The sequence below is a fragment of the Malus sylvestris genome, chromosome 4, assembly GCF_916048215.2.
Source record: "Malus sylvestris chromosome 4, drMalSylv7.2, whole genome shotgun sequence".
Taxonomy (NCBI): Eukaryota; Viridiplantae; Streptophyta; class Magnoliopsida; order Rosales; family Rosaceae; genus Malus; species Malus sylvestris.
Genome location: NC_062263.1, coordinates 7,021,992 through 7,092,760, shown reverse-complemented (window position 1 = coordinate 7,092,760; position 70,769 = coordinate 7,021,992). Strand labels below are relative to the sequence as shown.

The window sequence follows — 70,769 nt, the reverse complement described above, 5'->3', positions numbered from 1 at the left end:
ACTTCCAACAGCCTTTCCTAAGCTGCTTACAAGCTTCACACCAAGCTTCAACCTTAAGTAATTGAATCTTTCCCTAGGCAAAGCTTTTGTGAATATGAGTTACCAACTATTCTTTACTCCTACAAAACTTCACATCAATCACATTGCCTTGAAGAGCTTCCCTTAGGAAATTGTATTTTATGTTTAAGTGTCTCGTTTTCTAGTGAAACACATGGTTCTTGACCATGGATATTGAAGACATATTGTCACAAAATAAGGGAGTTGCATCTATTTGCATTTCCCCAAAATCATCAAGGACAAATCTCAACCAAATGGATTGAGATGTTACTTCTGCTATTAAGACATACTCAGCTACAACGGTGGATAGCGCCACTATGTTTTGCTTCACTGAAGCCCATGAAAACACACCACTTCCAAAGTTAAATGCATAGCCAAAGGTACTTCTGCTATCATCTTCACTTCCAGCCCAATCAGTAACAAAAAAACCAATCAGAATAGCTGCCTTGTCTTTCATAAACTCAATGTTATAGCTTAGAGTTCCTTGTACATACCTCAGAACCTTTCTTTCCTCCTAGATTTTTTTTTTTTTTTTTTGGTAAGGGAATTCTTGAATCTAGACAACAAACTTTCTTGAGTTTTTCTCCAGTGGGTAGAGGAATGGACACATGTTTGTAGTTGAGTCTAAACTTCATAAGTAGTGACGATGCATACTTGCTTTGATGAATGAACACTCTAAATCCCATTCCCAATAAATGGTGAAGTAAACAAAGATTTGACATTTCATATATCTGCATCATCCCCCTTTTAAATTCACTTATCAGTTTCTCACTATTTCATGTGTACACAAGATCATCAACATATATTGACACAATGATCAATCCTTATTCTTTATCAGATTTTGTATATAGGGTAGCTTCATTGGTTCTCCTCTTGAACTTACAACTAATCAACTAATTGTCACTCTCATCGTACCAAACTTTAGGAGCCTGCTTTAAGCCATACAATGCTTTCCTTAGCTTATATACTTTATGACTTGCATTTCTCAACATAAAGCCCTCAGGTTACTTAGTGTAGACTTCTTCTTCAAGTACCCATTCAGGAATGCTGATTTAACATCTAGTTGAAACAGTTTCCATTCCTTTTGTGCTGCTAAAGCAATGAGAGTTTGAATTATATCTAACCTTGCCATTGGGGCAAAGGTTTCATTGTAGTCAATACCGGGTTTTTATGAAAAACCTTTTGCCACAAGTCTAGCCTTGTGCTTTTGAACAATTCCATCCAAGTTTAACTTGGTTTTAATACCCATTCTACTTCTATGATAGGCTTATCAGTTAGTCTATCAACCAGTTGCCAAGTATCATTCTTTTTAATCATTTCAATTTCAGAGTTCATAGCCACTTGCCAGGCTTGATCTTCTACAGCTTCTTAATAATTCTCAGGCTCAATGATGCACATATGGCATCTTGCATATATTTCCTCTAAACTTCTTAGCTTCACAAGAGTTGAACTTGGAGTTGAGTTTTAACTTGAGTTCTCTAAGTCACTTCTTAGTTGAACTGTTAGAATTTGAAGTTAGATGCAGGTTATGACAATCACTAATAAGAGGTTCATCTGTTGATCCCTGTTGCACTTCATTTTCACGGATTTCACTACCAAGGTTGAGAGGTAATGAGAATGACTCAACTTGGTTACATTCCTAGTTCCAAGCTTTGCTTTCATCAAATACAACACTTCTAGAGAGGATGATTTTCTTTGTTTGCAAACCATATATTCTATAACCCTTCTCACAACTAACATATCGCATAGATATGCCCTTGCTAGCCTTCTCATCAAACTTTTGTCTACACTTTCAGGTGTTTTATGCCTAGTTTCCTACCTATGAAAGCTTCAAAATGAGTCTTGTCCTTTACTGCAGTATTAAAACTTCTAATTGCAAATACAGTGCATTTGCAATAACTTCTGCCAAACAAACAATAGGAATCCTTTTCTCAGCCATCATGGACCTAGCTATTTCTCCATTTGTTCTATTCTTTCTCTTAGCAGCACTATTTTGCTAAGGAGAGTAGGCAATTGTCAATTGCCTCTCCATTCCTATGTCAGTGTAGTAATTCAGAAACTCAGTAGAGGTATACTCCCCACCTTTATCACTCCTTAGCCTTTTTAAACATAAACCACTTTGTAATTCCACAAATGCCTTGAATTTCTTAAAAAACATTGAACACATCTGATTTGTTTCTAACGAAGTACACCTAACACATTTTGAAAAATCATCAATGAATGTAACAAAGTATTTGTTTCCACCAAACTCATTTTGCGTAGGGCCACATAGGCCAGTGTGTACAAGCTCCAGTGGGCAGCTTCCTCTCCATCCATTCTTTTTATCAAAGGGTTCTCTGTGAAGCTTTCCAGATACACAACTTTCACACAATCCCTTCTTTTCTAAGAACTAAGGCAATCCTAGTACCTTTTCACCTTGCATCATCTTTCTCATACTGTCAAAGCTTAGGTGTTCTAGTCTTTTATGCCAGATCTAAGAATCTTCAACAATTGATGCTTTTCTTTCCACAGAGTTTATGAATTCCAACTGCAATGGGAAACATCTGTTTCTAGTCATAATAACTTTGGCAACTACATTCTTAAGGCTATTGTCATCAAATATCACTGCCATGTTTCCTCCAAATAGAACATAGTATACATGCTCCATCATTTGTCCCACAGTTAGTAGGTTTTCATCTAGTCCTAGAACTAATAACACTTCCTTTATGTATCTCTTGACATGCTTTGTTTCTACTATGAGTGTGCCTTTTCCAGTAGTTTGTACTAGATCTCATGTTCCTATTTCAACTTTGCAGGTTACATTTCTATCAAGGTTCATAAGTAGGGACTCTTTTGAGGTCGTATGGTTGTTACAGGCACTATCCACAAACCAAATAGACTTATCTTGTGAGATTGAGGCAACATGAAAGGCATAGAACATTGTCCCTATGCTCACTTTTTCTTCCTTGGCACAATTTGCTACTTGTTTGCTATTATCACACTCTTTAATACAGTGACCAAACCTGCTACATTTTCCACAATTTGGTTCGCCTTTGTATCTACAAATCCCAAAATGATATTTCTCACATACTTGACATTGTGGTTTTACACCTCATGGGCTGTTGCTTCCTTGTCTGTTTTTAGAAGTAAACTTGTTGCTCCAATTTCCTCCACCCTGATTATTCCAATTAGAACCACTGGTGTTGTTCCAGTTATTGTTTTGAGACCAAATTTTCCCCTTTTTGTTGATTTTGAAGACCCTTATAGTTTCCAACAGTATTATTGTTAGTCCCAACCTTAAGACTGCTAAAAGCTCTCTCAGTGCCTGTGAACCTATCTTTTTCATCATGTATGTCTTCTCTCTTGTCATACACTTTAACATATGCCATAACTTCCTTAATTCTGATAGTGTCAAGATCTCTAGTTTCTTCTATAATCGACACTGTGAACTTGTATTTACTACTCAAACTCATCAATAGCTTTTGCACAATTCATTTTTTAGGTACATCTTTCCCTAGTGACTTCAAATTATTCACAATTTTGAAAAACCTAACTAAGTAGTCATCTAGGATTTCACATTCAGACATTCTCAAGTATTCCAATTCAGCATTAACTGCTCGAAGTTTTACAGCTTGTACCTTTTTGTCACCTCTAAACTCTCTTATCAGAATATTTCAAGCCCCTTTTGCAGTCTTCTCATTTTTTTTTATACAAGGAAAGAGCTCATTAGTAATTACTCTTTGAATAAGACTTAATGCCTTGGCATTTTTTATTCTTTATTCTCGAGAAATTGCTGGTGCTTCAACTAGAATCTGATCTAACTCCTTTTCATCGTGTTCAAAGTGTCATTCCCTAAGTATTTGTTGCGGTAGTATTGCAAGCTCTACCGTATCCTATAGATCGTGTGTTATGAGGATGCTTTCCATCTTAACGGCCCACAAGTCGTAGTTGGTGCCATTGAACTGTGGAGTTCGTAAATCTCCACCAGAATAGCTTGATCCAACCATTTTTAAGTTGTGTATGCATAACAACTTGAAAAATGAACCACCTTTACCCTTTTCTGAAGATTTTGAAAGGAAAAACCTTGCTCGTAGTTTACGCCCCTTATTTGGAATCAAACCTCAAAGCTCTGATACCATGCTGAAATGGTATCAGGCCATAGGCTTTTCTTATTTGATTATGGATAAAGATCGAAGCTTTGAAAACTAAAAATGTTGCAGAAAACTTAGAGAGAAAGAGGCAGAGTTTTTTTTCTTTTCAATAATACTTTTATGTGATTCACTCACAAACCCTAGCATATAGAGGGTTAGTGAGATCCTTCTTCTGGGATCATTCACAGTTGTTCACTACATCATGTTCTGGGATTATTTCACTTGGGAATAAACTAACAACACAGTACAACAGAAAGATAAGAACAAAATACAGTTGTGCATATACTATAAATAGAAAGTAAGTTAGCTGTTGAACATTTAAACATAACGGCTACTTCCAAAAATAGTAATGTGAGGTTTCATTTCCGTGGATAACTTGAAACAAGAAGTTTTTTTGCAACCATCATCTTGGGATGTCAAGAGTTTATCAGTAAAAGAAGGTATTTTAGTGTTTTTGGTTTTATCTCTCAAGCTATAGTTTACCAAGACATTTCAATAAAACAACTTACTAGTCATCGATGTCTGATTTGTCATATGTTTCAAATAACGAAATTTGAACCAGATAAAACAATGTGACACAATACAATGGAATATGTAGCTATATATTGTAGATTAGTGAGAGTTTACAAAAACTATGTCTTACATACATTACTTGTAGTTGGCTTACTGCCACTTTGCTCAATTAAACTACTGTTGCTAAAATAAAATCTTTAGCTCTTGATTTTTCCAAGAGGTGATCTTCCATGAAATGTGCTCCTACTCAGTGCTCTCTGAACGTGGTCCGCATGATGGTGGGATTCCACAACTTAAGCAGCTTCTTTGACTTGGACATTACTGCCAATGAGTTTTGGTACTTCTTTAACATAGACCACATCGATGGTGTTGGGCAGCTGAAGACCAACCATAGGCTCTTCAACCACTCAAGAAAAAGGGGATCATGACTGGTTTAGAGAGACCCCAGAGATCAACAAAGAGGGAATCTGACTCCTCACTTGGGCTACGCGTTTCAACTGCTTTCATCGATGGTAAGTAGGTTGCTCAGTCCTTAAGATGCTTTATTCTTTTGTTGAGCCGCCTTCTAATTTGTCCTCCTCTGTTTATGTAGATTTAAAATTCGGTTCAACTCCCAAAACTTATCTAGACATGAAGAAGGTGCACACCGTTTTGGGGATCCCTGTCAAATGTCGCGACTGGTGTTGGCTACTCAGTCTCTTCGTATGGAGAAATGTGGGTTGTCCCTCTTAGAAGATATTAGGATATTAAGGGTGAGGTGTTTGCTCGTCCAATCGTCGCTATAGAGCATACTGCAAGTGAAGGCTGGAGAAAGAGATCTTTGTCACCTGCTCGAGAGCTGTTGGTAGAGAAAAGGTCAAAGACTTCGTCTGCTGAAGGCTCATCCATTGCTGAGAGGCTCGTGATTGACTTGACTTCTTTAAAGGGGAAGAAATAGGATGCTGGATCTAAGCTTATGAAGCCTGATATTCCAAATATTGCTAAAACTGTTGCTGATAGGATTGCGCAGCGAAGGAGTTCTGTCATGCCCATGTGCCTGGGTTTACTCTGAGGTAGCCTTTTATGCCCAAGTCCGATCTGATTCCAAAGGTATGTGCGGTGATGAAGAGCGAGGATGATGATTCCACTACCAAGGCAGTGCCATGGCCAGCCCCTCTGTTGAGAAGGAAACGTCAGCCATGATCAGCCTGCCAAACCAACCTCAAGGGCGGTTTTTGAGATCCATTCGATGTTGAAACCTGACCTGCTTGTGGACATGCAAGCATATGCCAAGTTTGTTGATGGTGTGAGCAAATTTGTTAACTCTAGTTTCTTTGCAAGGCATGAGGCTTAGTTGTGAAGGGGTTTCCTGCTTGCTATGATGCAGAAATTTATTATCTTGGCAGCCGAGTACACTTATATGGTGCAGGATAATGCTAAGGCTACTAGGGAAATAGTGTCATCCATGGTAGCAGAGGCTTGCTTGACTGGTGATAAAATTAAAGAGTTAAAGTCTGAACTTGCCTTATTGAAGGGATCTAATATCTCTACCCCCCCCCACTACTTAGCAGCTTAAGACTGCTCACCAAGAGAAAGATTGAAGTCCAAGCGTTGCTAGTGTATGACCTTGAGCGTGCCATTTTAGAATTTTGGTTTGGCCATGATGCCAAGGATGTAAAGCTGCTCACCATGCATAATGACATGGTTCGACTCAAGAAAACTGCCAATAGTTTTGAGCCCAATAAGGTGGAGCTGCAAAGAGCATTATCTGCCAATTAGAACATGAAAAAGAAACTAGATGAGTTGCAGAGTGCTCATACTAACTTGATTGAGGAGAATAAGCTGAGCGAGAAGTCCAGTCTTGAGGTTGTCTTTGCCCAAGGTCAAGCTGACTTCTATAAGCTTGGCTATACAAATCATTTACTTAGCATGTCGTATGACTTCGCCTTTTCTGATAAGGACCTCGAGCTTTTTATTATTTCTTCCGAGAATCTTCTTAAATTTTCCTTCGAAAGCGTCATTGGTGGAACAGCTGAGGATCAACCTACCCAGGTAGGGCGGCTGATGATAGTGTTATCCAAGATGAGGCAACTGTAGGTAAAGTGCTGGAGGTTGATGCTACTGGGAGCAATGCAGCTAGTGAAGATGTCCAAGCTGCTGAGGAGTAGTCTTCTTAGATAGACTTTACGATTTACTTTTTTTTTTTTCCTGCCTTGTTTTTTTCTTTACTTGAACTATGTTGGCCTTCATGCTAGATTTTTAGAAATTAATAAACTATTTTTATTTGCTTTACTTCATCCTTGTCTTTTTTCCTTGCTTTAAGCTTTCGTTGTAGAATGAAAAATCGAGCAGGCTACTTTGAACAAAGCAGTGAAGCTCATATTTATTGCTTTAGGCGCCAACTTCAGGTTGTTGGGTGCAAATCTTCGCTTGCTTGAGGCATCTTTCAATGCTTCTAACTTGCTGGGCCGAATGACCTCCGTAGTTACATGTTTTGTATTGGTGGTCCACTAGATCTTTAATCACAAGGTTGTTAGCAAAGCGCGCTAATTTTTAATAAGCAGACGGGCTTGTATGACCTATGTGACTGCCGACCTAGGCTTAGGACCTCTGCAAAGCTGTTAACCAGAGAGTCATGACTGCTCGGTTTTTAACTTTGATCTTTTAGGGCATTGAACCGCTAAGCTTTATCTCGTGTTGTTGCCTCCTAACATAGGCTTCTTAACTGGTTATCATTTCTCTAATCCTTTAAGCTGCATGGCCTGCATCACAACATATTAAAGATTGCTGGGACACAAAATTCACTAACCTTTTGCATCAAAAGTACATGGTTCTATAGAATTTTGTGGGTAGTGGTTCGAAAGAACTCTTTGTACTTTATGTAACCAATTTCGTAGGTTGCGTAGCAAGTAGCACAACACTTTAGGAATCAGTGCAAACCTAAGGGGTTGTTCTGTGGTAAGCACTTCATATTCACAGTAACCTGTTAACCTTTCACAAGATTGTGCGGTTGTATAGGTTTATGCAGCTAACTGCTCAAAGGGTGTACCATAGGCAATCTTCCAAAAACCGTAGGCTACTCATTAAGTTGGCAGGGGCTTCAGGTTCCCAAGGATCCCCAGAATTTGTAGGCTGCTCGTTGAATTAGCAGCGGTTTTAGGTTCCTAGGTACCCTGCAAAAATCGTTGGGTGCTCGTTGTGCACCCTATGCATGTAACCGAAGCTAGAATTCTGTATTCTTGCATAGATTGCCTATGTATTACACCAGGGATGCTCAGTTGCGAATGCTAGCTGGTCACATAACGGATGCTTAAAAGGGATAACAGGTAGAGGGAATAATATTCCATAACATAAAGATCGCTAGTTGGTCACAAACAGAATGCTTAGCAGGGATTGCCAGTGGCTGATCACATCAATGATGCTTAACTGCGATCCATCTTCATGGACAGCCATCCAAAGGGCGAGCTATAGCATGCCTCCTCCGTCTTTGAGGCCCAGGTCCTCACAGATTAAGGTAAATGCCTAAAATCCTTCAAATCTAGCTAAGCCTTAAAAAAGACCATTGTGGCTACTTCTAGGGATGTCAGCTTTAGTTACACCAGGGCAGCCCAACCCATCCACATCTGGATATTTAGAGTGTGTAGTTTACCCTCTCCTAGAGGGAGAGCAAGGTTGGTCCTCGGGAGGGGGTGCAATTCCTGTGATAAGTCCCTGATTAGGCATGATCTTAAATGAATAACTTTGGAAATCTTCATTGAAATCTTCATCGAAAAATGAGAGGAATGATATCGAACTTAGCATAAAGGTAGAAACTGCATAACAACTGGATAGTCCTCAACTTATGAGGTAAGGCTCGTTGAGCTACTTAAGTCTTTGAGCTTTATTTCGTCCAAGCAGAGCTCAGAGAAAAGTGAGAGGTCATGGTAGTACTTCCACAAGTTGTAGGCATTCCACTACTTGTCGATCTCTTTGTTGCTCATGGTGATGAGGGTGTAGCTACCCTTGCTGCCTGCTCTACTGACTTTGTACGTACCTTCCTAAATAAGATTTATTTTTTTGTAGCCTTCTCTTCTGGCAGTGATGAATGCTTTTCTTAGAACTAGATCTCCAAGCTGAAACTGCCGGATCTTTACCCTTTTGTTATAGTTGGAGAGTAGTTACTGCTGGTAGGCTACAATACGGGTGATAACCTTCTCGTGTTCCTCTTCGACCAAATCTAGATTTATGGCCATCTCATTTCTATTATGCTCCAAAGTTGGCTGTATGGTGCTGATGCTCGACACGATGACATTGGGAGGAATGATTGCTTCTGAACCAAATGCCAAGGAGAAAGAAGTTTCATCAGTTGCTCATCGCTTAGTTATGTGATATGCTCATACGACATCAGGAAGTTCGTCTGGCCACTTTCCCTGTTTGTCTGTGAGGGATTTCTTGAGGCAGTCCAAGATTATCTTGTTGGATGCCTCCGTCTGCCCCTTGCCTTAGGGATATCTAAGCATAGATATATGCTGCTTGATGTCATATTTCTAGAAGAACTTTGCCAAGTTTTTGCCCACAAATTACCCGCTGTTGTCGATAATGATAGATTATGGATGAAGTGCTCTATGTCTGAAAAGTAGTGGTGGTCATGAGCTCAGCTTCTACCCACTTGGTGAAGTACTTGGTAACCACAATCATCATGCCCCTGCCACTTGTATCGGGCAGCTTGGACCCTACTAGATCGATTGTCCACGGCATGAATGGTCATGGGCTTGTCTGTGGGTACAGGCTTGAAACGTTAACATCTATCATACTTTTGAACAATTCCTTAGCATCTTGATGCACGATAAGCCATTAGTAGCCGGCATTGAAGACCTTCTGTGCTAAGGATCGGCCTCCTTAGTGGTTTTCACAAACTCCTTTGTGGATCAAGCTCATAACTTTTAAGTTATCGAGAGGCGTTAGGCAGCGAATGACGTGGGCCTGAAAATGACCTTCAGATGAGAATGTCGTTCCACATATAGTAGCGTACCGCCTTTATTTGGAGCTTTCTAGTTTCCAATCTTTCTACAAATAGTGTCTTATTAACTAGGTAGTAGATTATGGGATCTTGCTAGCTCGGGATTGTAGTGACTTGTAACCCCTTGGCTGTTGGTTCTTCTTTTCTACTCGACTTTCCCAAATACTCGATCGGGATGGAGCACTAAACTGGTAGTCCAAAGCAGAGTCGAAGGCTGTCATAGTGTCTACATGAGCATTATCTGCCCATGGCACTTATGTGAGGGTGTAAGTCTAAAACACCTCAAGCTGCTTTCGTACCTTCTCGAGGTATGGTGCCATCCTTGGATGCTTTGCTATATACTCCCCGGTAGTCTGGCTATTGATAAGCTGAAAATCAGAATGGATTGCGAGCTTCTTGACTACCAGATCTTATGCCATTTAGAGGCCTACTAATAAAGCATTATACTTTACTTCATTGTTGGATGCCTTGAAGCTTAGAATGATTGCTTGTTCAAGCATCGAGCCGTCTAAGGTGATGAGAACTAAGCCTACTATAAAACCCTTGAAGTTAGATGAACCGTCGACATGGAAACACCAAAGTTCGTATTAGGATGGGTTAGTGTAGCTAGGGCATGCTCAGGAAGGATTGGGCCCCCAACTCTTCTTATATAAAGGCAGAGCTTACTGCTACATCTGAGACTGCCAAGTAAATGTATAATTCCTCAGCTACTTCCGGCTTAGATAGTAGCGGAGGGGATGTTAAATATATCTTCGAGTCTTGAAATGCTTTCTTGTACTCGTCGTCTCACTTATCTCTTTGCACCCCTTGATGGCCTTGAAAAAGGGCTTGCATCGATCAATTGAGCGCGAGAGGAAACGGTTGAGCACGGCTGCTCATCTGGTCAAACTTTGGATCTCCTTCAAAGTGGTTGGGGATTTCATCTCCAAGATTGCTTTGATTTGCTTATGATGCACCTCGATTCCTCGTTGGGAGATTGTTATAGTCTACTGGATCTTTCTCTTCTTAGAGTTGTTTGTGGCCCACTAGTATTCAGACACGACAAAGATACTGTTGATTCTGATGGTCTTGGCAGGCGGCCCCTCATCTGCATCTGCGTTCCTCCTAGGCTGCGCAACTGGCTTATCCAGGTATCTTGGTGGTTTGGCCTTCTTTTGCCGAGGACCGGTCTCTGCACTTGGCTCCCTACCTGCTTTGGTCGTTAGACTGTTTCTTGTCCACTTTCTTCTAGGATGCCTCAGATTTCTTCTGAGGCTGCTCAGGTGCCTTGATTGCTCGTCAGGCCTCATCCCTAAGCGCATGCTTCTCTGCCAGAGCGAATAAGTCTGCTAGAGTCAGGTCTTCTTTCATGATTAATTCTCCAAATAAAGGATAATCTGATATAAGTCCCTTTTAGAAGGCTGCGTTGGCGATTGAGTCATTGCAGATGACTATCTTCGCCTTCTTTGCCTTGAACCTCTTGACATAGTTGCGGAGCGACTCCTTTCGATTCTTCATGATGTTGAAAAGATGATAGAACTTCTTCTTGATCGAGCGGTAGGATGAGTGCTCCTTAGTGAAAACTAGGGAAAGCTTGTCGAAACTCCAAATAGTTTATGGAGGCAGGGTATGGAACCAGTCTTGCACCTCATCCTACAAAGTAATGGTGAATATCTTGCACAATAAGGCACAGTTGGCACTGTAGAGGATCATCACGTTAAAGTAATGCTTCAAGTGTTTTTTCTAGGTTTTCATCTCCCTTGAATAGGGTGAAATGTGGCATATTGAACTTACGCGGGGTTCATTTACTCGATCTCCCTTGAAAAATGATCTACCCATATATGCCACGTCCCTACGAAGGGCTTCGTCTATGGTCTTGATGCGCTAGAATCTACGTAATCGCTCAGTCATGAGCCTCTCTACTGGTCTTGACTTTTCTTCCCTATGCTCGGCTCGGCTATGCTACGATTGATGTGCATGTAGTACATTATTGACAAGCGCGCGAATTACTCGTAGGCTACTAGTTGAACTTGAGCCAAATTATGCAACTGTTTCTCCTCGTCCGCCATGCCACCACTCCGATGTGAGGTGGATGATGCTCCTTTCAAGCCTAGTCGAGTATAAACACTTTGCCTAGAAGGTTATCCATGTTGATTATCGAAGTATGGCCCCAACCGTGAATGTATGCTCGTCCGAGGGTATAACCAAGAGTGCACACTCCTCCGCACACTAAGACGAGTTACTCTATCTCGGTACACTGCCAAAATGCTCGAGTTCATGGCTGGTCAAAAGGCTACTTACTGGGACGCCGTGGGAGAAAAATGTCATCGCATGCCCTTGTTCTACTTTTAGACACCTCGTTAGGGGCACGCTGCATCTCGGTGCATTGCATGAGCTAACTCACCAAGGTATTCTACTGTGCAAGGGTGCTTGTCAGTTTGGTGACCTATCAGGATAAATGTTGTTCACCATTTGGAATGGAAGAGTTGGGACGGTAGGCGTCTGCTTAAGTTGTGGAAATGTAATGGACTTCGGGTGCAAAGCTTAAGCCATGATAGGTTAGATCTGCAATAAGGTAGGGTGAAAATACCCTTGGTTCAACCGTCGATCTTCAGATCTGGTTCTGGGCTGGTTGAACTGGTCTGGGACCATGTTGGACCATTTGGAAGGTTGCGGAAGCAGGTCGAGCTTATGAGGGTTAGGCCACCTCGGTTGACATGGCTCGGGCTACCTAGGTCTGCGCCTGCTGACTGCTTACGTCCTGGGCCTCCTACCCTAGGGCTTTCTCGCTTTGAGTTGAGGATTCCCCATGGGCCACTACAGTGGCAATTGCCATTGCTAGCATGGCCACGGTACCTCGTTGTGGAAAAGGTACAGTCTTTGTCGTGGTAAGTCTTAATGAGCGATGGTGTGGAGCCATGTCACGATCTCCATCGGGTGGTCCATGTCCTTCAAAATAAGGGGTCTTATCAGTTGTAGTTTTTGAATTTTCTACCATTGTAGTTGTGGATCTACAAACAAAGGAAGTTGAAAGCGAGAGTTTTCTTCAAGTCTTCGAATCAGAGCTCTCAATGAAAGCACCAATTTAAAGATGCAAATTTCCACCATCATTTGATTGACGAATCTGCACCTGCAAAATAATAACACTTAAGATTAAGGCCAAAAGCATCATGCACACGCGATGAATTGGGGGGGCTTTGGCCAAAGAATCTCCAATGCCAAAGTTAGAATTATGAAAAGAATGTGTTTTAGTGTTTGTGGGAAGCAAAACGCCTCTTTAGGGGTAGCTAAAGCTTCTCCTAATTTTGGAGATAAAGTGGGTATTTATAGGAGAGAACAAGAGTATGGACTGGCCCGCTTGGGTTTATAGTGGGCCGGCCTTAGGCTTGTGTTTAAGTGGAAATATTCCAAGATATTTGTGTAAATAAATATTTTGAAGTAATTAGGAAATATCATAAATAAATGGGATTAGGATTACTTACTTGAAAGAGGTTTTCTCTGATTAGGAATGTATTTATCATAAAGGATTATTTTATCATAAATACCTTTGACTTTTCCTACAGGAATGGGTGCCTTGATTAGTCGTTGATATATGCATGCTCTACCTCAGCTACGCATGGTGAATGAGACTGCTTCCTGCTCATTTAATAGGGGTAATTTTGTCTTTCTTGAGAAATAATCCATGTGTTAGCTCCATGATTTTTAGAATTATTTTTTGCTCCACATCTATGACAAAGTTCTGGAAAAAGCACCAGTTTTGACAAACTAGAGGGCGTTTTGATCGGAGAGAGGGGCATGTTTCTAAACTTCTAAGGCCATCTCCAACCGATGGTTGGCCAAATGGCTCATTTTAGCTCTTTGGCCCTCCAAGATCCTCCAAGATATTAATATTTTAATGAACAGTACATGGCCATATTTGCCTCCTTCTCCAACCGAGGGCCAAAGGGCCAGATGGCTCATTTTAGTCCTGTCACAAAAAACCGTCTCCAACCGAGGACCATAGGGCCAAACATAATTTATTATTTAAATTTCAAAACTACAACAACTTAAATTTAAAAACAACAACAACTTGAATTTAAAAACTACAACTTATATTTAAAAACTACAACTACAATTTAAAAACGACAAATTAAATTTAAAAACTACAAATTAAATTTGAAAACAACATTAACTTAAATTTAAAAACTACAATAACTTAAATTTAATATCTATAATCAACATCATCTTCATCATCCGCCATCGTAGGAGTATAGTCAAAGGTAAACAACTGCTGTCGGCTCATAATTTCTTTTGTTTTCCTATCAAATAGGCCTTACACATTGGAGTGTAATTCGAAGTGTTCCCTTCCATATTCTTATCATCAATCTCTTCTTGTATTTGTTTGGCCCATTCTTTATGCCTACATTTCCTTTCTTCCGCCTCAAGGGCATTTTGCTCTGCCAATAATCGCAATGAGGCCGCCACTTCATGTTGAGCAGCGTAATCATCATTTGCCTTGCCCTTTTCCTTTAACCTTCTCGCCTTGTTTCGTCTCATAGCCCTAGGTATGGAACCTTCACCCGAAGATAGATTTTCAACCCTTGTTTGTTGAATGGTTGGAGATCCATCTTCATTCATATCTGCAGTTGAGCATGTAGTTCCGAACACCGGCGTAGAAGCTCTCTGTGGTGGATCTTCAAATAACACCCACCCTTTACAAATTTCCCAACAAATGTGAAACTGAAAGGGTTTCAAGCTGCTCTCCATATACAATTCCTCCGCTTGGCGTACCTAGAAAAAAATTAAAGGAAATTAATTTATGAAATTAAATGTAATATAATTAAATATTTAAAATAAATTGTGAAAATACTTACTTTGTCGTAGTAATTAGCGCCGCTTTCATGTCTACTTGCAGCTGCTAACAATGTTTGATGTCATTTGTTCAAACTTGGCTGAAGATGTTTCTTCCATCTTGAAGAACAACTCTCGTGGTTTCGAATATTCACTGGAGTGGTGCTTTCATAGAACTCTTAGTATTTTTTGGACATACGAGTCCAAACACCGTCATTTGTTTGACAATTCCCCCCCTCACACTATCTTCTGACACCCATTTATAAGCCTTGCAAAGAGCTTCATCTTCTTTTCAGGTCCAAGCCCTACCTTTCATTGCAGACGAGGCCATTTGAAAATTATTGAAAAAATTGAAGGATAGATTTTTAAAAGATGAAGGAAAATATGAGAATTGAAATGGTGTAGGAATGGTGAAAATTTTGTGAGGAATGGTGAATGAATGGTTTAGGTATTTATAGGAATTCCTGTCGGTTATAACCGACATGATTAAGCAGTTTTCTGGGCAGCCCCGGGCTGGCTGGCTAGCTGCTTGCAGCCAGCCCTCTCCGATTCCGTGGGGCTCTCTCAAATTCCACAGCCCTCTGGCCCAGCACTCGATTGGAGACGATTTTCGAGCTATTTTCAGCCCTCTGGTCCCCTGGACCCTTCGGTTGGAGATGGCCTAAATGTGAGGAGGGTTGCAATTTATAGGTTTCTCATCGAATAGGAAAGGCAGCAAGCAACTCATTAGTTGAATTGGATTGCTACTTTACTTGGATTCGTGCAATCCAGATAACCTCCCAGTTGCACGCTCACTTCGCTTTACACGGGACACACAAAAGAAGTACTTTGATTCCATTGGACGGGGGAGGGTGAAGAAGCTAGGACAGAAGGGTAGAGTTCAGGAGAGTAGAATGCGTTTAGGAACGTGGAATATAGGAACCTTAACGGGAAAATCTATGGAAGTAGTGGAAGTTATGGTGAGGAGAAGGATAAATATTATGTGCCTACAAGAAACTAAGTGGGTTGGTCTTAAGGCAAAGGATCTAGAAAACTCAGGGTTTAAACTTTGGTACTCGGGCACAAATAGAACGAGAAACGGTGTTGGCATCATCGTGGACAAGACCTTGACACAAGATGTTGTAGATGTCAAGAGGGTAGGAGATAGAATCATGGCAATCAAGATTGTAATAGGACAAGAACTTATCAATGTGATTAGTGCGTACGCACCTCAAGTAGGGTTGGATATGAGTTCGAAGGAGAAATTTTGGGAAGACCTTGGAGACTTGGTGCAAGGAATTGCTCAGACGGAGAAGTTATTTATAGGAGGAGATTTAAATGGACACGTGGGCAGGGAGACAGGCAACTATGGAGGTTTTCATGGTGGCCATGGTTTTAGGGAGAGAAACGAGGATGGGGAAGCTATCTTGGATTTTGCAATGGCATATGATCTCTTCTTAGCCAACACCTTCTTTAAGAAGAGAGAAGAACATGTGATCACCTACAAGAGTTGGTCGTCAAAAACACAAATAGATTTTCTTCTAATGAGGAAAGGGGATCGTATAACTTGTAAGGATTGCAAAGTTATACCAGGAGAGAGCGTGGCTAATCAACATCGCTTGTTGGTGATGGATGTACATATCAAAAGAGTGAGAAAAAAGAACAAGACTTGGAAGTGCCCAAGGACTAGATGGTGGAATCTAAAAGAAGAAAAACAAGTCATTTTCAAAGAGAAAGTAATCACCCAGTGTGTGTGGGATAGAGAGGGGGAAGCTAGCCAAATGTGGGATTCCATGGCTAGTTGTATCCGAAAAGTAGCAAAAGAGGTATTAGGAGAGTCCAAGGGCTTTGCCACACACCAAAAGGAATCTTGGTGGTGGAATGAGGAGGTACAAACAAAGGTGAAGGCTAAGAAGGAATGTTGTAAAGCCTTATACAAGGATAGGACCGATGAAAATGGTGAAAGGTATAGAAAAGCGAAGCAAGAGGCGAAGAAAGCTGTGAGAGAAGCTAAGTTAGCGGCTTATGACGATATGTATAAGCGACTAGATACCAAAGAATGAGAGTTGGATATCTATAAACTAGCTAGAGCAAGGGAAAAGAAGACAAGGGACCTAAACCAAGTGAGGTGCATCAAGGATGAGGATGGAAAGGTTCTTGCTACAGAGAACGCGGTTAAAGATAGATGGAGAGGTTATTTTCATAATCTTTTCAATGAAGGACATGAAATGAGTGCTTCTTTAGGGGAGTTGAGTAACTCAGAAGAGTGTAGAAACTACTCTTTTTATCGTCGAATCCGGAAGGAAGAAATGGTTGTAGCTTTGAAGAAGATGAAGCATAGAAAAGCAGTAGGCCCAGACGATATACCAATCGAAGTGTGGAAAGTTTTGGGAGAGACAGGTATAACATGGCTCACTGACCTTTTCAATAGGATTTTGAAAACGAAGAAGATGCCAAATGAGTGGCGAACGAGCACTTTGGTGCCTATCTACAAGAATAAGGGCGACGTACAAAATTGCATGAACTATAGGGGTATTAAGCTAATGGGTCATACAATGAAGCTCTGGGAGAGAGTCATTGAGCATAGATTGAGGCAAGAGACATAGGTTTCGGACAACCAATTCGGGTTCATGCCAGGGCGCTCAACCATGGAGGCAATCTATCTCTTACGAAGATTGATGGAAAGATATAGAGATGGGAAAAAGGATTTACACATGGTCTTTATAGATTTGGAAAAAGCGTATGATAGGGTCCCAAGAGACATTCTTTGGAGGATTTTAGAGAAGAAAGGAGTACGAGTAGCATATATCCAAGCTATAAAGGATATGTATGAGGAGCAAAGACTGCCGTAAGAACTCATGAAGGACAAACCGAAAGTTTTCCCATAACTGTAGGATTACATCAAGGCTCATCCTTAAGTCCTTACCTTTTTGCGTTGGTAATGGATGAGTTAACAGGACATATTCAAGATGATATTCCTTGGTGTATGCTTTTCGCAGACGATATAGTGTTGATAGATGAAACTCAGGAATGGGTAAATGCAAAGCTTAACCTTTGGAGAGAAGTGTTGGAATCTAAAGGTCTTCGCCTAAGCCGATCAAAGATAGAATATATGGAGTGCAAGTTCAGTGCAAATGGAGGCCAAAACGAGTTAGGGGTGAGGATCGGAGATCAAGAAATACCAAAGAGCGATCGTTTTCGTTACCTAGGATCTATCTTGCAAAAGAACGGAGAATTAGATGGAGATCTCAACCATAGAATACAAGCTGGATGGATGAAGTGGAAGAGTGCATCCGGCGTGTTGTGTGACCGCCGTATGCCACTGAAGCTCAAGGGAAAATTTTATAGGACGGCAATAAGGCCGGCGATGTTGTATGGCACAGAATGTTGGGCGGTGAAGCATTAACACGTACACAAAATGGGTGTAGCGGAGATGAGGATGCTTCGTTGGACGTGTGGGCACACAAGAAAGGATAAGATTAGGAATGAGGATATCCGGGGTAAAGTAGGAGTAGCCGAAATTGAAGGAAAGATGAGAGAAAATCAGTTACGGTGGTTTGGACATGTGCAAAGAAGGCCTACTGACGCTCCGATTAGAAGATGCGACTATGGGACAGAGGTTCAGGGCCGAAGGGGTAGAGGAAGACCTAGGAAAACTTTGGAAGAGACTCTAAGAAAAGACTTAGAGAACTTGGATCTAACGGATGACATGACACAGGACCGAGCACAATGGCGTTCAAAGATTCATATAGCCGATCCCACTCAGTGACTTGGATTTTCCAAGTCTCCAACCGAGAAGTTTTCCTCACTCGGGAAATTAAGGGAATACTACATCAACCTACATGCTCCACTCACAAAGCTTCAACATACAAGCTTCAACAAAAGAAAATTCAGAGAACTTAGCGAAGAAGGCTTTGGTGTATTTAACACAATACGTTGAAATGAAGGAAAGCTATTTATTGATATCCCCGATAAGTCACAAATATGTACATATACATGAGTCAAAATAAACAAACAAGAGGGAGCCTTCACAAAGGTTGCTTAGGAGAAGTCTCAGCAGTCGGTAGAGCCCCAGAAAGAGCAGGCACTGAAGGGGGATCATTTGGAGCCTCAGTCCTGGACAGAACCCTAGAAGGAGGAGGCAGCAGAGGTTGATCATTTGGAGCTTCATTACGCGGTACAGCCCCAGAAGACGAAGGCAATAAATGCCTTTGGAACAAACCCACAAATCTCTGATGATCAAGTAAAACCTGACCATCAGATTCCTTCATCTGGTCAAGCTTCCTCTTCATGTTTGTAGCATAGTCATGTGCGAGCCGGTGCAACTGTTTATTCTCATGCTTGAGCCCTCTAATCTCCTGTTTGAGACTCATCACTTCAGCCGCCAATGATTCAACTTGGCGGGTTCGAGCAAATAGGCGTTGGGCCATGTTAGACACAGAACCTGCACACTGAACACTGAGAGCCAGAGAATCCTTAACAGCCAACTCATCAGACTGTTTGGAAAGTAGTCTGTTATCTTTGGGAGTGAGAAGGTTCCTGGCCACTACTGCAGCGGTCATATCATTCTTCATCACGGAATCCCCAACGGTAAGAGGACCAGTAGGGGAGACGAAGGATGGGCGCCATATGTTGTCTGGAGAAGGTGTGGCTGCCTCTTCAACAAGGTTCAAGTCAAAACGACGGTCGGAGGGGCCAGACATTTTCAAAGGTGTTGAAGAGAGAAGAGGTCGGACAAATCAAGATCTTAGAAGTGCAAGAATTGAGCTTCTACTGGTGGAGATTCAAGTGTGCTTTGGAACTTAATGCCAGCCTCTATAAAAATCTGCACTCGACGAAGCTTCAGAAATCGAGAGGCGTTTGCTTTTTCAAAAGCTGGGCTGCTCAGAGACCACGAGACATTTGCTTTCTCAAAAGTTGGGTTGCTCAAAGACCACGAAGGTCGATCTCAGAAATCGAAGAGGCGCTTGCTTTCTCAAAAGCTGGGCTGCTCAGAGACCACGAGGGCCGATCTCAGAAATCGAAGAGGCACCTACTTTTCCAGCCTTGTCAGCACCTGTCAGCTTTGCGGAAATTATGGGCATTATGTCGAAGATTTCTGGTGAAGTAGAAAGCACATGAATCTTACTGTTCAATCACCCACTTCCCACACGCAACATTAGCTCATGGGTACCACAGATCACTTTGCCAAAGTTCTCTGACAAAGTTGAGACACGTGAAGCTTGCATGAAGCTTGCAGCTCCCACTACACCGCTCTGACCAAGAAGGGTAAAAGAATAGCAAAGAAACAGCACTAACAAAGTTTAGACACATAAATTTTGAAGGTCTAGCTACCATATTATTACCCACAAGGGTAAAGGAACAGTACCACTGCTGGATAATTGGAAAGTCCCTGTGTGTCAACCTCTGTGCTTCGTGGCAAGATAGACTAGCAAACATGCCCAACCTTTTCTCACATTCGAGAAAACACTCCCAACAAGATTGCTTGCTCCAAAATCGAAGAGGCACCGCCCTCCGAATCTCGAGAGCCAAACTCCCAACATGATTACTTTCTCAAAAATCGAAGAGACACCGCTCTCTGAATCTCGAGAGCCAGACCCCTAGCAGGAATACTTTCTCAAAAATCAAAAAGGCATCGTTCTCCGAATCTCGAGAGCCAGATCTCCGACAGGATTGCTTGTTTGAAAACCGAAGAGGCACCACTTTCCCAACTTCAAGAGCCGGATCTCCTTGGATAAAACTTGTCTGTAATCTTTACACGCAACATCAGCTTTCCAGATACCACAGACCACTTTTTCAAAGTGCTCTGACAGAGTTAAAACATGTGAAGCTGGCAGCTCCCACTACCGTGTTATGACCAAGCAGGGTAAAGGAATAGCATTACTACTTGTTGTTAGGGAGACTCCTATATATGTTGACCTCCATCCCCAACAGACAGGCAGACCTGCAAAAATGCTCAACCCTTCCTCATATCTAAGAGGGCACTCCCAAAGAAGCCTTTCGAAATATTCAGCTTTCTTTCCCCCCGATAATACCTCTGCAAACAAGCTATACTAGAGCAAGAATATCTCATATCATCAGGGTTAAAAGCAAGAGTATCCTATATCATGTTTTTTCCCTGTCTTTTCCTTTGGCCTTGTTCTTACCTGCAAGACAAGGAGAAAGAGAGCAATCAGTCAACACTTGGAATCAAGCTTCCAGTCAGGAACTGACTGCCTGGAACCCCTTACTTGATTACTTACTTGGCATTGCTCTCGAGTACTCATCTTCAACATCTTATGCTTCCAGGGAAGATACCGCATCTGCCTGAGGAACATATAGGGCAAGTGAGAAGGATACAAGGAAGCATGTGGAGACAAGCGTAACAGCACACGTGCCGATACATCCACTACTCTGTCAAAAGAAAAAGTATCCCATATCAGCAGGGTCGAACGTACTATAGATTTGATGGACTTGTTTTGACCCTCAAATTCTTCAGTCGGCCTTATACTCTGGAGGAAACCAGAAAACCCTCCAGCCCAGTTCAAGAATAAGCCTATGGAAAGTTACTTCTTCAAAAGCAAAAGTATCTCATATCATCTTTTCTCATTTTTCTTCTCTTTATCCTTCATGCTGCCTGCAAGATAGGGAGAATGTGAACAATCAGCCGGAACTCGAAATCAAAGTTCTGATCTGGGACTGATTGCTTGGAGCTCTGATTGCTTACCTTGTCTGTCACCTCTTTCAGCAGATCCCCTAGCTCGGCGACTTGGAGGACTTCTACTACATGGTTTGTATCGCGCTTGACCAAGCCTGAAACTACAAGTAAGCTTCAAGTGAAATTGATACATTACCTTGTGCATCTCTACCAGTTAAAGACACCACCCCTGGATGGAGGAATAGTACTTCCAGAGAAGATGCCACATCTACCTACGAGACAGATAAGGCAAGTCAAGACGATACCACACTCCGGAACTTAGAAGTTTCGTGATTACGAGATCATTCTCCCACAATATTTCCTAATGTCATTTGTATTAAATCATTCACTTGTACTCACTAAAAGAGAGCTTGAACCTATGTACTTGTGTAAACCCTTCACAATTAATGAGAACTCCTCTATTTCGTGGACGTAGCCAATATGGGTGAACCACGTACATCTGGTGTTTGCTTTCCTATCTCTATCCATTTATATTCTTATCCACACTAATTACCAGAGCAATCTAGCGAAGATCACAAAAAGCGACCGTTTTCGCTACCTAGGATCTATCTTGCAAGAGAACGGAGAATTAGATGGAGATCTCAACCATAGAATACAAGCTGGATGGATGAAGTGTAAGAGTGCATCCGGCGTGTTGTGTGACTGTCGTAGGTCATTGAAGCTCAAGGAAAAATTTTATAGGACGGCAATAAGGTCAGCGATGTTGTATGGCACAGAATGTTGGGCGATGAAGCATCAACACGTACACAAAATGGGTGTAGCAGAGATAAGGATGCTTCGTGGGATGTGTGGGCACACGAGAAAGGATAAGATTGTGAATGATGATATCCGAGGTAAAGTAGGAGTAGCCGAAGTTGAAGGAAAGATGAGAGAAAATCGGTTACGGTGGTTTGGACATGTGCAAAGAAGGCCTACTGACGCTCCGGTTCGAAGATGTGACTACAGAACAGAGGTTCGGGGCCGAAGGGGTAGAGGAAGACCTAGGAAAACTTTGGAAGAGACCCTAAGAAAAGACTTAGAGTACTTGGATCTAACGGAGGACATGACACAAAACCAAGCGCAATGGCGTTCTAGGATTTATATAGCCGACCCCACTTAGTGGGAAAAGACTTTGTTGTTGTTGTTGTTGTAGTTTTTCAGAAGTCTGATTTTTGCTTTCTGTTTTTAAGCTTCTTATTTAACCAAATCCAAATGTATCTAATCTCATATTGGATAATACTTACATCCCGTATTTGCAAATACTATATCTTGACCAAATGAATAAATATCGGAGCTTTCAATCTATTAATCTTCATTTGAAGATCACTACTACAAGAAATCATTCTAGAGCGTTTAATCATCAAAACATATCAAATAAATGTTCATTATGAATAAATGGGCGGTTCATCATGGCTTAAATGATTTCCGATTGAAATGTTATTTTATGGGTGATCTTCAAATGAAAATTAAGAAATTGAACATTTCTGATTATAAAATTTGTACGGTCAAGATACGTTATTTGCAAGGAGGAAATGAGCTCATCCAAAGGGGGGAAATACAAGTATTATCATTTCATATTACAGTAGCCTTTGAGGATTTGCTTTTTTAATAATACTTCAAAAGTGGGACATATGGTACCAATTAGTCCACTATTGTTATAACACATAAGAGTGAAATGGTACAACACCCTTTTTTTTTTAAATAAGACGATAACATTAGTGGTTAGATGTTTAAATTAGAGAGCCGGCGGAGTTGAACCCACGCGTCTTGTATTTTGTTACCCATAAATATATATTTCCAACAATGTGTTATGTTACTGTCTCCATTCTTAAGCCTTTTATATTTTGTGTTTCTTCATCAAATTGGTTTACTCTTTCAAGATTCCAAAGATTCGTTTCATAACCATTTCGTTTTCAATTCTTATTCATTTTTTTTCTCTAATAACTTGTTCGATAATTAGTTTTCATTCTCATTTTCTGCACTCCTTTCTCATTCACCAATTCTACTTCACAAAAATATACACTATTTTTTTGGGATATAACTTCTAACAGCCCTTTATGCAAAGGGATTCCCATTTTTTTCAAAAAATGAGGATTAGGTGTAAAGCCCACTCCACATCGAACTTTAATGATCCAAAAGTCTATTTTGTAAGTCTCGATTCATAGATCATCCTTGCAAAAATTCAACTCAATCCGAAATCATTTGTCTATTTAACTATCAAGATAAAATTTCATTATTTCTTATATAACAAAGTATTCATTAATTTCTTTGAATTCAATCAGATGTCTTAAACATTTCCGATTTGGCTAATATTTTGTAAGGATGATCTATGAGGTGCAACTTGAAAATAAACGGTTCGGATCATTAAAGTTCAATGTGATGTGGACTCTACAACTAATCCCCATTTTTATAAAAAAAAAATGGAAATCCCCTTAAAAGTTTCCTAACATGTAATATTCTACCTTTTATGCTCATAGAAAGTAGAAACCACCTTTAATCATGTAAATGAACAGAAGAACAAACACCCCAACATATTTTCACTTCAACCTTCCAAATTTCCAATCCATTCGAATCCCAAATCACGAAAGCCCCGTTAGGCCTCTGTCCAAATAAGAGAAATTTCCAACACCGGGAAAAAACCGATTCATCTACAACTAGATTTCTTGCTTTCTAGTACTTCTGTAAACAAATTTGAAACAGCACACAGAACACAATATAGCTCAACTGTTGAGAACAGAAGCGAAACTTAGAATATTAGGTTCTGAGGAAAATAATCCGCATTACAGTCAAGAACAAACATTACAATATTAGGCCGACTTTCCCTGATTCAAATACTTATAGTAAGTACCAGATTCAGACCAGCTTTGTAGATTATGCAGATCTCTTTTCTGATAGTCAATGGAGGTAGTAGAAATCATCTTGCTTTTACGTAACCTCCTTTCAACATATGATTGCTTAGGTGGATAATGTATGACCATTTTCTTCAAATTCTGAGCATGCTCGAGAATATACCTTGCAAACTCCATTCCATTGTACCCGTTGGAAAGCTCTATTTTGACCACCTCGAGACAATGAACAAAGTCCAAGTTTTGGGATTTCCAATATTTCCTATTAAACTTGCATGACTGGAAAGGCAACAACCAAATCAAGTAAATTTGTTTAGTAACATACCAAAAATAAAAAAAATAACTTCCCAAATAAAAGGAAATTATTTCCAGCACTGCACTACCAACACAGGATACATCTTAAGAAGATGAGGGTTATACATTGCTCTTGTCTAGGAATAATGGCTTTAACATCTCTGCCTTAGAATTCTAGAAATTTCAGATCGTATAAGATTTTCTGTTGTGTGTTGTGTGTTGTGTGTATGTGTAGAGCAGAGAGAGGGAGAGAGAGACCTTAACTTACTTTTGAGCCAAAGAATCGAGGGTAAGAGTTTATGTGCAAAGTTTTCAAGTTAGGCATTCCTCTCAAAAGAGAGACCATAGCCGGGACAAGGTCATCAAACACGCCCCCAGCATGCAAGCTCAAGTAAGAAATATCATCGAACTGTAGTTGCATGGAACCTTCCCTGAACAGTGCCTGCATCATTTTAAATATTAAATCAATTTCTTATATGGAAAAGTATGTGTACACAAATACCCTATGAGAAAAAGGTAATAAAGTTGAGCCTCGTGAAAAATATTTCCAGTATGTGTACACAAATACCCTATGAGAAAAAGGTAACAAAGTTGAGCCTTATGAAAAATATTTCCAGTATCTACATACATAATCAGTAATTCCTCAAAAGTTAAAACCACGATTTTGCTTCTTAGTTTGCCAACTTCATATGTCTAACCAATGTCTTTATAGTTCTTGTAATGTTTACGTCTTTTAAACAACTCCAGCACCAATATAATTTGGTTCCATACAACTAGAAAGAAATTTTAAAGTTTAAGAAGCAAAAATCAGGCTTCCGTATTATTAGTATGACATGGCCTCATACCAAGAGATATGCCTTGTTATATCTATTAAAAGATTCCAGAAGGAGAAATATACATAAGTTCATATTGCATAACATCCTGAATTTCTAAAGGATACTTATCTTTACCTGTGTGGTATCTTCACTTAGAATAAGATCTTTAACCTTGCAGATGCTGCACAGAACCTCAAATATTTTCTCAAAGTCATAGTCATCTTTCTTACAACAACAACAACAACAACAACAAAGCCTTTTCCCACTAAGTGGGGTCGGCTATATGAATCCTAGAACGCCATTGCGCTCGGTTTTGTGTTATGTCCTCCGTTAGATCCAAGTACTCCAAGTCTTTTCTTAGAGTCTCTTCCAAAGTTGTCCTAGGTCTTCCTCTACCCCTTCGGCCCTGAACCTCTGTCCCATAGTCACATCTTCGAACCGGAGCGTCAGTCGGCTTTCTTTGCACATGTTCAAAATCACCGGAGCCGATTTTCTCTCATATTTCCTACAATTTCGGCTACTCCTACTTTACCTCGGATATCCTCATTCCCAATCTTATCCTTTCTCGTGTGCCCACACATCCCACGAAGCATCCTCATCTCCGCTACACCCATTTTGTGTACGTGTTGATGCTTCACCACCCAACATTCTGTGCCATACAACATCGCTAGCCTTATTGCCGTCCTATAAAATTTTCCCTTGAACTTCAGTGGCCTACGACGGTCACACAACACACCGGATGCACTCTTTCCATCCAGCTCGTATTGTATGGTTGAGATCTCCATCTAATTCTCCGTTCTCTTGCAAGATAGATCCTAGGTAGCGAAAACGATCGCTTTTTGTGATCTTCGCTAGATTGCTCCGATCATTAGTGTGGATAAGTATATAAATTGATAGAGATAGGAAAGCAAACACAAGATGTACGTGGTTCACCCAGATTGGCTACGTCCACGGAATAGAAGAGTTCTCATTAATTGTGAAGGGTTTACACAAGTACATAGGTTCAAGCTCTCATTTAGTGAGTACAAGTGAATGATTTAGTACAAATGACATTAGGAAATATTGTGGGAGAATGATCTCGTAATCACGAAACTTCTAAGTATCGGAGTGTGGTGTCGTCTTGACTTGCCTTATCTGTCTCATAGGTAGATGTGGCATCTTCTCTGGAAGTACTCTTCCTCCATCCAGGGGTGGTATCTTTAACTGGTGGAGATGCACAAGGTAATGTATCAATTTCACTTGAAGCTTACTTGTAGTTTCAGGCTTGGTCAAGCGCGATACAAACCATTTAGTAAGAGTCCCCCAAGTCGCCGAGCTAGGGGGTCTGCTGAAAGAGGTGACAGACAAGGTAAGCAATCAGAGCTCCGACTGATTGTTCACCTTCTCCCCATCTTGCAGCAGCATGAAGGATAAAGAGAAGAAAAATGAGAAGAGATGATATGAGATACTTTTGCTTTTGAAGAAGTAACTTTCCACAGGCTTATTCTTGAACTGAGCTGGAGGGTTTTCTGGTTTCCTCCAGAGTATAAGGCCGACTGAAGAATTTGAGGGTCAAAACAAGTCCATCAAATCTAGAGTACGTTCCACCCTGCTGATATGGGATACTTTTGCTTTTGACAGAGTAATGAATGTATCGGCACGTGTGCTGTTACGCTTGTCTCCACATGCTTCCTTGTATCCTTCGCACTTGCCCTATCTGTTCCTCAAGCAGATGCGGAATCTTCCCTGGAAACATAAGATGTTGAAGATGAGTACTCGAGAGCAATGCCAGGTAAGTAATCAGGTAAGGGGTTCCAGGCAGTCAGTTCCTGGCTGGAAGCTTGATTCCAAGTGCTGACTGATTGCTCTCTTTCTCCTTGTCTTGCAGGTAAAAACAAGGCCAAAAGAAAAGACAGGGAAAAAGCATGATATGGGATACTCTTGCTTTTAACCCTGATGATATGAGATATTCTTGCTCTAGTATAGCTTGTTTGCAGAGGTATTATCGGGGGGAAAGAAAGCTGAATATTTCGAAAGGCTTCGTTGGGAGTGCCCTCTCAGTGATGAAGGGTTGAGCATTTTTGCAGGTCTGCCTGTCCGTTGGGGATGGAGGTCGACATATATAGGAGTCTCCCTAACAACAAGTAGTAATGCTATTCCTTTACCCTGCTTGGTCATATCACGGTAGTGGGAGCTGCCAGTTTCACATGTTTTAACTCTGTCAGAGCACTTTGAAAAAGTGGTTTGTGGTATCTGGCTCTCGAGATTCGGAGAACGATGCCTCTTCGATTTTTGAGAAAGCAATCATGCTGGGGGTATGACTCTCGAGATTCGGAGAGCAGTGTCTCTTCGATTTTTGAGGAAGTAATCATGTTGGGAGTCTGGCTCTCGAGATTCGGAGGGCGGTGCCTCTTCGATTTTGGAGCAAGCAATCTTGTTGGGAGTGTTGTCTCGAATGTGAGTAAAGGTTGGGCATGTTTGCTAGTCTACCTTGCCACGAAGCACAAAGGTTGACACACAGGGACTTTCCAATTATCCAGCAATGGTACTGTTCCTTTACCCTCTCTTCGATTTTGAGAAAGTAGTCATGTTGGGAGTCTGGCTCTCGAGATTCGGAGGACGGTGCCTCTTCGATTTTGGAGCAAGCAATCTTATTGGGAGTGTTTTCTCGAATGTGAGTAAAGGTTGGGCAAGTTTGCTAGTCTACCTTGCCACGAAGCACAGAGGTTGACACACAGGGACTTTCCAATTATCCAGCAGTGGTACTGTTCCTTTACAGTTGTGGGTAATAATATGGTAGCTAGACCTTCAAAATTTATGTGTCTAAACTTTTGTTAGTGCTGTTTCTTTGCTATTCTTTTACCTTTCTTGGTCAGAGCGATGTAGTGGGAGCTGCAAGCTTCACGTGCTCAACTTTGGCAGAGAACTTTGGCAAAGTTATTTGTGGTACCCATGAGCTATTGTTGCGTGTGGGAAGTGGGTGATTGAACAGTAAGATTCATGTGCTTTCTACTTCACCAGAAGTCTTCGACAGAATGCCCATAATTTCTGCAAAGCTGAGTGTGCGTGTGACAGGTGCTGACAAGGCTAGAAAAGTAGGTGCCTCTTCGATTTCTGAGATCGGCCCTCGTGGTCTCTGAGCAGCCCAGCTTTTGAGAAAGCGAGCGCCTCTTCGATTGATTCGGAGAACGATGCCTCATCGATTTTTGAGAAAGCAATCATGTTGGGGGTCTGGCTCTCGAGATTCGGGGAGCAGTGTCTCTTCGATTTTTGAGAAAGTAATCATGTTGGGAGTCTGGCTCTCGAGATTCGGAGGGCGGTGCCTCTTCGATTTTGGAGCAAGCAATCTTGTTGGGAGTGTTTTCTCGAATGTGAGTAAAGGTTGGGCATGTTTGCTAGTCTACCTTGCCACGAAGCACAAAGGTTGACACACAGGGACTTTCCAATTATCCAGCAATGGTACTGTTCCTTTACCCTCTCTTCGATTTTTAAGAAAGTAGTCATGTTGAGAGTCTGGCTCTCGAGATTCGGAGGACGGTGCCTCTTCGATTTTGGAGCAAGCAATCTTATTGGGAGTGTTTTCTCGAATGTGAGTAAAGGTTGGGCATGTTTGCTAGTCTACCTTGCCACGAAGCACAAAGGTTGACACACAGGGACTTTCCAATTATCCAGCAGTGGTACTGTTCCTTTACCCTTGTGGGTAATAATATGGTAGCTAGACCTTCAAAATTTATGGGTCTAAACTTTGTTAGTGCTGTTTCTTTGCTATTCTTTTACCCTTCTTGGTTAGAGCGATGTAGTGGGAGCTGCAAGCTTCACGTGCTCAACTTTGGCAGAGAACTTTGGCAAAGTTATCTGTGGTACCCATGAGCTATTGTTGCGTGTGGGAAGTGGGTGATTGAACAGTAAGATTCATGTGTTTTCTACTTCCCCAGAAGTCTTTGACAGAATGCCCATAATTTCCGCAAAACTGAGTGCGTGTGACAGGTGCTGACAAGGCTGGAAAAGGCTGGAAAAGTAGGTGCCTCTTCGATTTCTGAGATCGGCCCTCGTGGTCTCTGGGGAGCCCAGCTTTTGAGAAAGCGAGCGCATCTTCGATTTTTTAGATCGGCCTTCGTGGTCTATGAGCAGCCCAACTTTTGAGAAAGCAAACGCCTCTTAGATTTCTGAGATCAACCCTCGTGATCTCTAAGCAGCCCAGCTTTTGAGAAAGCAAACGCCTCTTCGATTTCTGAGCAGGCGCCTCTTCGATTTCTGAAGCTTCGTCGAGTGCAGATTTTTATAGGGGCTGGCATTAAGTTCCAAAGCACACCTGAATCTCCACCAGTAGAAGCTTCATTCTTGCACTTCTAAGATCTTGATTTGTCCGACCTCTTATCTCTTCAACACCTTTGAAAATGTCTGGCCCCTCCGACCGTCGTTTTGACTTGAACCTTGTTGAAGAGGCAGCCCCGCCTTCTCCAGACAACATATGGCGCCCATCCTTCGTCTCCCCTACTGGTCCTCTTACCGTTGGGGATTCCGTGATGAAGAATGATATGACCGCTGCGGTGGTGGCCAGGAACCTTCTCACTCCCAAAGATAACAGACTACTTTCCAAACGGTCTGATGAGTTAGCTGTTAAGGATTCGCTGGCTCTCAGTGTTCAGTGTGCAGGTTCTGTGTCTAATATGGCCCAACGCCTATTTGCTCGAACCCGCCAAGTTGAATCATTGGCGGCTGAAGTGATGAGTCTCAAACAGGAGATTAGAGGGCTCAAGCATGAGAATAAACAGTTGCACCGGCTCGCACATGACTATGCTACAAACATGAAGAGGAAGCTTGACCAGATGAAGGAAACTGATGGTCAGGTTTTACTTGATCATCAGAGATTTGTGGGTTTGTTCCAAAGGCATTTATTGCCTTCGTCTTCTGGGGCTGTACCGCGTAATGAAGCTCCAAATGATCAACCTCTGATGCCTCCTCCTTCTAGGGTTCTGTCCAGTACTGAGGCTCCAAATGATCCCCCTCCGGTGCCTTCTCTTTCTGGGGCTCTACCGACTGCTGAGACTTCTCCTAAGCAACCTTTGTGAAGGCTCCCTCTTGTGTGCTTATTTTGACTCATGTATATGTACATATTTGTAGCTTATCGGGGATATCAATAAATAAGCTTTCCTTCATTTCAACGTATTGTGTTAAATACACCAAAGCCTTCTTCGCTAAGTTCTTTGAATTTTCTTTTGTTAAAGCTTGTATGTTGAAGCTTTCTGAGTGGAGCATGTAGGTTGGGGTAGTGTTCCCTTAATTTCCCGAGTGAGGAAAACTTCTCGGTTGGAGACTTGGAAAATCCAAGTCACTGAGTGGGATCGGCTATATGAATCTTAGAACGCCATTGTGCTCGATCCTGTGTCATGTCCTTCGTTAGATCCAAGTACTCTAAGTCTTTTCTTAGAGTCTCTTCCAAAGTTTTCCTAGGTCTTCCTCTACCCCTTCGGCCCTGAACCTCTGTCCCATAGTCGCATCTTCTAATCGGAACGTCAGTAGGCCTTCTTTGCACATGTCCAAACCACCGTAACCGATTTTCTCTCATCTTTCCTTCAATTTCGGCTACTCCTACTTTACCCCGGATATCCTCATTCCTAATCTTATCCTTTCTCGTGTGCCCACACATCCAACGAAGCATCCTCATCTCCGCTACACCCATTTTGTGTACGTGTTGATGTTTCACCGCCCAACATTCTGTGCCATACAGCATCGCCGGCCTTATTGCCGTCCTATAAAATTTTCCCTTGAGCTTCAGTGGCATACGGCGGTCACACAACACGCCGGATGCACTCTTCCACTTCATCCATCCAGCTTGTATTCTATGGTTGAGATCTCCATCTAATTCTCCGTTCTTTTGCAAGATAGATCCTAGGTAACGAAAACGGTCGCTCTTTGGTATTTCTTGATCTCCGATCCTCACCCCTAACTCGTTTTGGCCTCCATTTGCACTGAACTTGCACTCCATATATTCTGTCTTTGATCGGCTTAGGCGAAGACTTTTAGATTCCAACACTTCTCTCCAAAGGTTAAGCTTTGCATTTACCCCTTCCTGAGTTTCATCTATCAACACTATATCGTCTGCGAAAAGCATACACCAAGGAATATCATCTTGAATATGTCGTGTTAACTCATCCATTACCAACGCAAAAAGGTAAGGACTTAAGGATGAGCCTTGATGTAATCCTACAGTTATGGGAAAGCTTTCGGTTTGTCCTTCATGAGTTCTTACGGCAGTCTTTGCTCCTTCATACATATCCTTTATAGCTTGGATATATGCTACTCGTACTCCTTTCTTCTCTAAAATCCTCCAAAGAATGTCTCTTGGGACCCTATCATACGCTTTTTCCAAATCTATAAAGACCATGTGTAAATCCTTTTTCCCATCTCTATATCTTTCCATCAATCTTCGTAAGAGATAGATTGCCTCCATGGTTGAGCGCCCTGGCATGAACCCGAATTGGTTGTCCGAAACCCGTGTCTCTTGCCTCAATCTATGCTCAATGACTCTCTCCCAGAGCTTCATTGTATGACTTATTAGCTTAATACCCCTATAGTTCATGCAATTTTGTACGTCGCCCTTATTCTTGTAGATAGGCACCAAAGTGCTCATTCGCCACTCATTTGGCATCTTCTTCGTTTTCAAAATCCTATTGAAAAGGTCAGTGAGCCATGTTATACCTGTCTCTCCCAAAAGTTTCCACACTTCGATTGGTATATCGTCTGGGCCTATTGCTTTTTTATGCTTCATCTTCTTCAAAGCTACAACCACTTCTTCCTTCCGGATTCGACGATAAAAATAGTAGTTTCTACACTCTTCTGAGTTACTCAACTCCCCTAAAGAAGCACTCATTTCATGTCCTTCATTGAAAAGATTATGAAAATAACCTCTCCATCTGTCTTTAACCGCGTTCTCTGTAGCAAGAACCTTTCCATCCTCATCCTTGATGCACCTCACTTGGTTTAGGTCCCTTGTCTTCTTTTCCCTTGCTCTAGATAGTTTATAGATATCCAACTCTCCTTCTTTGGTATCTAGTCGTTTATACATATCGTCGTAAGCCGCTAACTTAGCTTCTCTGACAGCTTTCTTCGCCTCTTGCTTCGCTTTTCTATACCTTTCACCATTTTCATCAGTCCTCTCCTTGTATAAGGCTTTACAACATTCCTTCTTAGCCTTCACCTTTGTTTGTACCTCCTCATTCCACCACCAAGATTCCTTTTGGTGTGGGGCAAAGCCCTTGGACTCTCCTAATACCTCTTTTGCTACTTTTCGGATACAACTAGCCATGGAATCCCACATTTGGCTAGCTTCCCCCTCTCTATCCCACACACATTGGGTGATTACCTTCTCTTTGAAAATGGCTTGTTTTTCTTCTTTTAGATTCCACCATCTAGTCCTTGGGCACTTCCAAGTCTTGTTCTTTTGTCTTACTCTTTTGATATGTACATCCATCACCAACAAGCGATGTTGATTAGCCACGCTCTCTCCTGGTATAACTTTGCAATCCTTACAAGTTATACGATCCCCTTTCCTCATTAGAAGAAAATCTATTTGTGTTTTTGACGACCCACTCTTGTAGGTGATCACATGTTCTTCTCTCTTCTTAAAGAAGGTGTTGGCTAAGAAGAGATCATATGCCATTGCAAAATCCAAGATAGCTTCCCCATCCTCGTTTCTCTCCCCAAAACCATGGCCACCATGAAAACCTCCATAGTTGCCTGTCTCCCTGCCCACGTGTCCATTTAAATCTCCTCCTATAAATAACTTCTCCGTCTGAGCAATTCCTTGCACCAAGTCTCCAAGATCTTCCCAAAATTTCTCCTTCGAACTCGTATCCAACCCTACTTGAGGTGCGTACGCACTAATCACATTGATAAGTTCTTGTCCTATTACAATCTTGATTGCCATGATTCTATCTCCTACCCTCTTGACATCTACAACATCTTGTACCAAGGTCTTGTCCACGATGATGCCAACACCGTTTCTCGTTCTATTTGTGCCCGAATACCAAAGTTTAAACCCTGAGTTTTCTAGATCCTTTGCCTTACTACCAACCCACTTAGTTTCTTGTAGGCACATAATATTTATCTTTCTCCTCACCATAACTTCCACTACTTCCATAGATTTTCCCGTTAAGGTTCCTATATTCCACGTTCCTAAACGCATTTTGCTCTCTTGAACTCTACCCTTCTGTCCTAGCTTTTTCACCCTCCCCCGTCTAATAGGATCAAAGTACTTCTTTTGTGTGTCCCGGGTAAAGTTGATAGGAGCATATGCTCCCAAACAACTTTGAGTGGAGTCGTTCGAAAAGAAGTTTCTATGGCCCCCTTGCTCATTTAACACTGCATCCGGGTGCCGATGGAGATACAGCGACCCTTGCTCACTTATCACTGTGCTCAGGCCACACAGCGCGCCACTTACGGGTGACGTCCTAGCTTTAGCGCGATTTTGTTCTGGATTCATTTTCATAAGGATTCGACGTGATCATGGAGTGCCGGCTGTCGACTACCTGACGCCCTCCCCCTCCTCCTTTATCCGGGCTTGGGACCGGCCATGTAAGACATAGGCGGAGTTATAGTCATCTTTCTTACGCTTCAGAAAAATCTCAGCTTTTTCTAAACACGTTAATTTCCCAAGATTATGGTAATTCAGTATACTTCCGATCCATGTCAAATACTTCAGATTTGGAGCAAAAATATTCATTGACTTGCTGCTGCTGTCAAATTTATAAAACTCTATATGTATATCTACAAGCTTCTCACATGAAATGTTAAGATGGCATAAGCGAATGCCACGTAAAGAGGAACCCACCAAACTAAATGATTCCAAAGATGAGCTTTCAATGATGATATTTTCTATTGAAACATAACTAAGCTGCAATTTCTTAATGCATTTGCAGGAACTTGAGATCCATTTGCAAAACCCTTCATCCATCGTAACACTTTTTAACGTTAAGCATTGGAGATTACTTGAGCAAGCAAATGAGGGCGCTTTAAGAATTGTATCCATGTGCACCAATAGTGACCTCAAAGATCCACAAAGAAAGACGCAAGCTGGGAGTTCTAATGTCCCAGGTATATGCTTGCCATTCAACGCAAAATCAAGCACTTCGACATTACACCTTGCTGCAATATGGATCCACGTGATCATACGAAAAATCTTGTTGGCAAGGCCTGAACTGATACACCAACTAATAGAAAGGCGTTGTATCTTACTATCCCCACGATGAAGCAAGAATCTATCAAAAGAGTCCAGTAAGTTCAAATGCTTCTGCTTGTTTCCTGAGTCTGGTGAACAAATTACCAATGAAGGGGTGGATAGAAAGAGCTCTCTGCATCTTTTGGAAACGCTGCCCACTCGAATGAGTTCCTTAAAATTGAGGAATGATAGCATTTGATGAGCCACTTCATCTGGAAGATTACTTAATCTATCTATTATATAGTTGGGACAAGTTCCTCGAGCTTGAGAACTTTCAGCAGCGACTAGCTTATGTTTGTGTTCCATGATACTTGGTTGCTCTTCTACAACAATTAACAAGAAAACAAAGTTATGTAAATATACATATCATTAACAGCATCAAGCCAAAGACCTACACATACCATTTTCTAAACTAAGGACCCAGTAATTATTTCGTTTCAAGTTTTTAGTTTGCACTTTTTGGTTAGATATAAGGAGCAAATACAAGTGATAAAGGAGGATTGATTAAGGATAGAGGATGGGTGGTGTTGAGAAGGATGTGGTCCTGTGGAAGAAAGGTACACGATATGAAAACTAAAAACCAAAAACTGAATACAATTTCAAGTAGGCTTGATTTTCTAGTTTTTTGTCGTTTGATAACCATTTCATTTCTAGTTTTTAGTTAGGAATATGGGAGAAAAGAGGGATGAGCAGAGTTGGAGAAAGGGTGATGGAAAGGAAGCGGAACAAACGTACATTGAAGAGTACACAAAGAAAACTAAAAACTATTTTATTAAACTGTCGTTTCTAGTTTTCCTTTTCCTACATTCTCTTATATTCCTCCCTCCTCCTCCTCGTTCCTCCATATACATTCCCTCTATCTCAAACATTTGACACAACGACAACTAAAAACTAAAACGAAATGGCTATCAAACAGGCCGAAATAATAATTAAACGGACCCTTAAAAAAAGGTGCAAAAACTACAACTTGGTAAGGCATTTTCTGCAACTAATTCTTATGGGTGCCCTGTTGGTTGACAGAACCAGAAATTTGACAGATTACAGAGAGCTTTGAAAGAAAATAAAACAATTATATATGCATAAAACTAAAAGGGTCCCTCTAAATTCCTATAAATTGAGTCTGAAATCTTCAAATGTTGCCAATCACAAAACCAAAAATTGAACATAAAATTGAAGAAAAACAAATAAGAAAATATCAGTAGTGAAGGGCTTACCCAAAACTTCCTTCAACGCGACAGGCCTCTGTCTGCTCCAACTCTCATAGGCCGGCACACACAAGAATCCCGGTCGGGGAGGAATGCCAAGGGTTTTTGAAGGTTAGGGGAAACGAGGCAAGAGCGGGTTGGGGTTTTTACTCTCCTTTTTGGCTCAAGCCTCGAGGTAAAGCCGAATTTGAAAAGCCACGAAAAAATAAATAAAACTCGTTTGAAAAGTATATTTTAAATGATTTAAAACGAGATGTTATAAATTTGAGAGTTTTTTTTTTTTTTTTTTAACTCAAACAAGGATTCAACACATTTTCACCATTTTGATAAAAGAACACTCGCTAAATTTTAGAGTTTATATGGTACATTAATCTTTTTTTAATGTTTTCTTCTTCATCTAATATGTCAAATTAAATTAATATTTACTAGATTTTTTACTTTTCATAACGGTAACAAATATTCTTAGAATAAAAAACAGTAAAAAAAATTGATACCTCATACTCCTTTCTTCTCTAAAATCCTCCAAATAATATCTCTTGAGTACCTATCATACACTTTTTTTTCAAATATATAAAGACCATGTGCAAATCCTTTTTCATATCTCTTTATCTTTCCATTGATCGTCGTAAGAGAAGGATTGCTTCAATGGTTGAGCGCCCAAGCATGCACCGGAATTGATTGTCTAAGACCCGTCTCTTGCCTCAATCCATGCTCAATTACTTTCTCTCAAAGCTTCATTGTATGATTCATTAACTTAATATCCCAATGGGCGTTTGTTTGCCCTCACTAACTGTCACTGGACTAAACTAGACTAACTATTAGTCCAGTCCGGTATTTGTTATCATGCGGGACTAGTCTTAATGAGACTAGTTTGGACTCACCTACACTAAAGGCTTCACTAAGAGGTCTTAGTGAGGCCCAAAAACTACAAGATTGCTAGTCCCATCTCCCTCTTCTGCAAGCAGCATCGTGCGAACCATCCCCCGTGCCTTTTTGTCATTGTGTCTGCTAGAAAACTCACCTTCATCTCTCTAAAACAAAAGTCAAAAGTCACATAAGATATTCCATTAAAGACTGACCTTCATATCTCTACAAAAACTAAGAACGGAAAAAAAGGGAAAAAAATTCACTTCTTGTGTAATCAGTAGAGAAAGCAAGAAGGAAAAAAATAAGGGAATCCACAGTTCTCTGCCCACTCCCAACACCTCATCACGCTCAGTTCAAGAACCAAGTCGTATATGGCTTCAACCACGACCTCAGTGGAGATAGAGAGGTTGGGATTTTAAGTGAATTTTTTGGGTGGGGGATGAGATGGGTTTGTGGGAAGAGGAGGTGAGGAAGATTGAGGATTTTAGTTGCATTATTGGTGAGGCAAATGGAGAGACTCTCTACCATCACTTTGGTTGCATCACTTGTTTGGGTTAGAGAGAGACGGTGGGAGGGAGAGAAGGGGCCAATGGGTGGGAGGGACAAAAATGGGGAAAAGGGGAAAGGGGGATGGAGAGACGGAAGCTTACTATGATTGGAGAGATGATTCTGGAAAAAAAAAGGAAAAAGATAAAGTAAAAATAAAATATTAATTAATATATATTAATTTAATATAAAATATTTTAATATTGCAATCCTGCTTCTTAGTCCGACACTGCACCAAATGCTTCACTAAGCTAGTCCAACTTAGTCTAGTCTAAGCTAGTCCAGCTTAGTCCCTGCAGCTAGTCCAGCTTAGTCCCTGCAGCTAGTCCAGTCCGAGATAGTCCGATGCAACAAACGCACCCCTATAGTTCATATAATTTTGCACGTCGCCCTTATTCTTATAGATAGGCACAGAAGTGCTTTTTCGCCACTCATTTGGTATCGTCTTCTTTTTCAAAATCTTATTGAAAAGTTTGCGAGTCATGCTATACCCTCTCCCAAGACATTCCACACTTTGATTGGTATATTATCTAGGCTCACTGCTTTTCTATGCTTTATTTTTTTCAAAACTATAACCACTTCTTCCTTTCTGATTCGATGGTGGATGGGGTAATTATTACACTCTTCTAAGTTACGCAACTCTCTCGAAAAAGTACTCCCTTCATGTCCTTTATTGAAAAGATTACGAAAATACCATCTCCATCTTTCTTTAATCGCGTTCTCTATAACTAGGACATTTCCATTCTCACCCTTGATGCTCCTTACTTGGTTCAAGTCTCTTGTCTTCCTTTCCCTAGATCTAGCTAGTTTATAGATATCTAACTCTCCTTCTTTGGTATTATATCGCTTATACATATCATCAAAAGCTACTAGCTTCACTTCTCTCACGGCTTTCTTTGCCTCATTCTTTGTTATTTTATACTTTCACAATTTTCTTTGCTCTATCCTTGTATAAGGCTTTACAACATTTCTTCTTAGCCTTAATTTTTGTCTGTACCTCCTCCTTCCACCACACCTTTTGATGTGGAGCGAAACCCTCGGACTCTCTTAATACCCCTTTTGCCACTTTTCGGATACAACTAACTATGGAATCCCACATTTGGCTAGCGTACCCCTCTGTATCTCAAACACATTGGGTGAGTACTTTATTTTTGGAAAAAAAACTTGTTTTTCTCCTTTTAGATTCCACCATCTAGTCCTTAGTCCTTGGACACTTCAAGGTCTTGTTCCTTTTTCTATCTCTTTTTATATGTACATCCATCATCAACAAGCCATGTTGGTTAGCCAAGCTCTCTGCCGATATAACTTTGCAATCCTTACAAGTTATACAATCCTCCTTCCTCGTTAAAATGAAAGCTATTTGTGTTTTCTATGACTCGTTCTTACAGGTGCTCACATGCTCTACTCTCTTCTTAAAGAAAGTGTTGGCTAAAACAAGATCATATGCCATTGCAAAATCCAAGATGACTTTCCCATCCTCATTTCTCTCCCAAAAACCATGGCCACCATGAATACCTCTGTAGTTGCCTCTCTCTTTGCCCACATGTCCATTTAAATCTCCTCTTATGAATAACTTCTCCGTTTGAGAGATCCCTTGAACCAATTCTCCAAGATCTTCCTAAAGTTTCTCCTGCAAACTCATATCCAATCCAACTTGAGGTGCATACACACTAATCACATTGACGAGTTCTTGTCCTATCACAATCTTGATTGCTATTTTATCCCCGTCCCTCTTAACATCTACAACATCTTATGTTAGGGTCTTGTCCGTGATGATGCCAACACCATTCCTCTTTCTATTTGTCCCGAATACCGAAACTTAAGACCTAAATTTTCGAGATCCTTTGCCTCAAGACCAACCCACTTAGTTTCTTGGAGACACATAATGCTTATCCTTCTCCTAACCATAACTTCTACTATTTCCATAGATTTCCCATTAAGATTCCTATAATCCATGTTCCTAAACGCATTCTACTCTCTTGAACCCTACCCTCCTGTCCTAACTTGCTTACCCTTCCCCGTCTAGTAAGGCCAAAATACTTGTTTTGCATTCCTAGATAAAGTTGATGTGAGCATATGCTTCCAAACAACTTTTAGAGAGTCGTCCAAAAAGAAGTTTCTACGGCCCCCTTGGTCGTTTAAAAATGCATCCCGGTGTCGATGGAGATACAGTGACCTTTACTCACTTATCACTGTTCTCGAGCCACACAACACGCCACTTACAAATGACAACCTAGCTTTAGCGCAATTTCGTTTAGAATTCATATAAAAAATTAGCTAATATATTGTTACATTTATTTATTATTAGGCCGCGTTGTGCATACTTGTCATGATCCCTGCATTAGGCATTATTGTAGGACAATACATTATAATTGACGTAGAACATTAGTGAATACACGAAATACCAGACGACGAACGCTGGAAGGCAAACTATATTTTATATCAAATTTATTCAAATTGTAGGCTCTTTAAACATCATCCTTTTCATGATCCAACAGCACCCAAGAGCCATCATCCATTTGAACCATAGACTTGTTCTTTTCAGTCCACCATTTAACAATTACATTATATTCATCCTTTAGACCATCCAACTTTTTGTTTACTAATGCAATATCACGGTTGATTACCAATTGAAAACCATTTCGCCCTTGTGTTCCTGCAACTCCATGTAAGTAAATCTCCAAACGGTGCGCGTCTTTTTTTGCATTCTTCAAATAGGGCGACTTGAGGGTGTCAATTTTCAGCTCTTTTCCGACATCAACATACTTTTCTAACGGTGGTAAATGAGGGACTATATCGTAGCTATTTGTGACTCGCAAAACGTGAAGATTTTTAAGACTTGAGAATACGTCGTGGAAACCTTGATCTCCAAGACGAGGGCTAGCAAACACAATGGATGTAACAAGACAGGCTTTGTCTGGACGGTCTGTAGGTTTGTTGTACCCATTACAAACTATGTCTGTAGCATTTAAAATTGCAAATGCACCGCCCATGCTGTGGCCACAAACAGTTATGCTGATTTCCTCATCCTTGTATTGATCCACCACTTCTTTAATTGCAGTCAAAACCTACAAAGTCATGTTGGAATGCAATCACAATATGAACGGATATAACGATAACAAAAGCGTTGTAACAACAGTAAACTCAGTATAACAGTCAACATTATAACAATTTTATCTAACGATATAACAAAAAACAATATGATAAAACATGAACTAACAACTGATATAAACAAATTTGTGTAATATGAGTAGATATTTCGAAAGTAATGCATCACAGCAAAGCAGAACAATAGTGTTAAACGAGAGTTGCGAATATTGATGATTTGACAGTATATATGAAGAGAAAGAGGCTTGCATATTGTTACAATGTCCTTTATAAACAGAATTTCGCTTGTACTCGAGTGCTTGTAGTTTGTTAGATGTTGTTCACGATCCATTATCCTATCGTATTTTGTTTCTGGATGTACAAATTACAATTTTCATACCAAGAGATGTCGTATGTGTGTATATATATGTGCAATAAAAGTTGAAACTAAGTATTGATCCAATAAATTATCATGCCATGAAATTTAAATTTAAAAGTTATTCCAATGAACTTGCATTCTAACAGATGCAAGAACCAAAGAAATAAGAAATCAAATTACAAGTGCATTATTGATATAGAATCCTGCGACGTATTGGTGATGAGTAGTAAGATCTTGCGCTATGAACGCATAAGCAGATAAAGAGTACATGTGTTGAGCAACCATGGACGTAATAACCCCATAAATGCAAAAATACAAATAAAAAAAAGTTACCTGTGCTCTACAACTAGTTTTACTGTATGGAGATTCAGGGTCGGCAGAATTGTAATAGGAATGAAAACCATGGTGCACCTTAGGATCATACTTGTCTCCCAGAATGTCAGAAGCTGACACTAAATCAAACAGTAAGTCAACACCCCACTCTGCATCCAGTTCAGTTCCTCTCCATGTAACCAAAATGTCCCTCCTCCCTAACACCTCCTTTCCCTCATCCGTTGTCACCGCCACATAACCTAACCAGATCGATTTCCCGGGTAAAACTTCTGTTGCTGCATATATATATTTATTCACAGTGTACTTGTACGGATTAGAATTCTCCAAACCCACCTTAGAGAACAAATGTGTCGTTGTGTAACGGGGAAGTCCACAATTCTTCGATCTTGGATCACTGATGAAGGAGTCGCCAATGGCGGCAACTCTTTCGCCATAGTGAAGGATACAGCGACGGAGATCAATGTCGAGAGGGTCAAGTAGACCCTCCCAATCAGTTTCGCCACCAAGAAGCCTCCACCTTGTTGCTATGGTATCCATGATCTCCTTCCCTCTTGCCTAACAGACTAACTCAAAATCGATAGATATTTTAATTGCTTAGTTATAGCCAACTTGGAATTAGGATTGATATTCTTGCACGCTTAACCAACTCTAAGGAATTGGTCATGCATGCTTGTGTCATGACTCCTGTACTATCCGTGCTCCAACCTCATACTTCACGATTCATTTTTGCTTATGTTTTTCATACTCTTATATATAAAAAATTTCTAAGTTATTACGTCAATGTGCTCACTTAATATTACGGTCTAGTGGTATTTCTCTTCACTTGTAAGTGAGAGGTTTTAGGTTTGATTTTCGCCAATTTGAACCATATTATTACCAGTACATTGTGAGACTTAGCCCACTCTCCCAAAATAATATCGTTTGTTAAAAAAGTAGGCCGCTGTGATTTTTTTTTTCTTCCAAAACAATGACTGACGTAAGGAGTTTATTACTCAATTGATTAAGATCACTCACCCTTACATTTGATGTAACCTCTCCTCCCCAGTATTTTGCATATAAAAGAAAAGTAAAAACAATGATTGGTAAATATAAACAGACACACACGTATTCAACTATTTTGTTTTTATATTTATGAAATGCCAATAACAGCTCTCATGCAAGCATAGAGAATTAAAAACTAAAAGAAATTATATAACATTGTAGACCAATTGGGCTAAAACTAAGGGGGCAACCTAAACCAACAAGGCTCTCAACTTTGCAACAACGTCTATTGTACGCAACCTTACGCTTGCTTTGCAAATAAGCTATGTTCACAACTCAAACCCATGACCTTTCAATCACAAATAAGCAATATTTCCATTGTGTCAAGGCTCGCTCCCACCAATTGGGCTAACGCTAAGAAAAAAAAAAAAACCAAAAGCAAATAAAATCGTGCCAAAACCACTATGTCATTGGACGAGGAGCTAAGATTATATTATTCAAATGCTAAGTTTGTATGCCCCCTACATATGGTGAGCCTTATGGATCCAGTTCCGAGCTCAACGTCATCATAGAATCACTTTAATGTCATGTTTAGTTACATAAGCGTGCTACATACTAGCGCTACACGAGTCAATATAATTGATTTAGGGATTTTCAACTCGAAGAAGCAGAAACTTTTTTTTAGGATGTTCCCGAAGGGACAAACGGACACTTTCACTGTGAATTCTTTTTAAATAAACAGTGTATCTAAAAACTAATCACTATTTATCAAACATATGTTACAGTTCGGATATAAGTTGAATCATATACATACATTTCAACGACACACACAGCACTTCTCAAGCATCATCACTATACCAGGAACTATCATCCAAGGTCTTGAATGATCATATAACACGGCTTGGTGATACATTTAGAATCATAGACTACGTACAAGTACAAACGGAGACACAAGGATACCACAAATAATAGTGAGCGGAATCAATTATAGTTCCCTTCATAACCTCGGAGGTTTTTCCTTCACGAAAGCTACATCACCACTCGGTACATTCAGGAGATGATGATTTGGCCCCTCCTCACTTGCTGCTGTTCCAGATGATACAATAGATTCTGATCCGTCGTCACCGTCCTCGTCTGTATACAGTAAAGGGGAAAAAAGTTTATGCAAGCACATCACAACATATGTCAAGTTCCCAAACCCCCCATCTCTAGCATATGCATCATACATCCTCGTCTGTATACACACACGATTCAAATCCCTTTCAATAAACAATTAAAGCTACACGAAGGACAAGAACTAATTCAAATTGTAAACCGAGATTCTAAGAATCGATGGGAAAACCTGCATGGCAGGATCCGGTAAATACCATCAGACATCCACGACAAATATCTTAACCCACTTAAGTTCCCAAATTTAGATCGATTCTCGACCAAAGGCAAGTAAGCCGGGGAGGTTGAGCCCATCAATCAGAGTGATGATTCAACCTATTCTGTTTCTTTCCAGAAGAAAAAAGATAAATGATTCTATTTTATTCCTTCAACTGAACTTTATTCTCACAAACGCAATCAAAAAGCAAGGCAAATCCATGGTCACAAGTCATGGTATGAAAAAGATAACAATAAAAAACACATTCGGTGTTCTAACTAAACGTCATGTTTATGGAACAGAAAAAACACACATTTGTACACCATGAGGTGGTGCACCATTCATGGGTTGAAACCACATTTTGTTTTACTTTGTAGGGAACACAAAAGCGACCTATTGTATCGTATCAACTTTCTCCCTCTTACCCTCTCTTAGATAAAAATCTGTGCGCACAAGCTTCCCTTTTATCTCTCTCTCTTCTCCATGTCCCTAAACTTCTCCATCATATTAACAAGCTGGATTCAATTTAAGGATTGAAACTTACCCTCATTTCATTTGGTAAGCTTAGTACCAGTACCATCCAGAGAAGAAAAACAGAACATCTGTTGAAATTTTTTATTATCTCACTCGTTCTAATGGACATAAGACCACCAAAAAGTTTGAAACAAAAGAGTGAAAAAAACAAGCAGACCCTAAGTCTAAACAAACTAATTATATTCATAAATTCAGTTCTAGGGAATTCCAAATGTCAAGGAATTTAAGCCACAAATCAATCAGAAACTTTAAGCTTTAAGGTGGAGATTACTCTGGTTTAGAGAGAAATTGGTGGGTTGAAATTTTGAAGAGCAACATATGGTAGTGGATTAGTTGAGCGCTTTTGGTATTGGGTTAGAAAAGTAAACATAAAATTGTAAAAGTTGATCAGAAAGAAGCATTATGTCTAACTCTCTTTATTGTTGGTTTTATATATACCCAACAACTCTAAAATTATTTATATGCATTATGTCCAACTCTCTTTAATTCAATGTTTCCTATTTTTACTCTGATCTCCCTTCTTTTATTATATTTTTTAATGTTATATTATTCTCTTTTTCAAGTCTTTATATTTATCCTTATTTCTCTTTTTTCTCCTTATAATATATATATATATATATATATATATGCATTTACTTAAGTAGATGCTTGAATATTGAATAATTTGATTGCTTGATTAAACTAGGTCATGTGAGTTATACTTGCATATAATTTGTGCACTTTTCAAAGACAATGAATATTTGTTTTACAAAGTATTATAATATATACATATATATAATATATAATATAAAGTATAAAAACTAAGTCCTCACGCCTCAAGGCTTTCGCCTAGACGGGGCTATCCATCAAACGCCTCACTCACGCCTTCGCCTTTTAAAACATTAGAAGCTTGAGTACCATAAGACTATAAGAGGAAAGTATAACTCTAATGCAGAAAAGGAAGTCAGAAAAATATGCAAGATTGTGATTCAAAACTCCTTATAGAACAATTCTTTTCCCAGTGGATGGGAACATACCAGAATATGTCGGGTGGTCAGGAAGATGTCTCACTGCTGAAATTTGAATGTTAACTGGAAGAAGACAGTTGCAGAAAGAACCTGAAAATTAAGAGAAACCTTTACTAAGAAAAAGGAAAAGCTCATTAAACATTTGTGGTCCCGCCGAGGGTATAGAATCTATGGGCACACAGAGCCAAGTCAATCATATAATAATCACACAATTGTGCATTTATAATCCGAAACGAGGATATGTCATTCATTTACAAGGTCTAGAAAACCTAATGTAATTCACGTAGCGTGTAGGTCTTGTGAGTATTGAAGTTGAGTATCTTACTCTCACCTACTCGGGCTAGCCGATTTACCCATCCAGGTATAGTTTTTCCAGTTAGCCGCATACAAACTTCATCAGTGAAATGGTTGCAATTCTTGGCAATTAAATGATAGGTATCTCCATGATACTTTCCAGAAAGGTTCTCCATAAATGACCGGAATTCTGAGCGAGACATATCAGTGCTGCCCACCAGGACGGACTTTCTGAAGATGAAGCCAGGACAACTTCTTGGTTCTACCTCAAAAACCCCACTGCTGGGGTACTCATGGGCTCCAAAGCCATACTCCAAGCCATGAACTGTAAACGAAAATAGGTGGAACTTTGTCATGTTTTCCAACTACAATTTTGTATAACTGCCAGTGGGATGCCCTCAAACGCCTCAGTGCAAAATAAAGAAAAACTACAAGCAAAACATCAACAATAATAAGTAAATGATTCTACAAATCCAAGAAGTAATGTACTTTTCTAAGATTTCCATTCCAGCTTTCTGACATTTAGCTACTCGTGGTTCAAGAAACATTATACCTAAATTCAACAGATAATTATTATATGTTCTGCAATGATATAGCTGCAATAACCCTTTATGTGGGTTGATGATTCACACAAATTAAAAGTTCTGTATAATATATCAGTTAGAATATTTTGAGTATTGTTTGGCCACACATGTAATCTAGGCTGCAATGTACTTAGCGTAATAGATCTTTATGTGAATGATTATTTCTGACATCCCTCATTGAGTTGGACTTTTAGTTAGATATGGCATAGTAATATTAACTCTCTCTCTAATAGGGGTGGCGGATTTGGACTGTATTAATATAGGTTGGGTCCCTAATGTCATAACTACATGTTCAATACAGAGCTTGCCCTATTGTATTGCTTGAAGCCTTGAACATGCAGAAATGCAGAGAGGAGGAGACTATCCCAAAGGCTCTATTCATCATGGCTGCCACCAGGTGAGTTTACATACCTCAATCCTGATTGCTCCATTTCATACTACATTGTAATCTATAGGTTGTTACCTATCTGCATATTTATGATTTGACGCTTTTATTCGACAACCACCATTGCAGACTTACTATATTCTAGTAAGGAACATATAAAACTTACAATTCTCTCATTAAATAATCCTACTTTCTTAATCAGCAGATTTGTGGAGTTGTGTAACAAAATGGTACTTTTTTTTCTTACTTCACACTTACGAGAAGAAGAACTGAAATTTCATCTTCCTCAGTTACGGATTCAAATATCAAATATTGTTTCAATAAAGTTCCATTAATACTCTAAAGTACTAATCTTTACCTAAACCTGTGTCTCATTATGCATATGAACGTATAAACGCAGTTTTCATTTGTGACAAAAAAAGATTTCTTAGAGAGGCACATCAATGTTCACAAGCTGTTTTAGGTTTCATTTCATCCCATGATTATCTGAAATCTTCAGTAGAAACGTTATAATTGTTTGAAATCTTGTCAATAATAAATTAAGCAGCATGCTTTCGGACGCAAGCACTCTCTTCTATTTACCATTTCAGTCACTCTTTTCTTACAAAACACCAGCACAGTCTAACAACACAATACACTGTAGAAATTCCTCAAAATTCATAAAATGCATCACAATAAACCCAAATTAACCACAATTAAACAGCAATAACACCTAAAATGAACATAAAACACTCAAAATTCAAACTTCCTTGCATCACTCAAAAACCCGAAAGAGGCACAAAAATCCCAAACCTTCTATGCCGGAGTGGAAGATCCCGAATCCAACCCAGTAAAGGTAGTTGTTCACAGGCGTGAGATCGTAGACATTGAGGTACAAAAGGGCGCGATTTTTTTTCCGATCAGTGAGCTCCTTGTCTGCTCTGGCGGTCGAGCTTGGGCTTGAGCTCAAAGGAAACAACCGCATTGTATATTGAGTCACTCGTAAGCCCTAATCTCCTCAATTGAGTTCGGAAATTAGCACAACCTGATCATCCCGCTCGCCGATCAAAACGAACCTCGGCACAAAGTTATTCCGCCGTTTGGATGCCGAGAAACGGGAGGAAGATTGAGAGAGAAAATATGGAGTTTCAGGAGAAGTATCAAAACTATATTTTAAAACGACTTTTTGGTTATTGGTTGTGTGTAGTTTGTACGTTGTTGTCTTGTGGAATATCATCAAAAATAAAATTTACCATTTTCTTGCCGACATTACGTCCTGCATATAAATTTGGGACTTGGATTGTCTGCCTCCCATTTAGGTGCCCTTTCCGTGTCCTCCTGTTTTGTGTGATCACGGTTAAGCCACGTCAATATTTTATATTATTTTTTTATAAAAATAATAAAAGAAAAAAAAAATAGTAATATAAAATGTTGACGTGGCTTAACCGTGACCACAAAAATAGGAGAACACGAGGAGGGCACAGAAATTGGAGGGCAGACAATCCAAGTCCATAAATTTGGGATTTATAACTTAGATCGATACGACAAATATTTATTGGCTTTTTTTATTAGCACCCCACAGTTGAATACACATCATATTCAAATTTGATATTAAATGACTTATACATTTTATTATGCAATGCCAATTTTGACCTTATTAGGCTTTAAAAAATAATAAAAAATTTCTTAAAAAATTTCTTAAAACAAATCTTGCATTCTACATATACAAAATAATGAAAATAAAAACTCACAATATAAACAAACCATCAATATAATCAAAATAAATATGAATTGAATTTCAATTAAATTAAATATATTCTACATATACAAAATATTCTAAATAAATACTCACAATATAAACAAACCATCAACATAATCAAAATAAGTATGAATTGGATTTCAATTAAATTAAATATCTCATCTTGCATTCTACATATACAAAATAATGAAAATAAAAACTCACAATATAAACAAACCATCAATATAATCAAAATAAATATGAATTGAATTTCAATTAAATTAAATATATTCTACATATACAAAATATTCTAAATAAATACTCACAATATAAACAAACCACTAATATAATCAAAATAAATATGAATTACGTTTCAATTAAATTAAAAATATCATACATAGGGTTTAGAACTTGAATTCAATAACAATGAGCAAATACAAAGAGCAAAGCTGGTGACACCACCACCACCACAGTGACGACGACAGCAGCACAAATGCACCTTAATGGCAGCAGCAAGGGAGGAGATGGAGTTGAGGGTTTGGGGGGATTGAGTTTGGAACTTAGGGTTGGAGGAGGAGAAAACAAAAGAAATTTGGGGGTTTTGGAATGAATGGCTTCGGATCTGTGTGAAATAAGGTTGAAAAGGACACGTTGGGCTTTTTTTTTGTTCAGACCTACCCAGGACACGCTGGGCATTTTTTTTTTGTTCAGACCTGACCCAAAACAACGTCGTTTTGGCTTTCCTGGGCCAAAACGACGTCGTTTTGCCCAGGTTGTTTTAAAAATAAAAAAAACAAGCGCGCGCACCTTCGTCTTCAACCAGCCCCGCCGAGGAGTTCTTTCAGACCTTTTGTCGAACACTTGGTGTGCAGCCAAGGGGTCGCACCAGAAGCTTCAAGGGGTCTCTAAGGTTGTTGGCTTCCAAGGGGTCGTGCGACCCCATTAACCCCACTATGGATCCGCCACTGTATCAATCTATCCACAAAATTCTTACGGGATCATGACTTGTGGTCCTATGTGATTGGTTAAAAATCTACTGAAAATCTATCTAAAAAAATTGTATTTCTGACTAATGACATGTGGTGTAACGAGATTGGTAAAAAATTAAACATAAAAATATTTTTTATTATTTTATTAAAAAACTAATATTTTAATACCAATTGCCTAGGCAATTTAATTAGTGGTAGAAATGCACTCAGACAATTACTGTCCACTAAGATACTAAGGGTGCGTTTGTTGCACCGGACTGTCTCGGACTGGACTAGCTGCTGGGACTAAGTTGGACTGGCTTAGACTAGACTAAGATGGACTAACTTAGTGAAGCGTTTGGTGCAGTGTTGGACTATAAAATCGGATAATAAACAAACTATAATATTATATTATTTAATGCATATATTATAATATATTATAATATTTAATGTATATATTGTAATATTTTATATTATTTGATGCATACATAATAATATTTTATTATTTAATCAACCTTTTAACCTTTTTTTCTCTTGGAAAACTATCACTCTGGAATCATCTCTTCTTTTCTCCTTCTGGCTCCGTCCATTTCTTCTTTTCTCCCTCATTTTCCTGCACAACGCAGGTGTGAAGCTCATCACAAATCCTTCAAAAAAAAGCTCATCATCTTCACCCTCTTGCCGCCATTAAGCATCTCCACCTTCCTCATTTTTTTTCTTCCAAAAATTTTCGGATCTCTCTTCCATCTGATACATGATTTGGCTTCTCTGCCTGCAAAGCCATCTCGGAATTTTCTGGCACGGGGTGGACTTTGAATTTGGTGGTTGGATTTGGTTGTTGTTATTGTTTTGCGTTTTTTTTTTTAATTTTGTGGTTGGATTTTGAGATTTAGGCAGTGGGTGAGGCTTTTGTTTCAGATATGGGGGGTGGGCAAACGGTGTTGCAGAGAAGAACGCTTGCAGACGATGCAACGGGCAAACGAATCAGATTTGGGAACGGGATTAGCAATCCCATACCTATTGGGGATCCTCGCTAAGACGACCTAACGAAAGACTTAGTCGGTGCGAGTCCGACTTAGTCTCATTAACGGTAGTCCTTGTTCGCACCAAACACTGGCTAGCAATCCCAGCTAAGCCAGTCCAATCCAAGGAAATTTAGTGAGGGCAAACAAACGCCCCCTAATTGTTTTAATTCAATAACCTGAACCGTAATTGTCTTTAGTAGATTTAAGTTGCTCTGATGAGTCGATGAGAATTTTTAAGTAACTTTCAATACGAAGCCTTCTAATTCCTTTTTGGCAAATTGCAATCCGTCCAACAAAGCTTGACCTTCAGCAATGAGTTAGGACCTTAGGAACATAGGACCACCAGCGTGACATTGTTTATTTTTTGCCTCTGACTTCTGGATATATTATTTAGACAATAATTTTGACTTAGCAACCCTAAAGTCCTTCAGTTTTCTCTTTCAGCCGGCAGGCAATGTATTCTTTCATTGGGAATGAGAGATTTTTCAATGTTCTCGCCACACGAAGTGGTACACCATGTGTTCCTATATAAATGATGAATTATGTGTGTTAAAAGGTTAATAACTTAATAACTTAAAAATTTTCACCACTTGCATAAAAACACGTGGTGTATTATCCGTGTTTCTGTCACAACTAAAAATTTTCCATTGGGAATGGCTTGTGCAATTGACAGCACAAAGCAAAATTGTCCATAGGTGTGTTAGACGATGTAGATATAGCGATGAACTTGCTTCTTTACATTTGAATTTGAATTTCCCTCTCCCGCGTGGTTTAGAAAAAACACACATTTTTACAGGGTGCTTGTATAAATATTTCAATTAATTGTCCCCAAACACCAGTCACCTAAGTACTACGGTCTAGTAGTTTTTCTTTTCATTTGTAAGTGAGAGTTCTTAGATTCTACTCTTGTCAAAGGTGAAATTGAACCACATAATTGCTAGCCTATTATGAGGCTTAACCCACTCCCTCACTCTCTTAGTGTAGATAATATCGTTTGTTAAAATATAAAAAAAGTCTCCGAACACCAAATGAAGGGTTTTTTCATTTCTTTTTGTCACATACAAACGCTACAAATACATGATCTTAAGAAGAAAACCAATTACAAATATTTTTTAGTAACATTTGGGGATTAGGCATTTTATTTAGTTAGAAGACATATTTTCTATGTACATCAGAAAACTAAAGAAATAAAATGAAGAAGCATTTGTTTGAAACTTTGTTACAATAATGATGCATTTGGCTTCAAACTCCACATATACAGAACACTTTGAGATTTTTGGGCAGTACTGAGATTGAGCAGGCCTTCTTTCAACAGGTTGAACAGTTGGAATCTTGTGTGTCAACAACGTTATAGTACAAGGAAGATAACCTGCCATCAAATTTGGAGACCACTTGATGAGAAGATAAACCGCAGTAACGCTTCCCCAGCCGCGCAATGCATATAGAAATGACCTTCTTGAACATGGAATCTTCTTGTATCAGTGGTTGCTCGACAAATTCATCTAGGGGCATCCACTGCACAAGGAATTGAAGACGCTACAAGTTAGAGAAAATCGTAAAATCCAGCAACGCGAAAAAAAACCTAGTTTGGTCTGCATAAGCTTGTATTCTTTGAGTGCAAATATTTACCTTGGCTGCTTGAATTTCAAGATCATCAACTATAATCTCAGTTGATAGCGGTCGTAACATGCAGATGAAGAACAAATCCGACTTTTCAAAAGTTACATTGTGAGCATGCCTGGAGTTGAATGTTAAACAAAACTATTAGATACTTGCTGTTGTAGAAAATTAGTAATCCGAATTTATATGAAGTGTCCCATAGCACTTGTTTCAACTTCTTTACTTATGAACACTTTACGCTCAGAAATATGCAGCATTCTCTAAACAATGCTGACTGCAATAGAAAAATTAGCGATCCTATATGTTGGATCCTAGTTTTGTTCACCTTTTATCAGAAAATTAGCAATTACACATAGCTATTACCTGAACGCTATAACTTCAACGAACTCGGTATCAATCTGCGATAACAACAAATTGCACCTAGCATTATTTAGAAGAATATTCTAAACTATTCTAAAAGACTAAATTAGTACGATCTAGATGGAATAGGATGTTAGAACAGATATCACCATATCTATTGACAGATTCTTACCCCGGTTTCCTCCTTAACTTCTCTCACAGCTCCTGTGAATATCTCCTCCGACTGATTCCAAAGGAAGAAATAAACAAGTTGACGAAGAACTAAAGTCTCTGCTGAACATAGTGAAAGTTAAAAGAACTGTGGTCAAGGTACTCCAAAATTGGATAACCTACCTCAAGGATGAAGCCGGTAGGTAATTTCCAAAAGCCTTCGCATGTTGGAGAACAATATTTCTCTTGTACGACAAGAACCTGCAAGTCATTATTTTGTTAGTACCGGACTCAATCAGAGGACCTGAGCAAGTTTATAAAGGCAGATGAACTATAGGATTTGTGGGGCGCAAATTAATATTAGACGCGTATTAGATTGGGGTGAAGTGATGGCAATTTAGGTTGTTTGTGACAAGATTATGTATGTAGTTTTCTTGCTTTGCACTCTGATTACCGAAGGCATACGATTAAGGAAAAACTATTTTATGATTTTGAAAAAAAAGTCAAGGAAATTGGCCAGTTTTATAATGAACACCTAAACTGAAAAAGGATATCTGATGCAACAATTGAAGTAGTTTGATCCTTCTACTGTTAACAAAGGATGTTATACCTCATTATTGTCATTGATGACGAATCCTCCAACCCCTACTTGATGTGATGCATTGGCAGGAAGCATGCAAGGTCCCTCCGGGATCCAATATGTCAACATCACATAACCTCGTTCGGCATGGTGGTATTGGAAGCCTTCCTGCAACCAAACGGCTTATCTCAGAGATACAGTCTGCAACACTTAGTAACGATCAAAGTAAAAGGAAGAAATAGCTAGTATTTTTAGCACTCGATGATGCTAAGACATTCTTTTCGTGTTTTACTTGTTCTGTTAACTTTTGTGCAATCCATTCCAGATAGAAAAGGATCAAATCCCATTTCTCATTCACCTTCAGCTCAAGAAAGAACAGATCCATATCTCAAAGTCATGTGTAGAAAAGTTACCTTAACAGCAACCGGAACAAGCTCAGCTTTTTCTACCGGCAGCTTTAGCCAAATTCCCTTCTTTCCCTGCAGTCAAATGCAAATTATTTCACAGGAAATGAACAAGTATGAAAATTTGAATCAATTGTGAAGATCAATGGTCATTTAAAAGAAGGGATCAGGAAATCAAAGGCCTTCGATGACTAAAGTTTGTAAATACCTCCATTTTCCAACGAGAGAGTGAGGAATGTAGGATACAAGCAAAGGCATTTGGGTTTTCTGGTAATCGTTCTGGATCAACTATAACTCCACCATACTCATCATCAAAAGCATCAAGTACCCTTATCTCTGTAGAATACAGATTCGGTCTTGAGCCATTCGTTCCATTAATTATTTGAAACAAACGAGTATCAGCTGCAAGTTTATCTCCACCAACTGAACCAATAGCGTTAACTGACAGATACCTATTGCTTGAACTAGAAGGCTCAGAAGAATAACAAGCTTTGAGACGAAACCCTGGAAAAAAATCGAGAAAACAGAAGAAATTCATCATTCAGTAAAAAAAAAAAAAAAAAAAAAAAAAGCTTTCTACGGATGAACTTAAAATGTAGTTCAAGCACTAAGATAAATTTCCAACTTTCTTTTTGAAAGGAAATTGAATTCCAAGTAGGATACTGATATTCTTGCTCCCATTTTCTCCTTCTGCGCTCTTCCCCTTGTTTCTGTCTCTTGATTATCTTTTCGTTTATTCAATCGAAGGGCTAGAGAAACAGAGAGAGTGCAGGAGAGAGAATGGAGTGCGGAAATCACTTCCGTTCAAGCAATATTGCGGAACGAAATAAAATTTTAGAAGCTTCTAATCCTGTATCCATATTATTATGGTCTGAAAACACTTACCCCTGCAAGAACACAAGTGTGGAAAGAATTTAACAGCAGCTGGTATGTGCCGGGAACTCGAAAACGGGTTCAAATACAATCTTCTTCCCATCTGAACCGTCTCAGATACAGATACAGACATAGACTTCGATTCAAACAAACTCATCTCCATTAGGGATATCCAAAATCCTAACGACCTTAAACTGACCACAGCTGTACCATCCAATAAAACCAAATGATCTTAAATATAACACCACCTTCAACCTGGACTAATCAACAGTAATTAATCATAAAAAAATATATATTCTCATAAGATTCGACGCTGGCTCGGAGTGAACTAGAATTTGTTTGCTTGCACAGCAGAGTACAGATTGCGAGAACAGGCAATGAGAGACAATTAAGCAAGCAGATTAGCACTAAACATGATCATTTAACGTAGTCGTTTTACAATATGTGAGAATGATCAGCTCAAAAGAATATCAAATATTTTATGTCAGATTTTCAATGGAGAAAACGAGGGAAGCAACTAAAATTTAAAATAAGTAATTAGAAAATTCATGAAACGCGTTGAGGACTTGGAGATTGCCAAAGGAGAGAGACAAACAGATGAAGACTGAAAGTGGAACAAATCAAGGTGAGGACAGCCAATAAATTAAAGCCATGTTTATTGCATGAATCTTATCTGAAAAAATCAAGGTTACAGTGCCTACGTGGACGTGTTTCCTAATTTTTGTGGTGTGAAATGCATGGTGCGTTCCTAGTTTGACACACACCATATCAAGTAATAATTATAAAAAGAAATGTGAATCGTATAATTGATATATTTTATATAATATCTGTATGGTGAGAAAGCGAAATAGTCAGGTAGGCACCTCTGTCGGGTCACCGGCCACCCACGCCCATGGTTTGAGACAAGTGTATGGTTCAAGCACATTCCATATACTTGAGGGACCGAACTACGAAAAATCAGAATGCTCATGCCTTTGTTTCCTTTTCTTGATGACAAGCGATAATGTTCTTACGCATTAGCTATCATAATATATTTTGACATTTGTTTGCATAATTGATCAGTGTTTATATGTCTTATATAGTATTAATATGTCTTATTATGTCGTCATTACTAAAAAGATCAGTTCTACAAAGCAAATGTCAAAATATGTGTACTATAGCCAAGGACGGAGCTAGAAATATTTTTGACTGGGGGCGTCCTAAAACAACAAGTAAAATAATGGGTGTTAAATTGTTGAGGGTCAGGTACAATGAAAAATCTCTAAATTAAAAAGTTAAATTTTAAATTGTAATGCCACAAACGAATGGATGAAGTAAATTCATATAAAATACTTTGCAGAATAAAATTTTTATATCAAGTTATGATACTTCATCGGTTGAATCCAATCTATTTATGAAACCCCTAGTTCAATTGGGTTTGATTTAGGTTAGAAAACGTGGAATATTAGGAACCAAAATCAAAAATTTAATTGTTGTTTTAATTGTCATGACAATTTTTTTCATCGCCCAAAAATCTGAGTGGGGGCGGATGCCCCCTCTGGGCCCTAGGTAGCTCCGCCCTTGACTATAGCTAAATCCCTTACTTTAATTCACATTGATGGACTGTCTTGATGGTTAGAGTTGTCTTTAACTTATCGTGTTTCGAGTTCAAATTCTTCCTTTAGTGTAAATTAAAGTAGCAATACCACTTGTATCAAAATAAAAATCTACACTATAAAGAGGGAGAAAATTTGGACATGGCAATATGTCGATTTAGGAGGAAGATCTTATCCCAAGTGGTGTTGAAATTTTTTTCTTTTCTACTCAATTTTATTCCACTTTGATATCATATATTTACAGGGTTTATTAATTTTTTTTTTGAACAATCGATATTATCTACACTAAGGGAGGGATGGTTTTAGCCTCACAATGTGCTAGCAATAATGTGGTTCAAATTCGCCTTTGGCGAGAATCGAACATAAGACCTCTCACTTACCAGTGAAGATGAATACTAATAGACCGTAGTACTAAGGGTTGATTATTAAGTGTGTTAAATTATGCATGTTGTCCAATATTTTAGTGGATAGGGTGTTGAGCTTTTACCTATGTGTTCCGAGTTCGAAACTCCCCATTCTCTAAATTTAATGTAATAGTTTCGCATTCTCTCCCTCTCCTGAATAATAATAATAATAATAATAATAATAATTTTTGTTAAAAATGTATAACATGATAATTTCAAGGTTCCAATTTAGCACATGAGGAAACCCAAATTTATAACCACTACTCAATGTCAGACTAGAAAACTTAACCTTTAAGTTCTACATATGCGCACCCTAGCTAAAATGTGAGTAACTAAAATTAAAGTTGAAGAAGATTGGGTAAAAATGATGTTTTCACTACATGTCATATCTTCACAGAGAGGCTACAGAGTATTTTTTTTTATTTTTTTGGACAAATTTAATGGTTCATTTGGTAACGTTTTACAGAACGATTTTTGAAAAATTGTTTTGTAAGACAAAAAGGAAAATAGGATTTTGCATTTTTGTGATTTGAGAATGCGTTTGGTAGTTTAGTTCGATAATGATTTTAGAGAATGAAAACATTGATAACGCGTCTAGTACTAAATGTTTGCTATGAAACAAACTTTATTAAGATATAGAGAATCCCCGGGAGCACCCGGATCCCATACAGTAATTCAAATGCTTGGTGAGCCTCACTAGGAAGCAACCCATCCCAACTACAAATGTTGTCAACATTGTGACCAATGGATTTAATAGCCATTGCGAGGAAGTTGGATTCTATATAAACATGTTGCCACTGAATAGAATCAAAGGAGGTCTCCAGCCATTTGATGTCCTCAAAGATAGTTCTGAGCCTCCAAAGGATCTTGCAACGATCGAGAATCCCAATAATAACTAATTTGGAGTCACCTTCAACCACCACATCCTTGATATTTCTCTGTTTTGCAAAAAGAAGAACATCCCTAAGAGCAAGAGCGTCAACAACAGTAATAGTATTTGATCCGAGATTGTGAGTTCTAGCAACAATTGGCCTTCCAATATAGTACCGAATGACAAATCCTCCAGCAGCTGAACCTCTAGCCACCGAGCCATCAAAGTTGATCTTCAAAGTGCCTTCTATTGGAGCTTTCCACTTAATAGTCCACTTCAAAGTGCCTGTCATGTAATTGGCTTTAAATAAATCTTGTCCAACAACAGCAGCAATCATAGGTACTTTAGCTGGACGAGCTCTTAATCCTATGAAAACTAAATTGTTCCTTTCATTCAAATCTGCCAGCATATTACTAAAGTTTTGCTTAAGGCTGAAAGGCTTTCAGTTTCACTAGTATTTAATTGGTTCAACCAACTATTCAAAACAGAACTTGCAAGGTCAGGAATTTGACCCCAAACATCCTTAGCAAATTTACAACTAAAAAAAAGTGTTATTTGACAATTAACAAATGTCCTATATATATAAATTTATGTTTGGTAGTAATTGTGGGGGTGGTGTTAAGGATGGTGTGGTTGAGACGAGAGTGGTGGTGGTAGTAAAGATGGTTGGAGTAGTGGTGAGAATAAAGGTGTTAGTAATAGTGAGACATAGGTGGTCGCAATAGCAGGGCAAAGGGCAATGGTTGAGGGAGTGGAGGGAGTGGTGGTGGTGGCAGCGGTGACAGCTGCAATGTTGTAAGGGGATGGTTATGTTGACAATACTTATTAGGGATGACTGTGAAAATGGTGGTTGAGAGTTGGGGATGATTCTAGTGGAGATGGTGAGGTTGTGTTGACAATACTTATTAGGGATGACTGTGAAAATATTTTATAAAGCATTAGAGAGTTGTAATTATTTAAATTTTCATCTCATTCTATAAAAATTTACCAAATCACCAAAGATAGATAATAAATTTACTTTACATCTGCCTAGTCCTCTTAAGTCTCATTCTGCCACCTGACCAGCACCTAACATTTTTTATAACCATGAGAAAGTGTGTTTTCTTCAGTTTCATAAATAATGTATAATTTTGCAATAGTTCCAGTAATAGTGTGCGCGTTATTTTTGGTTCACCAGAATTAGTATGAGTTATTTGTTTTAATTTCATAAATGATGTTTATTTTGTTACATTTCATAAATAGTATGAGTTATTTTGGATCAATTTCAGAAATAGTGTGGGTAAAATGTTGTAGTTCTAGAAATAGTATGGGTATTTTGGCTCACTTTCCAAAAATAGTGTGGTTATTATGCTGTAGTTTTAGAAATAGTGTGGGTTCATATGCTGTAGTTCCAGGGAAAGTGTGGGTTTTTATGTTGTAGTTTCAGAAATAATGTAGGTTATTTTGGTTCACTTTTAGAAATAGTGTAGAAGATTATACTATAGTTTCAGAATAGTGTGGATTATTATGTTGTAGTTCCAACAATAGTGTATATTATTTTGGTTTACTTTCAGAAATAGTGTGAGTTATTACATTGTAGTTCTAGAAATAATGTGAGTTATTTTGGTTCACTTTCATAAATAGTGTGGGTTATTATATTGTAGATTCATAAATAGTGTTGGCTATTATGTTGTAGTTCATAAATAGTGTAAGTTATTTTGGTTCATTTTCAGAAATAGTATGGGTGATTATACTATAGTTTCATAAATAGTGTGAATTATGTGGTAGTTCCAGCAATAGTATAGGTTATTTTGGTTTACTTTCAGAAACAGTGTGGGTTATTACATTGTTGTTCCATAAATAATGTGGGTTATTTTGGTTCACTTTCATAAATAGTGTGGGTTATTATGTTGTAGATCCATAAATAGTGTGGGTTACTATGTTGTAGTTTCAGAAATAGTGTAGGTTATTTTGGTTAACTTTCAGAAATAGTATGGGTGATTATACTATAGTTTCAAAAATAATGTGGATTATTATGTTGTAGTTCTAGCAATAGTATTGGTTATTTTGGTTTACTTTCATAAATAGTATGGGTTATTACATTGTAATTCCAGAAATAATGTGGGTTATTTTGGTTCGCTTTCATAAATAGTAGGTTATTTTGTTGTAGTTCAAAAAATAGTGTTTTACTTTAGAAATAGTGTTGATTATGTGGGTTATTTTGTTGTAGTTCAAGAAATAGTGGCTCACTTTAGAAATAATGTGAGTTATTTTGAGAAAGCCGACTGTGAGGAACAACAGTTAAACTGCCAATGCATTATTAAACAAGGAAACAAACACTTACATTATTAACGCATAATGACCAATCGATGAGTTTTTCAATTTACAACTTGTAAAATTCACTTGCCTCTAACACGCATGAGTCCAAGTTATTGTTCTCTTGTAAGTTGTTCCTAGCAAAAAATTGATCAAATATCATTACTCATGTAATGCACCAATTTCAGGTTTGTTTAAGAACCAGCAAATAAGGTAAAGGTTGACCCTCGTTTTCAAGGTTATAGCATCAACTCATTTGCAGTCTTGACTAAGTTGCCTCATTTCAATTTGAGAATACAAATACTTTGGGTCATCACTGCCTATCTCAACTCGATCTTGAGATCCGTAATGAACTACAAGTAAACACTTCATTGTATAAATGGTTGTTCAGTTAAGCAAACAAGCAAGCGATGTGTAACAAACATTTGACCGAGTAAGCTCGAAATCATTCGATCGTATTAGATCATCTTATAAGAATGCCAAATACTGCATCTCACATAGCAAGAGGAAAACAGGCGAGCCCAAAGCCATATCTACAAGAAATCTTCAATGTTCAAGCATATTCTTGCATTTCCCTCGCCAAAACACAAGAGGAAAGCAGGCGAGCCCAAAGCCATATCTACAAGAAATCTTCAATGTTCAAGCATATTCCTGCATTCCCCTGGCCAAAACGCAAGAGCCCATCTATCGTAACATGTCGACTTTAGGTTCTGCTAGCAATGCTCGACAGCCTTCGTGTTATAATGCAAGAAGAGATGCATCTTCCACTTTCACCTATGAAAAGTGAGGAAAATTTCATACAAATGACAATCATTAACTATCGAGGAGAAACTTATATGAACTAGAGTCAAGCACGTGAGAAAACTTGTGACTTATTAGGATTTCCTGCAAACTTTTTACATGAGTTTGTTGACCCGTTTCAAGTTGGTCTTCTAAGATTTATCCTACAGTTTTGAGCATTTTTCAGTTTGGTTGTACATAAAACCCAACTGGACAAACTATGCAGATTTCATGAAACAACAGATTACAAAAATATCACAACAGAAATTTTCAAAAAAATTATCAAAGTAACCATTCTAAACTACCATTACTACATCACTTTATAAAAACTTACACAAGCATGCTAGTGAATGTTGTGAACTGGAGAGCATTCCGGAAAGAATGTGAATTTTATAGGTAGAGTACATGTATACATCAACTCTCATCAATTGGAAATCCATTTCAAACCCATATAGGTAGAGTACATTTTTACATCATGCTGCAATATTTGGTCAATCGGAATTTGGAAATACATTTCAAACCCAAAGAGAAATTAGTCACAATAGTCCTCAATAAATCACAGATTACAAAATGAAATTACATCAAATGAACAATCACAAACAGAAGACCAAAACAATCACAAACAAAAGACCAAATCCTAATTATGTAATTCCACCAAACATCGAAACCCTAATATACACAATTTTATACACATCAAACCCTAAAATAGAAGACCAAATGCTAATTCCCAAATTCCACAAAACACTAAAACCCTAAACACAAATCAAACATCACATAAATTAGAGAATCCATAATTTTATACCTGCTTATACGTCCGTCGTCTCGATGATGAACTCGGTGGACAAGATGTTCGTAAGCTTGGGGCTGTAGTCGTTGCGTCCACCGGTGGTCTTCTTCACCATATGATAGTAATTGCTACTAGTCAGAAGATGTCCGAAGTTCAACTATGGGATGTAGACCTTCTCCTCCTGGTGAATCTCAACAGGAACTCCAACGACGTTGTTGTAGACGCTGATGCAGTTTTGCTCGACGTCAATAGACGGATACAATGAGGAGATGAGTGAGAGTAGTACCTGATGATGATTGAGAGCGGGTGAGACGACGAAGGTGGTGATGGTTGGGGCGACAGAGCATGGAAAAGGAGGATTCAGACGCGATTCTTCTTCCTCTCCCTTCGCTTCTCTTTCTCTCATATTCAGACGAAAATGAGTGGCACAGGCTCAAATGAAATAGCAAGACACCAAAGATTGGAAGATAGAATTGAGGTCAGTGGAGCCAAGCTTTTCGTCGGTCGGGGTCGGGGCAGGTCTGAGGTAGCAGTGGTGGCGGAGATCGTTGTCGTTGTGTCATGGAGAGAGAGGGAGACATAGTATTGCAGAGAGATCCGGAAGAGATATTAGACGGACAAGAGACTTGCCGTTAGGGGCAAAATCGAAAATTAATTGTTTGGGTTATCTTAATTGGACTGGTTTAGTGTTGACTTTTGTTCTAACCATTAAATAAAGTTGTTTACATGGTTTTTGATTAAAATTCAAAATTTTCAAACCCTTTTTATTAGTTTTCCTTTAATGTAATGTGAGAAAAGGGATAAAATTCAGAATGAAAAAAGGCAAGAAAATTACAAAAGATTTTTTTAGATGCTTCTGTGTATCCGGTACTTTTAATCGTTATATTTTTAATTAAAATATAAAAAATTAAAGATTTAATAGTTAAACCATTAAAACAATCGGTACTCTGAAACACCCAAATTTTTTTGCAATTACAAAAGTATGAGAACGTAATTTCTTTATTTTTACAAACATGTGATGGTCTCTTCTCTTTATTTGATCAACATGTGATGATTTACTTTCAGTAGGGAGAAAAAACAAACTTACTTTCAGAGTGGCTTTCTTCTACCCTTGGAAATTATCGGACAACAATATAACACGTGAACTTGGAGAGATTTTCTAGTATGATCGGTGTACGAAGTGGTACACCACGTATCATTATACAAATGATAAGATATGTGTGTTAAAAAGTTAATAACTTAAAAAATAAAATTTTCGACCATTTATATAAAAATACGTGATATACCATCCATATTTCCGTTACAATAAAAAAAAATTCGTGAATTCGGAGGACATCTTTGTGAAATGGCCTGTTCATATTATTTTCACAGTTCACATGGGTCGGAGCATAAAGAATAAACTTCATATGGGAATGGGACCATCCACAAATTATGATATTTCATTATTGCCAGCACTATAATTAAATCGTTGATATATACTGCACTGCACTTAAAACATCAGAGATTGCCTGAAGGGAAATGTAAATTACCACGTAATGATTAAGGTCGCAGAACAAAGATGTTGTCCTACGCTAGTGCTAAAAATATGTGAAACCTTCTGCGATTCTAGTCATTGCTTGATATTCTTGATATTATATTGTACTAGCATTCATGCACGTGCGTGATGTACTAGCTTTTATGCACATGCTTACATGCGTGCAGAAGATATTATTTTAAATTATGACGTGCTACACGCGACTTACACGTTTTAAAATATATTTATATGTGTGAATTGACAAAAAAGAAAATCAAATATTTCAAGTAATTGAATAATCTTAGATCATGTTAGAAAAAACCCCTCACAAACCAATCAAAGTAGCTGAATTCACATAATAAAATCGGTATTTCAATTTTTATCTACATTCCATTGAATTTACATCAATAATAGAGAAAATAATATTTAATAAACAACTGATTGAATCACATTATTGCTAGCCCATTGTAAGGCTAAGCCAATCTCCATCTCCCTTAGTGTAAATAATATCGTTTGTAAGAAAAAATAAAATAATCATTTGACAACTAATTTAATCACATTATTATGCGCGTGCGAAAGACCTTTTTTATAACCGGCATTACACGTCTCTTAAGATGTTTTGAACATGTTTAAAAATAGAGAAAATAATATTTAATGAATAATTGATTGAATCATATTATTGCTAGCCTATTGTGAGATACTAATTATAAATAAAAAATAAAAAAAATAAAAAAAACGTACAAAAATAATTAATTATTAAAAAAACACTGTTAAAATGACGAAATACCCCTACATTATTTGGTGCATTATTTGGGCTGCTTTTGAAAATTTTGTTTTGGGGGCATTTTTGTTCAAAATTTTTTGTGAAACTTGTTACTCCAAAAAGGGTTGTTGACTTTATATATAAAGATAATTGACGCTCATATTCTAGCATAAGGAAAAGGGAGATGTTAGTAATTTTATCATTTGTTTTCTCATTTTAACTTTTTCATTTTTTTCTCAACTTTATTATCACGTAAACTAAAAATTATTAAATTAAAGAACAAGTTTTACAAAAAATAATTCTCTTGTAGGCTTATTTAACTAAAGAATTATAGAGAGTGGATTCGGCGTCAAGGGAGAGAGAAAATCTTAAATGAAGATATCACAAGATAAATATCAAATATTAATTCGCGGCAATGTCAAATTTTTTCTTTTTCCAACCGATATGTTTTTTTGTTATAAATGATATTTGTATGAACCATTTTAAAAAGAAATCAATTAAAATAAACTTTCAAGATCTACAATTGGTGCATTAATGGGACCTACACAATAAAATAATTACAAATTATTTGGCATCACCTTTAATATGTCAAATTTGATATATGAAAACTCATATGTCAATTCACATAGGATTGACATATCGGTTGGAGCTTGCTTCTACTTTCAAATTTGATTACATGTCATTCCACTTAGGATTTGACATCTCATTTGGAGATGGTCTAAAAAGTTTTTCTCACCTCATTGTGCTTTTATTTATAATAGTAGGAAATGTAATTTTCTTACCTTTTAGGTATTACAATGAAATATGACACTATCTAAAAAATACTATAGAATCCCAGTAGGATTTACACAATCACATTCCTAACACTCTCCCTTGAGTGTGTAAATACTCAAACAAAATACAGCATCAGGTCTTCAACAATGAAGTGAGTTTAGTTAATGAAGTCGTCTGCACAATAAGCGAATGTGAGTCTCAAATTAAACGAAAGAATGCATTGGTAGTAAATCACCAGAGTCGCTATGGCAAACCTAGTAGAAAAACCCATAGTCTAAGGAAAAATGTGAGAAGTTTGCATTAATTCAAAATTATACTCTTCTGGATGCAAGTAGAAAACTCACAAAAGTATGATCACGTTAAATCCTAGTCAGGTAGCAAAAACTGAGTAGGAAAAATGCTCCTAATTTTAACAAGTGAGTATACTTTTGGATATTGTCCTGAGTTTTAACAAAACTTAGAAATGAGAGCTACAAGCATTGCAAATGAATGGTTACGCACCAATTCCTCATACAAGCTTCTGGAAGGTAGACTTTGGCAGTGACGTCGTGAAGAGGCTGGCAAGGTTGTCTGGGATCTGAATGCTTGACTTCAATCTCTAGATTAGGGGGCACGGGTCGGGCCGGGTCGAAATTTGGAGGAACTCGATAGGACCGGTTTTAAAATGAAATGGGTCAGGCTGGACAGGTGTAGCAATTCTAATTCTTGGAACTGGACCTAACCCGGCCCATTTGAAACTGGCCAGTTCAGGTCGGGTCCAATTAAATTTTTTTTTTCAAAAATAGATTATTGTATCATTTATTCAGGAATTAGGCAATATCATTCCTCCTTTGTAAAACCTTGCCGAGCACAGCAGCAATAACTTGGTTTTCTCATTCGATCTGAAGCATAATAATAGATTACTCAAGTTTCAAATACAAACAAATCACAAAACCACCTTACCTAACATACAAAGAGAATCAAACGAGTAAGCTAATCATAAAACAAGACTAGACTTTTCAAGCAACAAAACAATAAACGGCTTAACTACATTGGTAAACTCAAAAGGTTGAATTGCAACAACATCTAGGTTTTGGAAATGCAACAAATTGATTTCTCTAGAATTACACAAATTGGAAAGAGATTGAGTAACCCAATCGAGTGCATATTATACAAGAATTGGTAGTTTACCTACCCATCGTTCCTAATCAAGTGCTTACAAACCCTTTTAAAACTTATAGAAGATTGCTGTAATCTACCCCTTTGTTCCTAATTGAGTGCATATTATAGTTATACAATAATTGGTAATTAAACCCCCCCCCAGTTTAATGAGCCTGCAAATGCAAAAATCCAGGTCCAGACCCAGAGTATGATATTAATTAACCAAAAAAAAAAAACACAAAAAAAAAAAAAATCAAAATCCCTAAATCTAGAAAAACCCAAATTCCTTAAATCCCTAAAGGCTAAAATTGAATACCTTTTGTTTGAAGATTTAGCTTTGAGATAGACTGGTCAGGACCGTGAGGTAGTGGTCGAAGTTGAGAGGAGATGATGGTGGTGGTCGAAGATTCGGAGTCGACTTCAGAGAAGCTGAGGGATGAAGCTCAACTATCGAGGTTCAAGAGGGAAGATAGTCATTTTGGACTCTAGGATAAAGAGATCAAGATGAGGGAGAGTGAGAATCGAATCCATCATCGAGATGCGAGAGGGTTGACTGAAGAGAGGAGATTCATCCGAGTCTAAGAGAGTCTTCTAGAAAATCTGAGAGTAAACTACAAACTCTAAGACCCTTGTGAGTGTGAGATGTTTGGATGGTATAGATTTAATCTCCAACATTAGATGGTGGATACGGTCCAGGCCGGGGGCCCGTGTTATCACAAATTAGGACATCCTTACGTCGCTATTTACTAGGAACTGACCCATCCCGCACCGTTTTAAATGTAGAAAAATATAAACCCGCTCTGAACTCGCCTAAAATTGCCACTACTTGCCCCTACTCGTGGGTCCATGACTCGTTTACCCAGCCTACTCCTGATGCTTTGCTGATGTAGACGCAATATACTTAGCATTGACTTCTTGGATGTATCATGTTATGTTCTAATTGATACATGCGACATAGTCTTCACGTTTCTCACGTGTGGCATAGTGTGGCACAGTGTGTCTTGGAACGATTCGAAGATTTTGCAACGAACTTCTATTTGGTTGACCACCAAGGTATTGCGGTGTTCTTAACGGTAAAGACATAACTCATTAGAAAACGTGCAAGGGACATGCAAATAGTTTGTGTCAGCGTATCCCATAAGGTATGCATTTTTTTTGGGAACTAAATGAGTGTGATTCATTCTAAGATGCATAGGGTTAGAATAACCCCAAATCGTAATAATGGAAAAACGTCTTTAACACCAATTTGATGGTGGCGTGTAGGCATAACACTATTTTATGCCAAAAAATTATCAGCAATAGAGATGTCTAATCTAATGCTTTGAGCCAAGTACAATAAAGGCCAATTTCATTCAGATATGGAACTTTAGGCTCCATAACCTTCGCAAAGGTCTCAATTTCATCTAGCATACGAGCAATTAGGGGTATACTCGAAAGTAACACCTTTTTGGTGTAGTTCGACTGGTGGACTGGAATACCATCATCATTATGCTCGAGTTTTCCAAGATCTTTCATTTCAAAGTCTAACGTCAGGTGCAAGGCAGTTATCTCAAGCTCCGCATGAGTCTAAGTAAGATTTATGTCATTGATATGAACTGCAACTTTAGCAATTTCGGTTTTGTACACGCTGGGGCACATACCCCTAATTGATTAAATTTTCACTTGAATGGGTATACCACATCCCCATGGGTTGTTTTGCATCCATATAGTGAAAGCCTCATCTAAATCGAGAGGTGTTATGTGGTCTAGAACTCTTTGAACTAATTTATGTAATTCTTCAAGAACTTACATGTAGATTTCGTGTCATGATAACAAAGATACATTACAACCACGTTTATAAGCTGCAATCAATCAAAGGCGCATGAGAGAAGCCTTGTGCAATAAGGCGGCACTATATCACACTATTTCATTTATCTCATTACGGTTCCTTTTGAGTTGGATGGTATTGGAAATAATAGCCCAAACACTTTCCACTTAGTCAAGGAATCTAATGGATTGTTTTTAGTTGGCCAATCAGTTCCATATTGCCACTAATCTACGGAACGCGGTTTGATATTGTTGCTTTTCTTTTATGTTGGTAGCTACTATATAAGTGAAACATCATTGTTGATAATCTTATTTCAATTCCATATCTCACCCAAACTAGTATACTCGACCAAGAACTTCAAGTCTCAGGAGTAATACAGATTAATCTCGTAAGATGAAAATGATTGAGATAGCGATCGAGTATGGATTCATTTTTGTGTCATGTCTTTCTTCTTCTAGGGAAGTAAATCCTACGAACAGGTGACTTGTCGTGCTTTAGGTGAAAGGCAGACTAATCAGTAATCCATTGGTGTATTGGACTGTCCAACAAGGGCAACCAAACTGTCCTTCAAGGCTGACACACTTTTCGAAGATGCTAACTTGACGTCCATTAGGTACGTCTATTCTTGCAAGCATGTTTGCAGCTAGTATATAATCTCGTTACTTCAGCTAAATTAAAGGAATGTGTCTAGAGCAACATTCTAAAAGCTAGAATTCATTGCACTTGGCTATCATACTTGAGCGGTACGAGGATCGGACATAGTGGACAACGTCCACGCAAATTCGCACTGTTCTTTAGGAACATCGACGTTCTTATTTCACCATAACGGTGGGAAGACTATCTAACTGAAGTGATGACTCGCAAATAAGCGATAAGGAGATCGCTTACAATGGCTTTAAAGAGCTAGTATGAAGGAGAATCATAATTGACAAAGATTTACATCCTTATTTGAAAACTTATATTGGTATGTTGTAGCGGCGCAGCTTGGTACATAAAATGCACACCTAAATGTGTAAGTATGAAACTCAAGTTCTTACCAAGTAACCAATTGTAACGCCATAAATGGTTTAGTAGCAATGGGCCTCAGGCGAACCGACATAGCTGCATGCAATATTACATAGCCCTACACAGAAAAACCGGAAGTTTAATGCACTCATTACCAAGGTCTGTACGATCATTAAAAGGCGTTTATGCTCGTTTTCCACTAGACTATTTGGGTGTGAACATAGGGAATCAAAATGTTCAACTTATGTACACAAGGGAAATGCAATAACCATTGAATTTGTCGATGTAAACTCTGTGACATTATCTAGTTACTAGACTCTATAGATAATCGGGGTGGTGAGCCTACAACCTAATAATTGGTGTCAAGAGTCTAACAAAGCAGCATTGAGTGGAACAAACATGTGACCAATATGTTGATACGTTAATCGAAACCATAAATCAATTAAATGGTCTGCATTTTAGTTGGATTGGTCCACAAATATTCTCTTGAATCCGTTGTAGAAAAGATAAGGGATTCATAAGGATCGTTATAGTACATAGGCGAGTAATTAGCTTGGCCAGTAAGTATCTTAGTAGCTGGGAAATTATTTTCTTGCCCAATAAAGATCGGTGATCATTGCTTGGCAAGGTACGATGTCCTAACTACTGGTAAGGAGATGTCCTATACGGTGCATCATCTATCAACTTGGAAGTCCCAGACGTTCGTGCCACAACAAAAGTTCCCTTGGAATCTTGGGCTTCTGATCAGCCACATAATGGGTCTCTACGATGCAAATGGTTGTGATGTACAATCCATTCAAACATCATAACCATTCAGGAGGTGTTCCATCTTCCCTTGAATACGCTTCTGGCCATAAACTAGTCATTAATGGTCGGCTTCATTGGTACGCATTCATTCTCTCCCTTAGAGTCGGGGAGCATGAGGTTTTCAAACTAGTGGAAAAATGTTTTGATCATGGGCACATTCCTGATGGTCTTGGCAGGCTTCTCTTATGGTAAAATTAGTACGATTGGAGGAGCACCTACATACTTACCTTGGTGTCTTTCACACTAATGACTCGAGACCAGTCACTTTCTATTAAGAGTAGACATAGTATGTATTGGTCTTACCAGATTGTCAATGCTCAATTGGGAATCCTATGATTAGAAATGTTGAGGATATGTGTATGAAAGAGAAGGGTCTCCTGAATCTAACTTCTTAAGATTACATTAATTTTATTACATATTTTTTGGATTTATTGTTTAGGCGTATAACATTTAATAAGATGACTTTAAACAAATAATCATTGCAATTAGGTTAAACTAGATTAGGTTAATAGGTGATATGTTGTAAAGTATCATCTCATGATTGGCCTTTAGGGCACATTTCTAACAGGTATAGGTTTGAAACCAATCTCTTTCATTAATGAATACAATGATCTTTACAACACTAAAGAGCTGCAGTTGAATGAAAAAAATACACTAAAGAGCCTGTTAGCTTGTTAGATAGTTTTATAAAGTACGGAATTTCGAAGGAAAGAGAAACCATATAAAATAATTAGTGTAGATTGTCCGTCATTTGTTAAAAAAATATATATATTTACTCAATAATTTTCCCATACTAACTCCATCATGCACACTAAATCAATTTATGAGCTTTTCTATTTGTATCACATTTATCAACCACGTTATTGACCACCTCATAGGTGAGGCTTAACGAGGCGGTTAACAATATGATCAGTACATAAATACAAATGTTTCCGGAGATTGAGTAGAAAATTGAGAATACAAACTTTTATTGATATATTTTATTTTCATATAAGAGCTTTCTGTCCATCAAATCCATACAACACAAGTAAAAAGATAATTAAGAATACAGGAAAGGAAACAAAACAAAAAGGGCAAGAAATATCAAAATAGTAACAGTTGGAAGGAAAATAGGGTAGCCAGAATTACACTAGAAAATGACTTAGATAGTGTAATTTGGGTTCGTTTCGATGTCTAAACCCCTTAGCTTTGCAAAGGACTCGACCTTTCCCTTCAGAGTGTGAAGCTCCCTTAGTCTGCATTGATAGGAAACACCAAAATTTAAAGTTAGGCAACACACAACACAGCCAAAACACATCGTAAAGAATTATTTCAGAAACGCTCTCTTGCCAAACAATCTTATGTTGTCAAATTGAGAATCTGGATCGCTAGTAATATATTGTACATAATCACGGTCTGTAAGTAAATGTCTGGCAAGAGAATAGTACTTATGTTATCGTTTTCTTCGGAAACTTGAATACAATTGCTTTGTGATCAATGTCCAACTTAAGAAAGAAAACCAACCTTGCAATCTCTGCACGTCTCCTGGCTTCTTCAGCCATGATGCTAACATCCCTGAATGTGTGCCTCTCAGGAATGTTCTTTGCCTCCATAGATGGGAGGCCATGGACCGTCCGCTGTTCTGCTGCCCATGCAGCCTCACGGAACTCTTTACCGAAGTCCTTTTGGGTGTTGAAAGCCGTCTACAAAATTATACACATGTACATTGGGACGCTGTTAGAATGTGTAATAAAAAATGTTTTTAAGTTCAAAATTGTTAAGAGATGGAAGGTTCATATTCACTCACTCTTTTGTTCAATACCAAACTCCAAGCCCTCCCGCTGAGTGCATATCGAACGAAAATCTTGACAGGATCAAGTAGCATGTAGATTAGAATGTTGTATATCCATACGACACCACACCATTTCCAGCCGATTGCTTGAATCCTAGCAATTTCCCATGTTACTAAAGCAGATATTAATGTAGCAATCTGCAAGGATGCAAAATTTTTAATTGTCAAATATGAATTACATGTTAGTTTAATTAAAGACTAAAGTTTCTGAGCATAACTAAGTATATAAACGTCTTCCTATGTGTTGATTTTGATGAATATGAAAACAAAATTGAATGCTATTTGATTGAAACAGCATTAACCACTTACCAGTTGAGCAATTACGAAAGCACTAAGCAGAAGCAGACCGGGTACTTCCAGGAATGACCATCCTCGGGAGCGAGTGACAAAAATTAGAGCCTGGCTGATGGTGCTAACTTGAAGGTACAGAGCAGATGATAGCTTGGCATTCATTCCCGGATTGAGGGTCCCGTTGGTATAATAGAGATTCTCATTGAAGATATCTTCTACACCGAATTTTTTCTGCGAGAGAGAACGAGAGAAGGTGAAAACTTGATCATTGTAATCAAGTACAAAATGTGAGAACAATTTCATCTATGCAAAAAGAAGAACAGAACGAAGTAACACATAATTATGATAAGAAACAATTACCGGAAAAAATTTAGTATCGTAAATGATCGAGAAGAATATAACTGTGGTAACGGCAAGATAACTGCCTAACACAATCCCGGTTGCGAAGATTTCACTCAGCTTCCAACTGTCAGGAATTGGAGATGGCTTAACCCTGTCCTTGGATATCGTCATAATAGTACCTGGGAAATGGCTCAAATTTAAGA

The 70,769-nt window shown here is 38.7% G+C and overlaps 5 protein-coding genes and 2 long non-coding RNA genes across 9 annotated transcripts in view; all 7 read right to left on the bottom strand.

The window, feature by feature from the left end:
- Nucleotides 1-23,869: 23,869 nt before the first annotated feature.
- Nucleotides 23,870-35,695, bottom strand: LOC126617997 (putative F-box/FBD/LRR-repeat protein At4g03220). The gene is made up of 5 exons (XM_050286071.1): nt 35,511-35,695; nt 33,690-34,619; nt 25,233-25,327; nt 24,551-24,724; nt 23,870-24,267 (listed from the first exon to the last, which is right to left on the bottom strand). Exons 2-5 carry the CDS (start codon nt 34,600-34,602, stop codon nt 23,950-23,952), a joined length of 1,500 nt encoding a protein of 499 aa, XP_050142028.1. The 5' UTR covers nt 34,603-34,619; nt 35,511-35,695; the 3' UTR covers nt 23,870-23,949.
- On the bottom strand, nt 26,072-27,910 carry LOC126618004 (uncharacterized). The gene is made up of 2 exons (XR_007621620.1): nt 27,784-27,910; nt 26,072-27,566 (listed from the first exon to the last, which is right to left on the bottom strand). It is a non-coding gene; the product is annotated as an uncharacterized LOC126618004 (long non-coding RNA).
- A 3,577-nt stretch (nt 35,696-39,272) lies between the features above and the next one.
- LOC126617999 (phospholipase A1-IIgamma-like) lies at nt 39,273-42,290 on the bottom strand. The gene is made up of 2 exons (XM_050286072.1): nt 40,714-42,290; nt 39,273-39,982 (listed from the first exon to the last, which is right to left on the bottom strand). The coding sequence occupies exons 1-2, from the start codon at nt 41,248-41,250 to the stop codon at nt 39,383-39,385; spliced, it is 1,137 nt and encodes a 378-aa protein (XP_050142029.1). The 5' UTR covers nt 41,251-42,290; the 3' UTR covers nt 39,273-39,382.
- Nucleotides 42,291-42,418: 128 nt separating this feature from the next.
- On the bottom strand, nt 42,419-47,060 carry LOC126618002 (deSI-like protein At4g17486). Of its 2 annotated transcripts, none has more exons than XM_050286077.1 (4): nt 46,657-47,060; nt 44,927-45,220; nt 44,611-44,691; nt 42,419-42,828 (listed from the first exon to the last, which is right to left on the bottom strand). In XM_050286077.1, exons 1-4 carry the CDS (start codon nt 46,826-46,828, stop codon nt 42,692-42,694), a joined length of 684 nt encoding a protein of 227 aa, XP_050142034.1. In that variant the 5' UTR covers nt 46,829-47,060; the 3' UTR covers nt 42,419-42,691. The 2 variants fall into 2 exon arrangements, with proteins under 2 accessions (XP_050142034.1, XP_050142035.1); XM_050286078.1 differs by having other exon boundaries at nt 44,933-45,220; nt 46,657-47,057.
- A 3,534-nt stretch (nt 47,061-50,594) lies between these two features.
- LOC126618000 (nudix hydrolase 8-like) lies at nt 50,595-54,191 on the bottom strand. 2 transcript variants are annotated; one of them, XM_050286074.1, is made up of 10 exons: nt 53,574-54,191; nt 53,141-53,192; nt 52,897-53,044; nt 52,698-52,763; nt 52,315-52,452; nt 51,888-51,965; nt 51,727-51,777; nt 51,558-51,592; nt 51,204-51,312; nt 50,595-51,089 (listed from the first exon to the last, which is right to left on the bottom strand). In XM_050286074.1, exons 1-10 carry the CDS (start codon nt 53,722-53,724, stop codon nt 50,883-50,885), a joined length of 1,035 nt encoding a protein of 344 aa, XP_050142031.1. In that variant the 5' UTR covers nt 53,725-54,191; the 3' UTR covers nt 50,595-50,882. The 2 variants fall into 2 exon arrangements, with proteins under 2 accessions (XP_050142031.1, XP_050142030.1); XM_050286073.1 differs by having other exon boundaries at nt 52,897-53,192; nt 53,574-54,190.
- Nucleotides 54,192-59,075: 4,884 nt separating this feature from the next.
- LOC126618003 (uncharacterized) lies at nt 59,076-61,015 on the bottom strand. The gene is made up of 2 exons (XR_007621619.1): nt 60,309-61,015; nt 59,076-59,500 (listed from the first exon to the last, which is right to left on the bottom strand). It is a non-coding gene; the product is annotated as an uncharacterized LOC126618003 (long non-coding RNA).
- An 8,038-nt stretch (nt 61,016-69,053) lies between these two features.
- Nucleotides 69,054-70,769, bottom strand: part of LOC126617996 (ATPase 11, plasma membrane-type-like) — a 7,037-nt gene continuing 5,321 nt past the window's right edge. Inside the window, exons 17-21 of the mRNA XM_050286070.1 lie at nt 70,585-70,745; nt 70,243-70,455; nt 69,889-70,071; nt 69,606-69,784; nt 69,054-69,337 (exon numbers count right to left, since the gene is read on the bottom strand). Coding sequence (XP_050142027.1) covers nt 69,244-69,337; nt 69,606-69,784; nt 69,889-70,071; nt 70,243-70,455; nt 70,585-70,745 — 830 coding nt within the window. The 3' untranslated portion in view covers nt 69,054-69,243. The remainder of the gene's footprint in view (nt 69,338-69,605; nt 69,785-69,888; nt 70,072-70,242; nt 70,456-70,584; nt 70,746-70,769) is intronic.

Excerpts from the sequence above, each read along its gene's own strand:
- LOC126617997 (XM_050286071.1), bottom strand. The coding sequence starts at position 34,602 with ATGGAACACAAACATAAGCTAGTCGCTGCTGAAAGTTCTCAAGCTCGA. Across the intron at positions 25,328-33,689 it reads AGCTGAGATTTTTCTGAAGC|GTAAGAAAGATGACTATGAC; the intron begins GTAAGAAAGATG and ends GTTGTTGTTGTT. Across the intron at positions 24,268-24,550 it reads CTCGATTCTTTGGCTCAAAA|TCATGCAAGTTTAATAGGAA; the intron begins GTAAGTTAAGGT and ends TTGCCTTTCCAG.
- LOC126618000 (XM_050286073.1), bottom strand. The coding sequence starts at position 53,724 with ATGGAGATGAGTTTGTTTGAATCGAAGTCTATGTCTGTATCTGTATCT. Across the intron at positions 52,764-52,896 it reads TCTCTCGTTGGAAAATGGAG|GGAAAGAAGGGAATTTGGCT; the intron begins GTATTTACAAAC and ends ATTTGACTGCAG. Across the intron at positions 51,593-51,726 it reads AAGTTAAGGAGGAAACCGGG|ATTGATACCGAGTTCGTTGA; the intron begins GTAAGAATCTGT and ends TTGTTATCGCAG.
- LOC126617999 (XM_050286072.1), bottom strand. The coding sequence starts at position 41,250 with ATGGATACCATAGCAACAAGGTGGAGGCTTCTTGGTGGCGAAACTGAT. Across the intron at positions 39,983-40,713 it reads AAACTAGTTGTAGAGCACAG|GTTTTGACTGCAATTAAAGA; the intron begins GTAACTTTTTTT and ends ATGACTTTGTAG.
- LOC126618002 (XM_050286077.1), bottom strand. The coding sequence starts at position 46,828 with ATGCGGTTGTTTCCTTTGAGCTCAAGCCCAAGCTCGACCGCCAGAGCA. Across the intron at positions 44,692-44,926 it reads GCTAGCCCGAGTAGGTGAGA|GTTCTTTCTGCAACTGTCTT; the intron begins GTAAGATACTCA and ends CTTAATTTTCAG. Across the intron at positions 42,829-44,610 it reads TGACCACCCGACATATTCTG|ACGAGGACGGTGACGACGGA; the intron begins GTATGTTCCCAT and ends TACTGTATACAG.